This window comes from Phycodurus eques, chromosome 12 (genome assembly GCF_024500275.1).
Source record: "Phycodurus eques isolate BA_2022a chromosome 12, UOR_Pequ_1.1, whole genome shotgun sequence".
Taxonomy (NCBI): domain Eukaryota; kingdom Metazoa; phylum Chordata; class Actinopteri; order Syngnathiformes; family Syngnathidae; genus Phycodurus; species Phycodurus eques.
In genome coordinates, this window is record NC_084536.1 from 21,454,334 (window position 1) to 21,516,501 (window position 62,168).

The 62,168-nt window shown below is 41.9% G+C and overlaps 1 protein-coding gene across 1 annotated transcript; it reads left to right on the forward strand.

The window, feature by feature from the left end:
- Nucleotides 1–21,181: 21,181 nt before the first annotated feature.
- On the forward strand, nt 21,182–38,170 carry LOC133410750 (matrix-remodeling-associated protein 5-like). Its single transcript, XM_061692245.1, has 12 exons — nt 21,182–21,548; nt 22,952–23,156; nt 24,525–24,654; nt 26,376–26,617; nt 27,324–27,475; nt 28,134–31,465; nt 32,261–32,402; nt 33,296–33,431; nt 33,530–34,615; nt 34,724–34,931; nt 35,624–35,845; nt 35,965–38,170. Exons 2-12 carry the CDS (start codon nt 22,978–22,980, stop codon nt 37,867–37,869), a joined length of 7,734 nt encoding a protein of 2,577 aa, XP_061548229.1. The 5' UTR covers nt 21,182–21,548; nt 22,952–22,977; the 3' UTR covers nt 37,870–38,170.
- Nucleotides 38,171–62,168: the final 23,998 nt, after the last annotated feature.

Sequence of the window (62,168 nt, forward strand, 5' to 3'; positions counted from 1 at the left end):
ACGAAAATCCAGATACACCACCATTTGTACTCCACGTGAAGTTATAATTACAATAATACCCACATAGCTCCTGCTTTTATATTATGGGATTTCCTGATTTTTGTTCCCCAAGAGGCTCCATGACAGACACGCAACTGTGCAAACAGACTTTTTGTCCCCATCAAGGCAAGAACACCAGCGCAAGTACACAGGGGCAGAGCATCAGATGAGGTGATTATTATGGGATAATCCTGACTTTTGTGAGTGAGTAGGTGTGCATGCTCAGGTACACTAAAGTTCATGACATCATGAAAACACATATCAGAATACAGCACTAATCCCTCCAATGAATTCCATGGAACTTCATTTTCATCCTTCTAATCCTTTCAACCTTCTCCATTTCTGTGTCCCACCATCCTGCCGTCTGCGTCCTTGGTCATTTCCCTGCACATCGTCCAACTCTACTTCCAATTTACATGCCAACATCTGAAAATCTCGGGATCACTGCGGGCTCTGCCAAATCCTGACGTTCGATGATTCGGCACAGCAAATCACAACACTGCGTGGTGACATGAATCCTTTGAAGAAGAAAAAAAAAATAACTATGCACGAAAGAGACTAGCAACTAGCACTGTGTAAAATGGATTTTTGCGAAGCAAATTGAGGCTTGTTTAAGGGGCCCCCGCTATATTCGACTGGGGAGAAAACTAATATGCAGAGATATGGAATTTAAAAATAGAAATGCAATAAATCTGACAGCAAAACTCTTATTCATGAGACTGTCCCAAAACGTTTTCCCCGCAACAAACACTATGATATCGCTCGCCTAAACTCATCTCATTTGACAGGACAACTTTGTTTTCTTTTTTCCATATTCTACTCCTTGGTCAATTGGCCGTCTCTTCGCTCACGCAGACAAATTCACTGGTTCATGCTTATATATAAAAGATCATTCGCAAGACGCCAGTCTATCTTCAATCACTTTCATCCCATCCCTCAACCCCCCCCCCCCCCCCCCCCCCGACCGCCTCACCCACACACACTGCTGCTGTCCTTGTTCATATCCTCATCACTTCCCACCTGGATTATTGCAAGTCTCTCCTGTTTGGTCTCCCCCACTAATCACGACAAAAAACTACAGCTTCTCCAGACCTCTATCACAAGGACCCCCCTCCGCCCACCACATCACTCCGGCCCTGCAACAACTCCACAGGCTCCTTGTAAAATAATGCGTCCAATAGAAAATACTGCTCTGCACATTCGAGGCCATCGCTAACCTTAGCCCAACCTCCTCCACGTTGCAATTCCCTCCCCTTCTCTCAGATCTTTGTCCTCCATCCTCTTCTCCGTCCCCTCTGACTGAGCCTTCAGCCGCTCTGACCGCCCATCTTTGGACCTGACCTCAGAAACACAGACTCATTAACCCTCTTCAAATCCAAACTCAAGACACACCTATTCCGGACGGCCTATTTGCTTGAATAGTTCCCATATCATTTGCCATTTCAATTGTTTTATATTTATTTTTTTTAATTGTATTGCTTTATTTCTTTGAACTATGTTTGTACAGTGACCTTGAGGCGCCTATATATAAAATGAATTATTGTTATTAATATTATTACTATCTTTGCCCGCTACTCACCATGCATACCACCACCCGCACTTTCCGTTCCAGCAGTTTTATTAACCTCTTTGCTCCCAAAGTCCACACTACTTTCTGTTGATCTTCTTTTCAATTATGTGTGTGTGGACGGGGGGGGCTCACACTGCTGTGCTGAAACACTGCACACGTCACTCCAGCTGGTCAAAGATGACAAAGCTCTGTTCTCCACACCAGTACACACACTGTCACTGTGACTCACACACTTGCTACATGCAGACGAGTGAAATCATTATTGTGCCGCTTGCAGGGTAGCGCTGATGACAGAAAGGTGGAGACGATCAGTACTGATCAAAGGTCTCAGACAGCCTACAGCATATGTGGAAAATTCTTTTCACGACGCTTCACTACAAAGCGAATTTGAAATACGATGTCTCAGAGTGAGCTAGAATGAGGTCAATTAGGAAGAGCGGTATAGGCACATTGTACGACAAAAAAAAATAAAATAAAATACACCTGGTGTGGCCCTAATAGTCTCTAAAAAAAATCAATTGCTCCCACAGTGAAGTGTGAGAATTGGAGTGAGATCAATGAAGTCCAGTGTACTTGAGACGCGAAGAGCAAACAGACGGGCCAAATAAGGCCCGGTTTTGCTCGAAAAAATAGTTCAAACCACAAAATGGAGAAAAAGCAGAGAACATAGATTTTTAACCGACACCATTTTTTTTCTTTCAAAATGTTAGCGATCTGACATGAAGAAAATATCCATTTGTGTGTTCTTACTGCACCTATGTCGTGAGACGACCAACACAGCAGCACAGCACACCACAGAGGACGTCATCTCCACGAGCAATTCAGTCTACTCCCCCAAACCAGAAGTCTGGCGTAGTACCAAGACTGGCCTGTGAGAGGCAGCGTGGTGCCAGAGAAAATACAAAGTAGAAGAAGACATAGAAGAAACTAGTAGTACATTGAGGTTAGTGATGGGCACGGCAGTTCTTTTGAGTGCACTGAATCATTCAGTTCTTTTCCGCAAAATTATTCAAGCGCTTCCTCGTTCGGTTAATGGTCCATCCCTGAGGTTCACGGTCACTCAACACGTTCACCGAAGGACTATGGGTTGTTGTTGTCATGTATTGTAAATGAGGGAAGGCGGAAAGATTATTTAAAAACTAAACAAAACTTCAGCTAAATGATCACCTCTCTCAGCAAGCTCTCGAACACCCGGCTTCGGTTGGGAGTCGTGGACACGCGTGCAGCGGTCTCAGCTGCCGACCGTCCTTCCGCGTCCCCTGACGTCCAGGTCACAAACGAAGACGTTCAACGAACGAATCACCCTTCAGTTCTTCAGTTCCTACACCAGTTCACTGAACGAATCACTCACCTGCATGCCGCTGCCTGACGCTGGCTGCTCATTGGTCATTCGCCGAAGTGAGTGACAACGCTGAAGAATCGCAAATCACATGGCAGCACGTTTACTGAAGTCCCGCCCCCGACTGCACCCTGGTTGCTCATAGGTCGTTCGCCGAAAATTCAGAAGTGAGTGACAGAACGCCTTAACAGTTCCGTTTCCGCTCCCAGCAGACTCCCTCGCCTCACGGCGGTCAAGCTAAAAGAACGAATCATTTCCTAATCTGATTCAGTTCGGTTCGTTCACTAAAAAAGCTTCTTTTATTCTGAACGAAACGTTCACGAACGTAACAACACTAATCGAGGTTTCAAACACTAATTCTTGTCATTTTTGTAGTAGTGAACAACAATGACTTGTTCCTCCAATTAGCATAATAGTTTCAGCTCAATAACCGCCTGCTCCCATCAAAGCTAAACTATAGAGCAAACTTTTCAAAGAGTTAATTAAAAGTTATTTCTCATCACATCTTAAAAACGTCTGAATTAATGGCACTTTTAAAACCGTTCATTTTTTTTTTTTCTTCAAGTCTTGGGAATTGTTTGTTTAATGTTCAGTCTCCATGCAACAGAGCTGCCTCGTAAACTTTAGTTGTTGGCCTGTTCTCATCTTACACAAGTACTTGCTGTCTCGTTATTGACTTGCGAGTATATGTAAGCGTGTTAATGACACAGACGTCCTGTTGATAAGCTCAGATGTAGGCTAATGTTTTTTTTTTTTTTTACTAGGCTTTTACCAGCATGTTTAGGTGTGGAAGTGTGCGCGTCTGGAACCAGGCAACGCATGCCAGGGGCGGCAGACTTCTCATTAACCCCCTCTTCGTCTTTCCGTTCTTTATTTTTGACCAAAATTTATTTGACCTTGAAGAGTGAATGACCTCAAGTCGTCCACCGCAAAAGTTAATTTTCATGTCAGCACAGCTTTACACATTTGTCTTACAACAACACCATACCATAGAAGTATTTAATGGCCATACAATGGTATGGCCATTCAATACAGGAAAAAATAATAATAATAATAAGAAGAAGAAGTTCTTTTCATCTTGTCATCAAACTTACAAGCAGGAAGAGTCCAGCATCACCATTCACATTGTCATTTGTTTTCAAAGGTAGTCTTTCATTGTTTTACCATTAAAAGTGCTTAACTTCGCACTGCCGTATTACGCTATCAGCACTCTCCATTAAACTTACGACTGAGTTTTACTGTTTTAATGTTGCACTACTAAGAATGGTCGACTTTTTTTTTTTTTTTTTACACTTGGATTGCAGTTAATACAAAAAAAAGAGACATGAAGCTAATCTATGACACAAATCATATATATTTTTTTAAATTTGACCAGATAATGTTAAATTTTACTTAAAATTGTGCCTGGAAAAAAAAAATTAATAAAATGAAAAAAATGAAGGGTAACTCGGCAATTGGTTAGCAAGTTTACCTTACAGTTCTGTGGTTGGGTGTTTGAATTGTTTTTATTGTTTATATGTGCCCTGTGAAAGGATGGCGACCAGTCCAGGGTGTACCCCACCTCTTGGCCAAAGTCAGATGGGATAGGCTCCAGCTCACCCGTAACCCTAATGACAGCAAGCAAGAGAGAAAATAGATGGATGAATGGATGAATAAAGGATTTATATTTCCATTATTTGGGGAAAACAATCCAAACAAATTGGTGCTTTTCATTCATCCCGGAACGAATTGTGTTTGGATCCACTTTTTGCATTTGGTCCACCGCTTTGATGGCAAATGTGTTTGATGGGGTTGAGGTCAGGTTTTTGAGCAAGCTCTTCTGCATTAAACTCATTTAAGTATGCCATGAATTACAAAGGGCACTCGTCCAATTTATGATTGATTAATTCATTGATGTAGAGGGTCTGTTGTGCATTAAGTGCAAGCTCTCGAACCAAAAAAACAAAAGTAGTAGTAACGGCATATGTAAGGTTCAGGTGTACCCCGCAGTGTTTACTGTCCGATGGGACCACCTATCTCCTGATGTAATGAGGCGGTTGCGGTGAAAGGTGTGACACTTGGCATTGATAATGGGACACTCCTCATATGCATTCGCTCATTTTTCAATAAATTTCACTGGCACAGTTTTACAGCTGCCTTGTAAGCTTAATACACTGCACGAGGCGCTGAGAGCGAGAGATCAGGCTGATTGAAAATGACTGATATGATTAAAGTGTCTACAAGAAACTGAGGGAAGAGTTTTGATCTACTGCCATCTTTGGAATGAAGAAAGAGAACCTTCCTCAGAGTTAAGGAATGTTTACAACGATTGTGCAACCAGGCCCTCGTATGATTATCCATGACCTGCATGGAACCGACGTCCCAAACCTTTTTATTCGAGTCTAACTTAAGAATGGCAGAACACTTGGAGCCCCATACAGTGTTTCTTTTTAGAGCATCAGTTTCTACAACTAATAGTGTCTGCCCTGACAAAACAAGAATTGAATTTACTCACCAGTTGCTCAGTATTTTAGTCTTTTTTTTTTTTTTTTACTGAATACTTACTCTGACTGAAATTTTTGTTGGGGGAAGACTACTTTTCACTTTTATTGGACTCATAATATTCTAAAGAAACAGCACTCATACTCGAGTAAAATGTTTGGCTACTCGACTCGGTTTTGTCGTTTTTGTATAATCCTGCTAACAAGCAAGCCATCAAAAATGACCCCTTGACGTTATGCTTTCATGCTTGGTGGAGGTAATTACTGCAGACCCACTGGCACAACTGTGTGAGAGAGGGAATGAAGAAAGAAAACAACCAGTTTTTTTGTTGAGAGGAGTCAAGGAAGTCCGTGTTTGTGCAACAAGAGGCTAAAAATGTCAAGACATACAGGTAGTTCCATAAAGAAAAAGGCTCAGACACAAAAGCTGACAAAATTCACTGAAGACCTAAAGGGGTCAATGTCAATGTCAACATTTTTGATGTTTTGATACGTGCAAAAAAAAAAACATCAGTTGCTCACAAATGCACGTTTTCTGCAGTATGCTTATGAGTATAAAGATAAGTTGACGAGCTGTCATTTCCATAAACGTCCCTTCAGGCAGTGTGAACTAAGCGTCACCACTGTTGGGACGACAGCGACGCTCTCGCTCTATCCGTCTGCCTCCATCTTGCTGTCTCTCTTAAAGGGGAATGACAACCATCTGGAGCCCCTCTGGCCCCTCTACATCTGGACACATTTGGACACTGAGCGGTAGAAAGCGAGACAAGATAAGCAGCGAGGGTGGAGTAAACCAAAAGAGAGGACATCAGCCTTTAATGGAAGAAAGAAATCATGTGCCTGCCATTATTAAGAACCCTATTCTCCTCGGAATGGAGATTTATGTGGCGTTATTAAGCAGACTGAGCATGTTTTTTCAGTAATGATGACGATGCGCTCATCTACACAAGCATGCATAACAGCCAAACAGAGGTTGTCCTACTACTTTCATTTTCTCTTTATTTGTATTTATCGGAAGAGCTTATGCAAAAACAACAAATGTTCCCCGCCCACTAAACTGGGGCCAACACATCCGTACAACTCATTTCTAGCCAAGCTTAACAATTTGTAAGACTTGCATTTTCATGAAATTACACGAATGTGATTGCAGCAGCGTGAGCGACTTAGTGGTTATCACGATTGCCTCGCTGCTCTGAGGTTCTGGGTTTGAATTTTGACTCTGGCCCTCCTATGTGGACTTTGCATTTTCTTTCCACATTCCGTAAACAGGCTTGATAGGTCCTTGAAGACTCGAAATGTTCCCGAGTTGTGAATTGCTGTTTGTCCTGCTAGTGAATGAAAAACACCCTTCCCTTCTGTGCACCCTCCTTCTCTTCTGTTGCTATTTAGTTACAGGACGTTTTAAAGAAGAAAAACACAGAACTGCACAAATCAACTGGCTCATCTTGTTAATACAAAGCAGGATTTACACGGAACCATTGAGTAAATTATACGTTGTTAATCAGCATGACATCTTATTTGCCTGTTCATAAGTACAGGATAAACGGTGTGGTGACTCTCGCGCTTAGCATTTATTATGCAATAAACCCACTCAGGAGGCTAATAGGTGAGCTACATCCGTGTGACACTCAGAAATGTATTTAATTAGCATTCCCCCCCCCCCCCCCCCCCCCCCCCGCCCCCCTTGTTTCCGAGCAAAGCTAGCTATTGCATAAGAAGGTCGAGATCCTTGGGTGAAGGGTCAATGCAAAGGTCAGAGTGTTCCGCGGCGATAATAACACGCTCTGTCTGTCTGACGTGTGGGATGGCGAGAGATAGTGTGTTTCTTTTCCTGGTGCCTTGGTGCATGTCCGCGGGTGCGGGAAGGATGTCATTGTGAGTCCATCTGCAGGTCCGTGTGAGTGTGCGCGCGCGACCGTGGTGTCAGTATTCATTCTAGTGTTAATGTCAACTGGTGGCAAGAGCGGTTTTTTTTTGGCCATTAACGTTTTATGACAGTGAAAACTCACTGTGCATTCCAATGAAAGCATGTTTTCGTGGTTAGCAAACCTTACCTAATTGTAAATGACGCCAATATCATGTGCTATTACCCATCTATCATAGGGATGGGCAAACATTTGTGCTATGCCAAATATGGAAGATATTTTAATTTAATGATAACATATTTTTTTGTCATCTTTACATTTTATCATTCATATATAATTAAATTGGAATTAATTCAATGATTTAATACACAGCTTAAGTACACAGCTTGTGTATTTAAAACAACCAAATAGTTTATCCCTTGAGTCTGCTAATGCTAACGCCCAATAGCATCAATGTTGCTGTGCGTTAACCCTTTGAGCAACTTATTGAACTCAAACGGTGCAGCAACAGATGTAGACAGACAATAAAACAGTACTCACAGTCATATATGCTTTTTCCCCTGCATAGAACAACTAATATACAGTAAGTGCCGTACTGATGATCTAAGAGAGGAGTTAGACATCTCAATGAAGAGGATATAATCTGTCTGTCTTATCCAGGTGGCGAAGGCAGACACCAGTCGGAGCAGCACAACGGCCATTCAATTGATGCAGTGACAAACAAAATGTTGAATTATTTTTAATTCTATTTAATTTTGTCATTACTGTATGTTTTCATAAAGTGCAGTATTGTAGAGTGCTATTTTTTCCTCATTAATTATTATTTTTTGGACGGGGGGCTGGAACGGATGAAAGACTTTTCCAATCTTGTTGGCATTTTTCATAAAAATTGAAATATGATAGGATAGATGCATTCTAATTAATGGCTAAATTGATGCACAAAGAGTACACATCTTGATAAATGAAATGCTCGGGAGGCCGGATTAAAGAATGGAGGTCGGGCCGTACTTTCCCTACCTCTGATCTATCAGATATACTGCAGTAGTATACATCTATTGATAGAGTAGTTAGGTCCAAACATTTTTACAATTTTGTTTTCATGGTTTTGCTTTTACACACCAGCACAATGGATTTAAACTAAACCAATCCAAAAAAGATTGAAGTACAATATATTCTTACAGTTTTAACTCGTGCAAAGATATTGTAGCTGCCTTGTAAACTTAATACACTACATCCCTTCGATGGAGAGTATTCAAAAGTACATTATTTGTATAATTAACTGACAAGAGGTTCATTGGCCGAGTGCGGTTTATTCCCTTGTTACTTCAACAGAAATGAAGTAGATGAAAGTATGGTGTTGATAAAATGTATCGAGAGGAATTTAGCAGCTGTTTGACTGGAATTTAAATCGCTTCACTCGGTGAATGAAAAATAACATCAACAGAAGTCGCTGTGGAGAAGAAGGTGGGTATATCATTGCCAAAATCTACACTCAAGGAATGCCTTCATGAATGTAAATCAGGTTGACAAAAAGCTGCAAACCACTGATAACAGTCAAGACCAGGAAAGAGAGAAACACCCTCGAATCTGATTCTTTCGATAGGTAAACTATGGCGATCTCTTGATCCAAAGCAGACTACATCATGTTTCAAACATGGTGAAGGTGGTGTTATGTCGTGGGCCTGTGTGAGTTAATGGAACGGGCTCACTGGTGTTTAGGGATGATTTGACTCGCTGAACTAAATAATATTAAACTGGATAACTGCTGATTGAGAACTGTTTCAGGTGTGTGATTCGACTATCGTCTGCCAGACCAGGACCATCGGACTTCCTCATCCAGCCTTGCCTGGCCGGCTGCAGAGCAGAAAGCACACCCTTTTCCCTCATCCTGTGTGGTGTCTCTCACGTTTAATAAAAAAAAAAATTGGTTAGGATGTTAAAAATATGTATATATGTACCAAGCTTGAGCTGGCGAACTTGAGCAGATTAAAACTAAGTACTGTGGTACCTAAAATTCTGACAAGTCCAAAGGTCTTACAATTAGGAAACCAACAAAAACCTTGTCAAAAAGTGTCATCATATCATATATCAAATTGTGTTAAATCATTAAGGTTCCACTGAACATTGTGTCAAAAATGTTTCAGCAGGAATAAATAAATAAATACCACCCTTAGCCGGCAAGTAAACAAAACATGACGTGATCTCACCAATCAAGTTTATGTAGTCCCAATTAAGTCATGCCAGTGCCAATTACAGTCAGCGTGACATTTCTTTTAGCATTTTCTTCACATGGTTTCCTCGAATCTTGAATGTCAAGTCTCAAATTAAATGAGTTCAAAAAGAAACGCGGCGACTCGCGTTCCATTTTGGGCCATGTGCACTGTCCGAAACGAGGCCTGGAGGACTCGAGGGGAGCAAAGAAAACCTTGGAAACTGTTTGAACTGTTCGCACAACAGCCTGCTCCATGTGAATGGACTTTTATGTGCATGAGTGCTGAGCCCATCAATTGCAATAGGTGGACGGCCAAGTAGTTATAGTTCAGAGGGAATCACTGCCGACTATCACAGAATGTTAGAAAGACACACAGTTTGTTAAGAACAGGGTTCCCCAACTATTTAAAGGCAAGCAGGGGAAATTTATTGCCTCACCCTGGGAGCCATGTTCAATAAAAACTATTAAAGCATCGGCCCCAATCGTCTGCGATGGACGGATGCAGGAGAAACAGGACCCTGAGTATTTGGGGCCCCTAATGGGGAAACACTGCTGTGGATTCAATGAATGGTGCGTAAAGTTAAAGTGAGGAAATGCAGTGTGATTAACATTTCCAGGATGTCCCGTTTGACAATTGAACAGTTGCTCCCTTTGTTTTTTTACAGTTGTTTTCACCATATTAAAGGTGAAACGTATCAATACAGTGGAACCTCCAAAGTCGAAAATATCTGGGGGGAAAAGAAACTTCAAAAGTCACACGTTTAAGGAGAGCTAGGTCTCAAAGCATTGTCTGTGGAGTTAATAATATGTTTACGATGGAACAAAATTAATAGGTGAAAATCCAAAATTCACACACGCACACACACACACACACACAAATTGCAAGCATAAAATGTATAGAAAATACTGTACCCATTGTAGTGTCTGTGCATTAAAAATGTGCCTTTATATAGCACTTTTTAAAACACACAGTTACAAATCACTTCACAAACACATACACATGCAAAATTGAGACAGATAAGTCAGAATGGACAAATGTAGACAAGCATGCAAGGATTACATCAAGAGAAATCAACTAGAATAAAATCAATAAAAATAGAACAGTGGAATAAAAGAGAGGTCTATAGAAAGGCTTGATGATATAAATGAGTTTTTAGGTGCTGTTTGAAACAGTCCAAGGATTCGGCAGATCTAACAGATTGTGGAAGACGGTCACCTTTTGATTTGCAGTTTGGATAAAAGGCGAAGATTTGAGGGGGAGGTCAGAGATGTAGATAAAGGCAAGGTCATGTCGTGCTTTATACTGTAAGTACTTGAGGTTCTTGTAGTTGATTCTGAATTCAACTGGAAGCCAATGGAGGGAACCAAGAACAATGGTAATGTGGGACCTCTGGCTTGTTCTTGTTAGAAGTCTCGCTGCTGTATTTTGGATTAACTGTAAGTGTTTGAGAGAAGACTGACTGAGGCAGATGTAGAGGGCGTTACAGTAATCCAACCGCAAAAAGATAAATGTGTGGATTAATTGTTCAAGAGCCCAAGGGGGCAAAGTAGGTCTTATTATAGCTATATTTCTTAACTGAAGAAAGCAGGACTTAACAGGTTTAGTGACGTGATGTTTAAATGTCATGCACTGGTCAAAAATGTTACAGAGATTCTTAGCAGTGGATTTAATGTCCTGGTTCAGTGCGCCAAAAAACTGTGTAGGAGCAGAGACAATGATTTCAGCACCAATTAATAGAACTTCAGTTTTGTCAGGGTTCAAACGGACAAAAATGTGGGTCATCCATTCTTTGGAAGCAGCTACTGTAGATACTTGTGGAGGGCAGTGAGTTGGTTCACATTATTGGGTTTGACAGAGAAATAGATCTGGGTGTCACCAGCATAGCAATGGTAGGATATTTCCTGAAAGCGGCTGATCAACTGTGCGAGAGAGAGAGCATGTTTAACAAAAACAGTATTGGCCCAAGGACGGCACCCTGAAGGACTCCGCACTGGAGGTGACCTAATGAAGAAAGACACAAAAAAAGTCATTAAGAGTGCAATCAGTTGAATGCTATACTTGAAATCCCCAAACCAAGATGCGCAATCAATCAAGTAGGATGGAATGGTTGATGGTATCAAATGCGGCAGTTAGGTCAAGTAAAATAAGAATGGAGTGTTACCATTTGTCAGCATGCATAAGAATGTCATTTGTTCAGTGCTGTCTCACTGCTGTGTTTATGACGAAAGCCGGATTGAAATTTGTCAAAGATGTGATCCTCAACCAGGATAAGGAAAAGCTGGGAGGAAGGAAACAATTTTTTCTTTGGTTAAAAAAAAAATTCTAATTAGATCTACTTTGGAAGTTATTGAGTGTCACTGAAGGAATTGTTTTCGCCTTTGGATGTTCCGCTGCAATTAGCAGGACTACTGGGCGACAGATGCTCGCGCGGAGTGACAGCAAACTAGTCAACAACACATTGCAACACATTCAGATGTTCAAAATTGGACTGTAGATGAGCTGTGAATGGGAAAGGGGCGACGCCCATGGATGTGATGAAACAGTGACATGCAGTTGAAAGAGGGGACAAAATTTACGAGTGGCTTCAGGTAGGCAGAGGGGTCAAAGGCATAGAGGATGCGGGAGGCTGCGGCGTGCACATCCTGGGGGTGTGACGTCTGGTGGCCTGTGGTCCTATAGACATGCACCACATGACAGGCTCTAAATCGACACACACAAGTGGCACATTGAAAATGACAAGAACAAAGCCTCATGTGGAACGTGTCGCAGCTTCTTTTTCAAACCCCGCCCAGCCCCCCTCCAACCAAACCCCGCACCCACTCCGCGGCTCCTCTTGGTCCTCTCCTTCATGACAATTTCAGCAGCGACAACTCATTAGCAGTGTTACATATGATATCATTCCACGACAGACACAAACAACATCAATAATTGAGTACTGCGCTTGCTTGCTTGCTGCGTAGCTACAATAAATAGGCTTTCATCCACACTATATTTCAAAGGCTGCGTTGAAGATGGACATTGTGCAATCTTGTGCAAAAACGATGTGCAGTACTCAATTGCGGTCATATAGCGTTAAACTTTTTCACCATTTTTCACCATTTCATCATCACTTTTTTGGGCCGAGGATAAAACGATGCCTAGTGAGGCACATTGGAGTCTGGCACAAATCACCGCCCTCACCCACTATATAAAAACTTGAGCGCCTTTGATCGCTCTGTACATCCCCAGTGGTTATCTGGCACAATTGCGACATGCAGTTAGCTAGCGAGCTATGCCTACACCCTGAAAACGTACCATCCCATTTGGAAAGTCTGCAGGCATGGCCACCTTAGAGCGAGCTAGCGAGAGAGAGAGAGAGAGAGAGAGAGAGAAGGCAAAGTTTGGCCAGGTTTTAAATCCTTTTGGGCTATACTGCATATGCGGCAAGCTTTTTTCACCACAACTCCTTCTGCCGGATCATTGCTCCCACCAGGCCCCATTGCAAGCAGACTGTAACAACAAAAAGTGAAAATAATTCCATGAGCGGCACTTTTAACCACCAAATTGTACTGGCTTCTTGAGCTGATGTTTTTGTATTTTCTGTAAACAACAAAAGTTTGCATAACTACGATCTGTGGAGAAAGTTTTCTCGAGGCATGTTGAGTATACCACAATCGCAATTTACGGCTAAAACATTATTTCTTTAGTGATGAGTCCTTTAGTCGGAAAGAAATAAAATCCCCAGTGTGGCTTCAGGGTCTTGCTGAGGGCCAAAGCTTTCTGGCGTGATGGAACTTTTATGTCATTTACCAGTTGTCCCCTAAAACATCATCTCTTAATTTTACATGTCTTAATTGAAATAAAAATGGCTTAATTAGTTGGTAATGTTTACTTTAGACGCTGCATTTCAAGATGTGCCTCTTAAGTTATTTAGCAGCGTCAACAAAGCAGTTGAGTGCTTCACACTGCTGCCTCACAAGAAGAATGTTCTAGGGTTGAATCTGGGTCCAGTAGTTTTTCACAAAATCAAACAATAACTATTTTATGATTGAAAATAATTGAATATGCATTTACTGGAGATGAGCTGCCAGAAACGATTGTACACACATTGAATGGCAGCCTGACTAATCAGTGTTTTTTTTTGCATATAATAGCTGACGGGCCGTGCGGGAAGGCAAGTCTTTAACAGAAACAGACACGAACAACTTTTACTATAAATATGTTAATCATAACCCACCCGCCCTAACACTAATCATTACTCTACCGTGAACCCATAATGTCAACTGTACCTGACAGTAAAACACTAATCTAACCCTAACCATACCTCGAACTTTACTCTATCCCTACACAATCATTAGGCCTACTCTAACGCTAACCCTTAACCATATCTTATCAATAATTGTACACTCACACTAACCTATCCAATACCCTACTCAAACTGCAGCCTAACACTAACCCCTAACCGAGTGATTCCCAACCAGGACGACATGGCACTCGTATGCCGTGAGAGATCATCATCAGCCGTGCCGCAGAAAATGATCTAATTTGACTTCATTTGTCAGAAACTATTATTCATTAATTACAAATATCCATTCATCCATTTTCGGGACCGCTTATCCTCACGAGGGTCGCGGGCGTGCTGGAGCCTATCCCAGCTATCTTCGGGCGAGAGGCGGGGTACACCCTGAACTGGTTGCCAGCCAATCACAGGGCACATATACACAAACAACCATTCGCACTCACGTTCACACCTATGGGCAATTTAGAGTCTTCAATCAACCTACCATGCATGTTTCTTAATTAAAAATATGTCTTTGTTATCTATCTATACCAGTGACGTACAGTGACAGGTAGAAAAATGTAATGTTCTTCCATTAGATGGCAGATGGGACAATAATCCTGTCGCCATTCATACAACATAATGAGTCATGCTTCCCTCGAGTTTATCAGATTTGCGTTCAATGAAACAGGCCCAGATTTAACACTGAGCGAGATCAAATGTGAGTACATCGAGACAAGATCAAGGGTATTTCTCCTTTTTTTGACATTTTGGTTTGGGGGGGATGTCATGACATTTTTATAATGTAAAATGGGTGCCTTGGCTCAATAAACGTTGGTAAACACTGTTCTAACCTAACGCTAACCTCACCCCTTCCCCTACACTAACCTCTAACCTAACCTTATCCTACCATTAACCTTACCCAAGCGTTTACGTCTCTACTTTCTGATAATTGAATGTTACAGTATAGGATATAAAGGAAATGTGTCAGATGTAACATAAAACTCAGGCTTACATCATGACTGCTTCTGCAAAGTTAATCATTGACACCCGATGCTGCTGAAAACATTCAGTTTCTTGCATTAAATGTGAAAGGCTGATGTCACCCCGTCACTGGTGTCTTAGGCTTCCAAATGTTGACCAAGAAGAAATTTGTTTGGGTAGTCGATGGCCATAAAGAGGACATAGACAGAGTTTCACTCAAGGGTGTGTTCACACCTAAAGGCCAGTTTACTTAATGGAGGAGGAAAGAGCGCTTTGGGGCTTCTAAACGTCCAGAAACTGTAAGCCAAAAGTTTTGTGGCTGGAAAATAACATTAGGTTTATTGGTCGGACAGTTGTCAAATAAGATGACAACTATTTCCTCACAGTGTCTGCGTGGATTACATCATCCGTGGAACACTGTCAGGTTATGTTTATTCAATTATGCAGACAGGCCGAGAGTTTTAATACAAGTACTTTTGATATCTCCTCTATGGGATGTCTCTAAAAACCTCACAAATCCTCTTTGAATCCTGTGCAAATCATCTGAGCATGTAGTGCATGTTGATGCGGCACAGCGTGACCCCAGCTCTACTGTAAGTCCTTGTATGGCTGCACTTCAACAGCTTGCCAACACCCAGATTTGCCTGTGCCCACCATGCCTTTGCCTGTGTTCTGCAGACACGATTGCTAGAATTCAATTGGCTGATTTCCAGGTTGTGTTCATAATAGAGCATGCATCCCAATTTCTAAAGCTTGAAATGTCATCATGTGTAAATCACACTACACTGGAATGGTGGCGCAGTTCACTGTACTCCAAGGTTGCTTTTGTACCTTTTCCAAGGCCAAATATGAACAGACTTCTTTGCAAGCTGTAAAAGCCAAGGACACAAAATCTGTATCTTTGAGGATGTTACCCAGGAGATGAGCCAATGAAATCTACAAAAAGGAACAAAAAAGGAGTCGAATACACAAGCTTCTGGGGTTTTAAAATTCAGAATTCAACTGATATCGTTCGTTAAAAAAAACGTGCCTCGAAACTGCCACAAAGCTTCTGAAGTCAAACCTCTGTCAAGCATGATGCTAAGCATGAGAACAGCATATCGCCCGAGATCTCAGCAGACTTTGCAAAAGCTCAGTTCAGCAAGAGTCAAAGGATTAAGTGTAATTTATCCTGAAGAACATTATAACAAGTACGTGGCATTCAAAGCAGTAGGACTACAGCATCACCGCCAAGTCTCCCACATTCCAAAAACATGGATGTTAGGTTCACTAAAGACTAAATTGTCCAGAGTATGTGTGAATGGTTGCTTTTCTATATGTCGCTTATGATTGGCTGGAGACCACCAGTCCAGGTTTTTACGTCACCCAGGCTCAAAGTTGGTTGGGATACGCTCCAGCTCAGCCGCAAACTTCATAATGACAAATACTACAGAAAATGGATACATGAGGGATTAAATCTGAGAGTTTCCAGAGTTCTGGAACATAGTGCAACCTTAGATGTTGTACTGTATTTTTTTTATCATGACCGCAGGTTAAAGGAGAGGTGAAATAAATGTCAAAGTTGTCCGCAAAATCATCCAAATGGATTGCTGACAAAACTTGAGGCTCTCGCTCCACTAGCGAGACCATGACCCTTGACACCCACAGAAAGCTGGAGCCTCGAATCAATTATTGGGCCCTGAGGCTCAGTGGGAACGTCTCAGACCTCAAGAGGGCTGGCTGTCATTAAGGTCGTACATTTTGAAATTGCGACGACAGTTAGTTAGCCATTGCGAGTGTACGTACTTGACTCTAATTGAACTTTAAATACAACGAATGTGAGGCTGGTAATATAGAGAGATTTTAACTACAGTACAGCAAACTCCTACCAAACTGTTATTCTCTGTGTTTCTGACAAATACAATCATGAGTTGTTCTGGCCCTGCTTTCTCGCTATTGGAATCCGGCTTCTTCTGTTCATTCTATTCTTATTTTTACTATTTCAAACGACCTTAACGTACAGTGAGTGAGAGAGAGAGAGAGAGAGAGAGAGAGAGAGAGAGAGAGAGAGAGGGAGGGAGGTTGGGTTGGGTTGTTTTCACGTGTTCTGTTATCAAAATGGCATTTTCACATGGAACACACACGTGTGATAATTGATGACACAATGGTCATGTTTTATGGCAGTGATGTATTATAATACAGCCAGGGATGACATTGCGCCATCACCACCTCCCTTGCCAACTTCTTTAGTGCTCGCAGCTTTAGTGACAGAATAAGAACAGATGTAAAATGTTCTATAACAAAAAATAAAAAGCCTCAAAAAGGTCATTAAATAATGAGACTAGTGTTACGCAACTCAACAGGTTTCAATGTGGTTTTGAAGAGATGATTTTTTTTATATATACCATAAAGCAGTATTGTGTGTTCATGTATGAGTTTTATTTATTCACCTAAACAGCATCGAATTCTGCAGTTGTAGCACAAAGGATAGGTCATAATGCTTAATATTTGTACTATTACACAAGGCTGTGCAAAAAGTTGTTTGAACAATTCTGTTTTTTTTTTTTACCGGAATTTCTCTCACCACGGTACAGACGTCTTCAAACCTGAACTGTTAACAAAAATGAGAAAATGTGTATGTTTATAATTTGTTTGTTCGTCAGAAGTCTAATTTGTGGTACATGGATGTACAGATGGGTGGTACCATTATTATTCTGAAACCTTTTCATACAAAAGTTGTTGTTGTTTTTTGGGACAGCAAGAATGTGGACATGTTTGGACGACAAGAACTATTGTCAAAAATGTTTTTGCACTTGATGATGAAAGAAAACCATGCTCAGGGTGTAGTACTTTCAAGAGGTCCAAGAACCTTTGAGGTCCTTGCAATGCTAATATATCTGTTTAGAACCCGTAAATTCCAGAAACTACAAGTACCAATAACTACAAATTCCTGGAACTTTAGGTTGAAATTCAACCACAGTGACTGAATGAGAGAATATACTTGTACCTTTCTGTATCTTAATACTCATCTAAACGTAAAGGGTTCTTCCTTGGCCCTCAGAGTGTGAATGGTGGCCAATATGAGCCCTGTGATTGGCTGGCGACTAATGCAGGGTGTATCCCACCAATCACCCAAAGTCAGCTGGAATAGGCATCCTCGTGATCCAGAAGAGGACAAGGACTATAAAAAAAACATTGCTATTTCTCCAAACCTCTGTTCTAGTTCATGGCAAGTGTTTGATGGGGTTGGGGTCAAGTTCTTCCACACCATCCAAGCATGCCTTTGTGGACCTTGCTTTGTGCACTGGGTTGCAGTCATGCAGGAACAAAAACTGGCCTTCCCCCCAAAAAATCTAATTCTAATCTTACACTTTACATTACAGTGAGTTGGAGGACAGCGCACCTAGTTTCAGTCTGACCATTTCAGTCATGAACCAGTACAGTATGGTACAAGGACGAACATTGAGCTATATCACACAGCTGCAGTGCAGCATGAGAACTGTCAAGTTGTAATGCATTGCCTGCAGAGACATAAGCGCGGCGGGGAGATGTTTGAAAATAAAAACTGATACATCTGGGAATAATTATCGGGTAAAGGCACATCATCACATCTGATGTATAAAGATGTTCGCAGATGTTTCCTCATCGGGCGATGATGGAGCCTCCAACTTTTATAACCACAATCAAAAAAGCCCAGCAAAGCTCTGACCTTCTACTTACATCTGCTTTCTAGCAATTTCTCAATTACAGTTTCGCGATAAGATTTGACCAGCCGTGACTAAAAAGACCTCTTGTGTGTAAAATGGCTCTACAGGCAAAGTGAGTTGGGGGGAGGGGGCGTTACTGTGTCTATACAGGAGAAAACAGCTGAGCCACGTCAGGCTATTTTTGTTCTCCCCTGTAGTGTCTCAAGGAGTTGGACCATTCATCACTCACAATCTGGGACCAAATGATCTCAAACACACGCACAAAACTTAAGAGATAGGGATGACCCACTCTACTGTATATAAAAGTCTACTTGTGGAGCAAAACTAAGTTGCAGTAATGACCAGTTGAACTCAAACTAGTTTTATTCCCAAGATTTTGTATGTGGCAGCTATTTTAAGGAATGTGGTGCATTCATAAGTCTACAAGGGATAAAGGTTTCCACCATAGCTTCAATTTACACTGGCTGAGTCAGAAACTAAATTTGAAAAAACTTTAGCAATTCATGATAAATTAACCAGCAAATGAGACAACATACATACAATATGGCACGGACTTAAAACCTTTAATTAGTTTTTTAAAAAAGAAAAAAAACTTGCAGACTGCAAATTGTAGCCATAGTGCGGGTGGTAAATCAGAATCATCTTTATTTGCCAAGTATGTAAAAAAAAACACACAAGGAATTTGTCTCCGGTAGTTGGAGCCGCTCTAGTACGACAACAGACAGTCAATTGACAGAGAACACTTTTGAGACATAAAGACATTGACAAAAACAGTCACTGAACAATAAAGTGTTGCTAGTTATCTGGTAATGCCGGTACAATTTTTTTTTTTTTTGACAATTGTGCAAAAAAATGCAGAGTCCTCTAGCACTTAGAGAAGTTCGAAAGACTAATATTGCAATAGTCCGGTGCAAGGAGTACGTCGAGACTTCAAGGAGTGGATGCAGTTTAAAGTGACTAGTAGCGCGATAATGTGGGAAAATGTTGATTGCGCAAATGTTGCAGATACTCCTCAGTCAGTGTGCAAGTGTGGCAGATGCTACTCTGGCATGAGCGGCCAGTATTGGTCAACAACAGATATGCAAATAGTGCAGCGTGGTGAGACTACTGCCCGACAGAAATGTGACAACAAACTCAAATTGGCAGCATGTTGCAATGGAATTGTAGGTTAGCTGTTTAAGAAGTTGATCGCAAGAGGGAAGAAGCTGTTGGAATGTCTGCTAGTTCTAGTTTGCATTGATCGGTAGCGCCTACCTGAGGGAAGGAGCCGGAAGAGCCGGTGACCGGGATGTGGAGGGTCTGAGAGGATTTTGCACGCTCTAGTCTTAGTTCTGGCAGCGTGCAATTCCTCAAGGGTGGGTAGGGGGTTACCGACAATCCTTTCAGCAGTTTGCAGTCGGAGTTTGTCCTTTTTTGTAGCAGCACCAAACCAGACTGTGATGGAAGAACACAGGACCGATTCGATGACCGCTGTGTAGAACTGTCTCAGCAGCTCCGGTGGCAGGCCGTGCTTCCTCAGAAGCCGCAGGAAGTACATCCTCTGCTGGGCCTTTTTTGAGGACGGAGTTGAGGTCGATCGCCCACTTCAGTTCCTGAGAGACTGTAATTCCCAGGAACTTGAAGGTCTCGACGGTTGACAGAAGGCAGCTGGACAGCGTGAGGGGCAGCAGTGGCGAAGGATGCCTCCTGAAGTCCACGATCATCTCTACAGTCTTGAGCGTTTTCAGCTCCAGGTTGCGTCGGCCGCTCCGCTTCCTGTCGATATGCAGACTCGTCACCGGGACCTGTGACGCTCTTGAGGTGGTCCAGCACGAGCCGTTCAAAGGACTTCATGACCACAGATGTCAAGGCGACAGGCCTGTAGTCATTTAGACCCGAGATTGTAGGTTTTGTAGAGGGGGTTTTAGGTTGGATCTTGGATGTGAGTATTAATTTACAGTATATACAGTGGATATAAAAAGTCTACACATCCCTGTTCAAATGTGATATAAAATAAAATCTGGCTTCATACGCAGAAATGTGTGAGTTTGTTGTTAATTATCATGTGATATGATGTGATCTTATCTCAGTGTTTGATTTTCATTTCTATTACTATTTTCTTTTAATATTTTAAAATATATTTTAATAATGCTTTTCATGTATTTTTGTCATTTATTGGTCATTGATAGATACATTTAATACGACTGTTATAATGTATTCATTTATTACAACATACATTTATTCTATTGACAGATGGTTCATTTTATAATGTGTTTATATACACTGGAATATACGGAGCCCCCCTGGTGCCAAGGTATGAGCAAAATAAAATTCATTGATAATCTGTTCCCTCAATTTAGTAATCCGTTGCCTCAGTTTATTCCTCCCTAGGAATAAATGTTCAGGCATTGCAAAAAAAAATCTTTATTTATTTATTTATACTAGACTATTAGTATTACTTGGATCATGAATATATTAGTATGCTCTCTTGTTTTTCAACGAATGATTGCATAAACCCAGTGAATAATGCAAACATGCCTCAGAAATAAAGAATGAATGTTTAAAATAAAAGAAAAATTTGAAATGGTGTTTTTAAAAAAGACAAACAAGGCATATCTTGTGAAAACGTTTCCCCTCATGCCTTTTCCAGCCCAGACCGGGACTCCCGTTGACGTGATACAGTAAAGTAGTGCAGGCAAGCCCCTCCTTTGACAATGAGAGCCTCTCTGCGAGTTTCCTTTAGCCCACTCTCCTTTCTTCCACTCAAACATCCACACACACACCCACTGTCATTCACACTCGCCCACGGACGCACGCGCGCACATACGCGCGCGGTGGTTTCCAGTTTACCCCGGGACGCGCGCACACACGGAGGCCGGTTGGATGCTACTTAAACGCGGTTGTGGATGTTTCTCATTTTGACTTTTTTTGTATTTTTATTTATTTTTTATTGTTCCCAAACCTTTTATTACTGCGACAACTTTGGTTGGACTTTGAAATCACGGCGCGGATGGGTGACCAAAGCACGTAGTCGCGTTCCCGAAAATAAAATAAAATAAATAAATACGCATTTGATCGGGAAAATGAACGATTCTGTGCTGGATAAATCACTCCATCCGATTAAAGGACTGTAAGGTAAGTTTCTGACTGATTTTGGCACACTGCAATATACTTCATTATGCATTGCAAAACTTGCATACATGCATGAGTACGGAATGAATGGAAAGTTGACAAAGTTAGAAAGGTATTCGTCTAACGCAAAGATGGACAAACATTTGGGAGGGTAGTTCAAATGCATACATACTGTTCTACATATTTGACGAATATGTAGAACAGTTTATTTTAATAATTAAATAATAAATCAATCAGATTTGTTAATGCTATTATTTGTAAATAACCCATTAACTGATAATGTATCCAAAGACATCAAAACAAAGCTAAATTAAAAAAGGATCACTTTACTGAGATTTGTATTTTATTATTCACGATATACCAATCAACAGGAACGTTAGACAAGCACATCCGCTTGCTAGTTCTAAAGTCGTGGGTCCCAATCCGGGTTTGTATGTGGGTTGTCTCCGAGTATTCCGGTTTCCTCCCACATTCTAAAAACATGAGTGTGAGGTTAATTGATGACTCTAAATTGTCCTTAAGTGTGCACGTGAGTGTGAGTGGTCGTTGGTCTATATGTGCCCTGTGATTGGCTGGCTAATAATAGAGCATTTATTTGTTCTGTTTGTCACTATACATTGCTGGCATAGATAGATGAACAAAAATACAGTATTAGTTGTAAACAAATAATTTGATGACCAATTAAGTGAAATTTTATCATTTTCCACAGCACACTGGTTGGGAATCAATGCTGTGTAGGCTCTAGCACACCCATCACCCCAGTGAAAAAAGGGATGAACTCAACCAACAACTTATTTCCTGAGATGCATGAAAACCAAACACATAAAACACGAATGAACACATTTTGATTTACACATTTTGGAAAATAACAAAAAGCTCAATTAATGCAACACTTACAGTTTTTCAGAACTCGCACGTGCTCGGTTCGTCGGATTAAAGAACAGTCGGCCGTACTTTGCCCAGCACTGATCTAACATTGTATAGTATATGCGGCTGGAACACAGTGAGACGTGTTTCTAATATTTTGACTCAAATGTAGCTGAAGGCATCACTGTAAACTACAACTAGCACAACAAACATACAGTATCGTTAGATTAATAACTTTCTGACAGTGAAAAGTGAGCATTGTTATCTTTAAAAAGGCAGCATTTTGGATACAGCTCTTGTACTGGATGGCATTACAGTCTGCCCGTGTAGCTACTGTTAGTGTATGCATGAGATTTACTACAGCAAATTAGTTTAGCTGACAAGTTGTTTGGTTTAGGACAGGTGCAATAACAGAGGACTGCTACCAAGCAAAGGGGGCATATTTTGCTCAGTGAAAAAAAGCTCGATGCAGATTAAAACTGCGTTTAATGCTCTACAAATCAAAACAATTACCCCACCAATGTGTTTTTTTTTATCAGTCTCCCTGCCAGTACCAACCTTGAAGATGAAGATATATCCAAGTGTGGGTTTGCTGGTGGCACTGTGGACCCTGGTGGTTCCTGGGGGCCAGGCTTGCCCCAGGAGCTGCAACTGCTACCAGGCCAGCGAAGTCCACTGCACGTTCCGCTCCCTGCTCGCCGTCCCTCCTGGATTGCCTGCGCAAACACGTCGCATCAACTTGGGGTAAAAAGACCGCCGGCCACAGAGTTTGCATGTACACGAGCTAATTGTCAGATGGTGCTTTTGTTGACTGCACAAACACACATGCAGAGTTTGACAGTATGTGTCAAACCACTGCCGAGTACCGCAAATGCTCCAAAATCCCACAGTTTTGTCTAAATGTTCTGGCAAACTATGCCCCAAAAGTCAAACAAAACATGAGTTCATTCCATCATCAATGCTTGACATCAGCAAAACATGTGAGACTTCAGCTCAGTAAGCATTGAAAGGATTCACTCCATTTGTTTTCTTTTCATTTGGCGTTTTAGGGCCTGATTACCAGGAGGTGCAAAGGCACCTTGGAATTGTTGTATTCGATGAATTAATCGTCTTTTTGGGGTTCTCAATATGCCTGAAAACACGTATACTGTATTCTGGTTAGTGTTCTTATATTAGGGATGCAAAACATGACCCTCCCCAAAAACTCACTCAGTAAAGTTTGATCAAAATCAGCCTCTTCATCCAAGTTTGACAACTATTTTTTAAAAATGTATTCTTTGTTTAAACTAGGTAAGGCAATTGAGAACAATTTCTCATTTACAATGCCGACCTGAAGGAATTTAGAGTTCAGCGTCTTGCCCAAGGACACTTGGACCGCAGACGGTGGGAACCATGTATTCAAACCCCCCCACCCTTCGGTCACCGGACGACTTGTTCTACCAACTGATCCACAGTCACCCCATTTTGGGGATTATTCATGAAAAACGGGGTGGGAGGGTCCATTAATAGCTGCTTGCAATTTTAATATTTTTTTTTTATTATTTGTGATACCACCACAGAAGAGTACGAGGAAATGAGGAAAGTGTGATAACCATAAAATCAGAACTAGAACTTACCGTGACATATGAAAGGGTGCCCGGTACAAAATGAGCAGAACATTAAATTTAATCAACACCATTATGTGTCTGTCAGGGCATGTTCAAGGGCAACTAGTTCGGTATTATTTTAGTTTTATCATACATTGCTTATGCCATGCAATTGGCTGGTGACCAGTACAGGGTACAACCATCCTCTAGCCAAGAGTCAGCCGGTATGGGCTCGAGCTCACCTGCGAGACTGAAGACAAGTGGCTGGATGGTTGGATACAAACAATGGTTAACTTGTTTTCATACATACATGTCAGTTAGGAATACTAGTGTTAAAAAAATGATGATGAGTTTGAGACTGGAACAAATTAATGCAGTTTGCATAATTTTTATTTGTTTTGAAATTTGAACAAACGGAAGTCAACCAGTGTCACGGAACAGATTGTTTGGTTCTGGAGGTTCCACTGTAATGTAAAGAATGCTTGAGTGAGTGAGATCATGAATTGACAATGATGTTTTTTTTCAGGTTCAACAGCATCAGCAGGATCCAAGACAGTTCGCTGGCCGGGCTACACAGGTTAGAGCTTTTGATGCTGCACAGTAATGACATCCACCACCTGCGGGATGCACTGTTTCGAGACCTGAAATCACTGCAGGTAAACTGGGAGGAGAGAAGGGCATGTTCACATTTCAGCATTACACCTTAAAGTCATCTGCCAATCTGCCCCTTCTGTTTAAAAAGTCCCTGTTTCAAAACTCATTCACTGCCAGCTTTCCCAGTTAACATGGATATTTGACTTCTAAAGCCGTCAATGGCAGTGAATGTGTTTTAATGGCAGTAGCTGCAGTCTTCTTTTTTCCTAACTGACGGACATTTCCAAACTGTGTGTATGTAAAAGGTGTTGTGTGATGTAGCGAAGAGACAAAATGAATTGTTAAGCAACTGACTTGTTTTGGCCTATTTCCACACTCTGCAACAACTACAACCCATCCATCCATTTTCTGAGCCGCTTCTCCTCACTGGGGTTGCGGGCGTGCTGGAGTCTATCCCAGCTGTCATCGGGCAGGAGGCGGGGTACACCCTGAACTGGTTGCCAGCCAATCGCAGGGCAAATAGAAACAAACAACCATTTGCAATCACATTCACACTTACGGGCAATTTAGAGTCTCCAATTTATGCATGTTTTTGGGATGTGGGAGGAAAACCGAAGTGCCCGGAGAAAACCCACACAGGCACGGGGAGAACATGCAAACTCCACACAGGAGGGACCGGGGATTGAACCCGGGTCCTCAGAAGTGTGAGGCTGACGCTCGAACCAGTCACCACCGTGCCTCGCAACAACTACAATGTAAATCTTAACTCACCCCAGGAGCTGAGAACCTGCAAACTGTGTGTGTGTGTGTGTGTGTGTGTGTGTATGTGTGTGTGTGTATGTGTGTGTGTGTGTGTGTGTGTGTGTGTGTGTGTGTGTGTGTGTGGGTGTGTTTTGCCAATTGAGTCACATTTGAGGAACCAATGGTGTCCACCACCTAGAATCATATTGGCACCACCCCTTCTGTTTTAACATTCTCTGTGAACCGGGAAGCAGTCTCTTAAATAACAAACAGATGGACAAAGTAACACAAATATGACAGTCCTCAAATTTAATTTCACTTTTCTTAACAGTTCTGCCTTAATGTAGGTCTGCTCTCTCTTCAGTGACATTCTAGTTCTATATGGTCATTGTTACCTAAACATCAAACCAAACCAAAGTCTTTTGCACAATACGATCGAAATGAATGGTTAAATTACAATACACACATTTCAGGTTAAACTGCTTGACCGGACAGATTGCAGTATTTAAGTGGACGCATGCAAGAATCAAATGCAGCAATTGCATAAGACTATAGTCTCTTAACCCCACAGTGACACCCTACAGTGGACAATTTAAAAGAAAGCTGAATGCAATGATGTTCCTCACCAAGCTGCTGTTTCTTTCATCTCTCAGCCAAATGATGATACATACTGTACTTGCCATATTGTGATAATATGATCCATGTTTTTGTGCAACTGAACACCCTGGAGAGTTGATTGATCATAAGCCTTACAGAAATTCCGCAACGTGGTTTTCATCATCATGTGCCTTCTTGAAATACTGTCGACTCTTTCCCTATGACTGGAAGAGCGAGAGTCATCAGAGTATACGAGAAGGCAAACTTTGTATTTAAAAAGTTCATGATCCAAATTGTTAGCGATGTGCTACCAACGTTAAGTTCACTCCAATATTTGTCATACTTCCAGTTCCCAAGCATATCTTCCGTTGTCTTCTAGTCATAGCATTTGCTATCTTTTTCCATTTTAATATTTATCATTCGATTTCTATCTCCTCCACCACAGATACTAAAACTGAGCTACAACAAGCTGACAGAAATCCCTTCATCCCAGACTTTCTCTGGCCTGACCTCGCTACTGCGTCTGTACTTGGATCACAACCACCTCCAGTACATCCACCCTAGAGCCTTGCTCCAGCTGCCAAACCTCCGTTTGCTCCGTCTGCAAGGAAACAGGCTGCATCAGCTGCATCCCCACGCTCTCTGCACACTTTCCCTACTGAACACATACTACTTTTCAACACTCCGGTGGGTGGAGTCTCTAGGACTTAACCTAACACCTTTATACAAACATGATATAAGGTGGTACCTTTAAGTTCAAATGAACCAAAAGTTATCTAATTTTGGTGGAAAATATTCCACAAAGTTTAAGCATTTTTTAGAGATCAATTACCATCATAAGTGACATTGGAATATCACAGAAACCCTCACACCCTCACCAGCAGGCTTCATTTCATCCAGTGTTGTAGGATTAATTCTGTGAGTTGTTTTGCTTTTTGTGTTGGCTTTTTTTCTGAAAGGCTAATGCTGGTAAGAACATCCACCGGAAATAAGAGAAATAACGAAGCAGAAAATATTCCGGCAGTGTCTAAGAACCTTCGTCCTACCTTAATGTGTATTATAGTTCCATGATAGTTGGAGATGATCGCTCATAGTCATGTAGATGACTGTGTTGACTGTGTTAAGTCATACTACCTGCTTGTGTTGCATTGCCATTGGCTTAAATATGATTCTCAGCTGGTTTAGTTCTACGACTGAAGGTCATTAATTTAGATATTCTGTGACTGGTGTTGTGTATTTGAGTTTCGAGCTGGCAATTTGATAGGAAGGAATAGTGAGTGACTGTTACATGTTGGCCTTTCCGGTTAGCCGCTACATGCTGAATTTTGAGATGCAGCTTTACTGTATTTCATCTTCTTTGCCGACAGCCTTCTAAAAACTTTCCCCCCTGTAGGAACCTTGATGTGTCCAACAACAGTTTAAGCACCCTGCCCAAGGCCACCTTGCAGACTGCGCCAATGCTGGAAACAGTAGCACTTCAGGCTAATCCCTGGAGCTGCGACTGCAGCATGAGTTGGTTTCCCGCTTGGCGTTTTGCTCACCCAGGTTTGTCTCCTATAAATTGTCCTTCAATATTTATTCAACTAAAGGAGAGTGCAACGGGAAAAGGCAAGGGTTAGCCATTAGGAAAGAAAACATGAAGATACATTTTTTGACTGATTGATGAGCTTGTAATGTCTCGTAACACTTTTTAAAATGTCAGATAAAGCTTGATGGTTGATATATGGGTTACATTTACATTTAAATACATCTGTTTGTGTTTTTGTGTACCTTTGACATCCCCCTTCCCACCTGCTTTTAATCACATGCTCCCCCTCTCCTCTGACACTCAGAATATCTCTGAGTCTATTTAGGAATTTTCACAAAGACTCTAAAGAAGACAGGAATTTAAAATGCCTCTCATTGACATGCCAGACTTAACCTCCCATGACTAATACATATTGGCAGCATTGTGTGCAGGCAGTTTAAACAAAGGCTAATGCTTGCCATGGAATAATAAGGTTTTGCATATTTACGATTTATGAGCTGATTAAGTAACCGTATCAAATTAGTAAGTGATATGAAGTGTAATTAATAGTACAGAAAAGCGTGCATGCTAAATTTGGCTTTAGCAACGCACGCAGACGGCTTTGACGTGCACATTATCATATATGGGCGAAGAGATCACTTTCTCAAATCTTTCTTTGTCTGTCTTTTCAACCAGATTTGATGAAATGTTCCGGAAGTCCTCAGTGTCCAATATGTGAATCACCAAATGCCCTTCAAGATCAAGGCTTGCTTGATCAGAAAGAGCTGACCTGCACCTCCCCAGTCATTACCCTGTGGGGAGAAGAGACACCTTCTGAGACGGAACTCAGCGAAATTGAACCAAGTGCATCCTTCAGCCAGCCTTTTGGCACTGCTTCCCTCGGCCTGTCAGATCAACAGGGAAACAGTGTCGAACTGCGCTGCAACATCACTCATTTGGACTCTCAGGATGCGTCTCCTACTCCAGACCTCTCCCTTCCCTCCTCTTCACCTGTTGCTCTGGCTTTGTCATTCTCTCTGGAGTGCCCCGTGGAGAGAGCGAGCTATGAGAGTCTTTGGAGGATCTTGGCTTACTATAGTGAGACCGCAGTGCATCTTGAAAGGGAACTCATGCTGAATAAAGCTCCAGAACTGGCTTACCGCTACAGGCAGGCAGCAGAGACAGAGGGGTATTATAATACTGGAGTCAAAGCCTCTGTCGCAACAGGACCACACTGGTTAATGCAGCCAGCTATTGGTATTCAGCTTAACAGAGCACAGTCCAGCCGAAACACAGTCAGCCTTATATATTCAACAAGAGTTTCTGCTCACCCTGACCCCACAACAGATCCTGCTACATCTACCACAGCTTCTCATCCATGGGTACTCATTTTGACTAATCATACCACAGCAATAACAGCTGCCGCAGGCTCTACAATAGAGCTCTCCTGCCCTCTTCTAAGTTCTGGTCATCCCAGAGTACAATGGATTCTGCCAGATGGATCCAAATTTATCTCCCCATCCAGTAGTCAAGATGGTAGGATTCAGGTCTCTGGTTCTGGGCTACTGTTACAAAATGTAGAGCTCTCAAATGCAGGAATTTACTACTGTGTAGCCCAGGCTGGCAAAGATTCAGATGTTATATCACTGCATCTGACAGTAGAAGAGTCCTCTGCCCCACCAAAAGGTGAGAAAGTTGGACCTCCCGTCACAGGGGTACTTGGACAGCCAGTCAGCCTGTCCTGCAAGGCCTCTGGTTCACCAGACCCGCACACATTTTGGGTGTTACCAGATGGGAATATAGTGCGGAAGGGATTAGCAGGATTAGGTGGATTTATTATGCAGCCAAATGGGAGTCTCTTCTTTCCTAACCCCATGCTGAGAGATGCTGGTCATTATCGTTGTGTTGCTGTCAACCAGTATGGTAGTGCCTCTCTGTCCATGAGCCTAAAAATAAACTCAAGGAAGAGGCTGTCACTTGGAGATGTTCCAGGGGGGCCACAGTCAGCCTCTGGGCGATCAACAAAGATACGAGCGCCGTTACTACATCAAATAGAGGAAGGATCAGGGGATGAAGTAGAAGAAGAGAGAACCATTTTAGTCCACCGGAAACATTTAAGTCCTCTTCAAAAATCTCCAAACAGACAAAAGCAAGTCAGGAAGCCCATAAGACGAGGGCCTTTGAGAGAAGGTCCCTTGAGGAGAGGAGGGAGGCCTCTATCACCTGAGCAGAGAAGAAATCGTTACACCACAAACAAACAAAAAATTGACCCACTAAAATGGGCTGACCTACTGGCAAAGATACGCCAAAAAACCACAGTCACAAACAATAGCGAGGACATCGCAACAGAAAAGCCCACAGCAAAATCATCAGGAAGAGAGCAAGACAGAGAAATACATGGGGGTGGTGATAACACAGAGACAGAAGGAGCAGCTGGATCGGAAATGGAAGGCTCATCAGTTGATGATGCTGCCCTGCGAGAGGAAAGTCTACAGCCCATTTACCCTACTCACACAGTAGCAGTCACAACGCAAGCACGTACTGAGTCAAAAACAAGCACTAAGAGTGAAGAGGCCTCTGAAACACAGAAACATGAGAATGGGGCTAAGAATGTGACACCACCGCAAACAACAACACAGACAGATCTAGTCACCTCAAAGCCAACATTCGGAACTAATGAAATTGACCCAGATCCAGCTGGGGGAGCGGAAAAGGGAGCAAAGCCCACCTCTTCAAGAGTCAGACCTTCAAAACCACAGAAGGGAACAGTGCCTAAATTTCTCCCAAATACACGGCCACAAAGCCCTTGGAACTCTCGCAGACGAATCGGGCAGCGGAGACGAGTCATCAGCAGGACAAGGGGGCAAACTATGACACCACGTCAACCTCTACCTGATTCTCTCAACCCAACAGCAAAAAGTGTGATGCCTGACACTACCATCACTGAAATGGTGACAACCATATCTTCACCTACAAAGTTGGAAAAGACTGAGAATATTAAAACTCCTTTTTCAACAACAAACGTTGAGATGGTAAATCCTCCACCTTCTTCTGTTTTTACCACTGTTGGTATCACCACTTCAACATCTGACTTGCCCGCTCCAACTCTTTCCTCCCCCACTTTATTACCCCATTACAACACAGAGACAAATACAGATGTGATGACTCATTCAGGCAACATACCAGACAGTGCCAAATCGGCTGTCTTTAAATCACAAACACCGACAGCCACTTATTCTCACAGCACACACGTAAACACACAGACGACCTTGAGCCAAAATGACGATGGTTCCTCGGGCGAAAAGGGTGCAGGGGTGGAAAAGAATTTGTGGGACGTCCCGAATGTATCTCAATTCTCCACCCCTCCTGAAGCCACCCTCTCCTCCACTGTTTCCTTGACAACAACTCCTTCAATTGGTTTTACAAATAATCCTGTGACTACTTCTGCTAGTGACAAATCTGTTGCAACTTTTGACGACACACATCCAACCTCGACTACATTTACTCCTATGACTGCAAACCCAATTCCATTGACTTTACCCCCCATGAATACCCCTACGTATCAAACAACTGAAAGTGCCACAACATATTCAACTCTTATATCTACTTCTCCTAAAACCGTTACTTATTTATCAACAACCCTCTCACCTACTGCTAGTTTCAATACTACAGATAATACAGATACATTCAAAGATATCCACCCAACTACTATCCCTGCGTTTTCTACTTTAGAAACTAGCACTCCTACTTCTAAAAAAAGTGCTACTCCAGCCAAAATTCCTAAGAGTGAGACAAAATCCAGTGCATCTTCCATTTCTCCCACAATAACAACAACAACAGCAGCATCAAGTACTGCTGCATCATCCGGAGAAAGGCCAAATATCGGCCAGGTCAGCCCCAAAGGGAGGCCTGTGTCTGGCCAGAGTCGACCCCCAACTGAGTGGAGAAACCCTGGAGCTAATTTAATTCCAGATTCACACAGCAGTAGGCCACTGTGGTCTCCATCGCCTCTTCCTGCAGCCCCACGGGTGAGTCTTAATAGATTACAAAGTCTTTAACCCAAACACCTTTTAAAGCCAACACACACGACAACAAGACTAGAAATAAATCTTAAATCACTTAACTCTCTTTTTCTTATTTGAATGTTAATTTATTCACAAACCTTTGTGGTCTTCATTTTCAGTCATTTAGAAAGTTTGATATTTCTTGAAGGGTATTCTTAAAATGTAATCTACAGTGCTGATGCATTCCCATAAAATTGTTGGGCCGTATTTGCATTCAGACTCACGCAAATGTGCGATGCCTGGGGCAAAAAGCTTAGCAGAAAATGCATAGTAGATCTGAAAATAGTCTAATCTGTGATCACGTGTTAAACCTGAGGGATGTTTATGGCAATCCTCCAATTTAAGGATTTTTCTGAGCTCCATCAGAGTCACTTTGAAAGCAGAGATACAAAACACATGCTCTATGACAACAGCATTTTGTGTTTGGGGGTCTAATCCCACTGGATTTGTAGCAATCACACGTTAATTAATTTACAAATCTGTGCAATCCTAAATGATGAGCCCATCGCTGATGAAATATCAATCTGAGATAACTGTAATGCTATATTGTAATATTCCACTGAAATGATTAAAATATCAATGTTTTACAGAAGAGTTAAAACAATCTGCATTAGTGTTTGAATTTTAATTTAAGATTTTAATATTTGTATTGTCATGCTTTTTTATTTTTATTTTTATTTAGGAGTAGCTGTTGACTTCAGATCTCCTAGGCACTGTTAACCATTTTTTCAACCTTTTATTTGAAAACAATCTCTGCAGTCTCCAGTTTTAAGATCCAGGCCAAGGATTGCTGACCCACATATCAGAACAGTGTCATTCCCAGCAGGAAATGTTGCCAGGCTGACTTGTGAGGCTCAAGGAGAGCCGAAGCCCTCCATCACATGGACCAAAGTTGCCACAGGTGAATGTAGTGAAACAGATATGCACACATTTGGCTCAGCATACATACTGTTTAAAGACCAAACACACAATGAATTTATATGGAAATGAGGCCAGTCTTATCTTCAATTTACATTCATGTCAAACATCTCTCTGCAGACTTGTTGAATCTGATTTATGTGCTGATTTATAACCTCAGCAAATACAGTGCGGGCCTTCTTGGGACAGACCAACCTACTTTATGTACACAGCTGCACATTTGGTCACTGGAAAAGAACTGCAGTCAGACATTTAAATTAATATACTAACTACAACCAAATTTCATTGACAGGCCAATATTTAATTTACTACAATTGACCTAGTCCGGATGACACACATGAACAATAAGATGCAATGTTCCTATGACACCACAGTTTTTTTAGTGATCTAGTCACAGCTGTCATTTTGACAGAACACTAAATAGGAAGACCATTTATAAAACAGGATTATGCAAACATAAATCCCTGAAATTCTGTAGAGGGCTAAAATCCATGAAATGTTGTGAAGGGCTGGTGCAAAATAACAAGCTCTTGAAAAAGGTGAATTTTCAGCATTGAAGTCACTATATTTTATAAGTGGAACTGTTTCATCATCATAACTGAAGCAAACTAATTTTCATCAACCACCATGGATCAGAAAAACGACAGTTCACAATTATATCATTTTTTTCCTTTTGTCACCAATTCAGGCTGTGCCCTACTGAGTAAAATTCTCATTAAAGTCATTGCTAAATCAACAAATGTAATGTGGTGTAAGACTTGCAAAGTACTGATCAGAGTATTATTGCACAATTGACTGATAACCCAAATTGTTGCCATTTTTTTCCCGCTAACTGTTGCCCTAATGTGATGGTTTATCCGGGTCTCTGGGTCTTAGGAGCAATGATGTCCGTCCATTCCGGGGCTCAACGGTTTGAGGTTCTGCCAAATGGCACCCTTGTTATCCAAAACGTTCAGCTACAAGACAGGGGCACATACATTTGCAGTGCACACAGCTTCCTTGGTCGTGACAGGTGAGGCCACTCAAATTATGAATATCAATGCACCCATACACTTCCTGAAGAAAGTGAATGTTTTCCACACGGAAAATGTTTTGTCTTTCGATGACAAGGCTGCTAACTACCCTGGAAGTGTGGACGCGCCCGCCTCGAATGCAGCTGGCTAGCTATAGAGAAGCCATGATCCATCAAGGTGGGGAGGTCCACCTGGAATGTCAGGCCAGCGGTGTTCCTACCCCTCTGCTCTCTTGGATTCTTCCGGACCGCTCCGTCCTGACCTCCAGAGCCAACTCCAGCAATCGAATCAACATGGACACAAATGGAACTCTCCATATTTCATCAACGTTACAAAGTGATCGGGGGGCATATCGCTGTGTGGCCTCCAACTCAGCCGGTGCCGCCAGTGCTTCAGTGCGCTTACACGTGTCATCGTTGCCCCCGGTGATACAGCAACCGAGAGAGGAACACCTGCTTTTGGCTCCAGGAGGACCTCTTTATGCTCACTGTACTGCTAGAGGGGCCCCGTCACCAACTTTGCGATGGCGTATTCCAGATGGAGCTCGAGTTCGGCCCTCCCAGTTTCTCCATGGCAACCTTTTTGTCTTGCCAAACGGGACACTGCATATTCGAAAGGTCGGGCCTAAGGATGCTGGGAATTATGAATGCACCTCTTTTAATGCAGTTGGAACTGATAAGAGGACGGTGAGAGTGGAAATTAAAGAGGAGGCACAACAAGTAGAAGTGACGAGTGATACAAAAAACATGACAATTTCATCCCTTCTTCTGAAAAACAGCCATCCTGGCTTCCAGTCAAAGCCGCTTGACTCTGCCAGATTGACCCCTCTTGGTCCCAAATCCCCATCTTACTCTCATCAGCCAATTTATGCTGACTCAGCCTCTAAAATCAATAGAACAGTCATCACCTCTCCCGCGCAATTGACTAACTTGACAAAAACGTCCGTGGCTTCACATAACACCACACTCATCGCACACACATCTGACAAAGGCAGAGCTTCAGTTATTTTACACTCCTTGCCAGTCTCTCCACTCAGCAAAGCCCGAATTGTCTCAACCTCGCCCTCTGTCACTACGGTTTCCTACGGGGAGAGTCTGCAGCTCCACTGCTCTGTAACAGGCAACCCATCCCCGATCATCATTTGGAGGACCCCCAACAGAAAACTGGTGGATATGCATTTCAGGTATGGGTTCAGAGACTGTGTATGACATGGTAATGGTACTAGTATTGCATCTTTATTGTATCTCACTCTATATTTCCAGTCTGTTTTACCCCTCCGTACAAATGGAAGTTTCGACAAACGTCTGAAGGTGCACCAAAATGCCACACTGTCAGTCCATTCAGTGACAGAGCGTGACGTTGGTGATTACCTTTGCATAGCACGCAACAAGTTCGCTGATGATTATCGCCTGCTGCGTGTGTCCGTGGTTATCAAGCCTGCAAAGATTGAGCCAAAGCAGCCTTTCAATCAGATGGTGTCATTCGGAAAGGCACTGAAGGTAATTTAACTTGTTAAAAATGTTAATCATTCAATCGAACTGTATCGGACTACACAAGAATAAATCTATGCTCAAATAACCTTTCTCAATTTTTGAGGGATTATTTAACAGACATCCAGTGATTAGATTTATGATGTGAAATGTCCCAAGTGACTGAGGTCAATGATCTAATCAGTATGTTTTAAATCATTCGTCAAATTTTCAGGGATTGGGAAATAAAAGCTCTATTCAATTACAGTTGTATCTGATTGAAGATGCTCTAGATATCTTGGGTCAAAGTCAGCACTGGGGTGCTGATTGCTAGGCTAGTTGTGTGAAATGTACAAGTTGTACATAAAGATTTTGGACATATTTCCTTTTCCTCTGCTGCTGTGTTTCCCAGACATGCAGTATGCTGCACTGCTTCACCAGTCAGCCTTCATGTATGATGATAAATATTTAACATCTATTTAGCAGCTTAATGAATAAGAGGAGTTGACATGCAAGAGAGAGGACACCAAATTATTGCCGCAACTTGTTCCTCTTCATTTTTAATTCTGTTTACATGTATGTGCACCGAATTGTTTAGCATTGTGATTCAAGTGACAATATTTCATAAATGATTTTTCCCATGTAGATGCAATTGATCACCTTCTCCTGAAAATGGAGTCCATTTTAGTTCACCTATACAACAATTACTTTGGTCATTGCAGGTGGACTGTTTGGCATCAGGATTACCAGATCCGGCAGTCAGTTGGAGTCTACCAGATGGGACCATGGTTAACACTGTGTTGCATGGGGAAGAAAGAGCAGGGCGAGGACGCCGGCTTATCGTTTTCAATAATGGAACGTTGCTGGTTCCAGCTGTGGGCAGGGGAGAAGAAGGCGAGTACACTTGTTATGCTGAGAATCAAGGAGGTCAAGATACCATGAAGGTAAAGTTGAAGCTGAATTCAGAAAAAAATACAAATAAAATCAGCATTCGTATAATCAAAACATTTTAGAAGTACTTTTTATCATTGAAGCTTTTTTCCTTCATATCATTTCCATTTAGGTTAAAGTCAAGGTCATGATGACATCTCCACCTACCTTCGATGATGACAAACGTTATCAAGTCATTAAAGTACGTCAGGGAGCTACAGCCGTCATTCGCTGCCATGCCACTGGGGATCCCTCACCAACAGTGACCTGGTACTCCCCGGCACGTCGCGTCATTCCAGCCAGTTCTGGTTTTTACTCTGACCGGGTTGTGGTGGCTTCTGCTGGAACTCTGGAGGTCCGTCAAGCCCGCAAAATTGACGCAGGAAATTATACATGCCGAGCAAGCAACTCTGCTGGGGAAAGAAGCATGGTAGTAGGCCTCGAGGTGGACGTTCCTAATAATGGAAACAATGGCTATAGTGACAACAATGGCTGGATAAGAATAATCAATGGATTTAACAAAGCAACTAGTAGTCTTATTCCAGCCCGAATGAGTGATAGCGAAAATGGATTAAAAAAGCCTATTAGTGGAATCACAACCCAGCTTGATCGTGTTGTCAGCGTGGGTGTGAACAGTGGTGGAAATACAGGCATAAAAGCAGATAAAAGTCCAATCCTGAATAGAAATGCACATGGAACTTTGAATAGTAGGAGAAACAGTCCCAGTTCAGTTAGAGAAGGAAGTGATGCAAGCAATCTTGGGGCGAGAAGCAATGAGGTCGCAGCAGGAAAGACTAACAATGATGCAAACCCCAGTAGGGATATCAGCATGATAAGCGGCCTTTCTAGAAATGGCGTGTTTACAAGCAGTGCTACTAACAATGGTGATGGTAGAGCAAGTTGGGTCAGAGGCAACGCAGCAGTGACTAACGACAAAAGCAGGAACATCGCTGCCAGCACCGGCAAACTTGTGGGTGTGGTAACAACTGGGAAGCAGCGCATAATGAAAGGCCAATCTGTTCTTTTGCCATGTCCGTCTCATCGATCCCCTCCCTTAGCCTGGTATCTGCCTGGTAATGGTGTGCTCCCAGCCCCTTACTATGGCAGCCGGCTCACAGTGCACCGAAACGGCTCCCTGGAGCTGCGGGGTGCTAGGGTGAGTGACAGCGGTATTTTGGTGTGCGTGGTGAGAGGCGACAAAGGAGAGACCAGGATTCAAGTGGAGCTGGAGGTCTCAGAGCCGCAACAAGTATCGCGCCCACTCCCGTCTGTGGCACCTCGCTCAGGAGCAGCACAACAAGCCTCTCAATCGAGGCGGCTATTACCTGAGGTGCCTCATCCCCCAATTCCTGTTTCTCAAAAACCGTTGCAACGTGGGCCATCCTCACTCGTAGCCCCTGATCCAGTAGGTCCTCCCTCACCCTCTGCCATCTCAGCAGCAGCAGTGAGCAGCCAAACTGCTTCTCTGATGAGCATTACAAATGGAGAGACTCTTCGCCTACCCTGCTCTTCTTCGCAAGCCCCAAAACACACCCTGTTCTCTCTTACCTGGACTTTTCCCAGCGGCAAGGTGTTGTCCAAGGGTGACAAAGGGGACTCTGGCCGGTACTTCGTCCAAGAGGATGGGACACTGGTGATCCAACAGACAACCGTGTTTGACCGAGGCACTTATACCTGCAGACATGCTAGCCCAGATACTTCTTCGGTTTCAGTTGTCACGGTTCCCGTCATCATCATTGCCTACCCCCCACGAATTACAACAGGACCCTCACCTGTGACCTACACACGTCCTGGCGTCGCCGTGGAGCTGCCCTGCCTCACCATAGCAACTCCCCAGGCGGTGGTTACCTGGGAAACACCAGACATGACACAGCTGAGGGTGCTGGGTCAGGCTCGTATCTATGGTAACCGTTATCTCAGTCCTCGAGGTTCTCTGGTGATACAGCGACCATCGAGCCGGGACACGGGATTTTACAGGTGCACAGCCAAAAATGTGATAGGGGTGGACACCAAAACGACATATCTGCATGTTATATAATGAGGTAAAGTACATGCACACGGCACCTCTGTTACTGACTTAATTCAATGTGTCCCTCATGCCCAAAGGAACTGCAAAGTTTTGTTGAGATACTGTTGATGTTGAAGACCCCAGTACAATACAGTCTATGTGTTGGTTTTTGGCTGAAGTAAGTTTCAGTGCTTGGTGTCTCTCGGTTCTAGGTTCTTTGTTTGTACACATACATCCATTTACTAAATGTGCATTGTCTTTATGTTAGGACGAAAACTCATTTCAAAATGGTGCTAAAGTTACAATATATTTATGATTTTATGACGTGCAACACTGTTTGTTTTCTTGGCGATTACATATAAATCAATCTGCTTCACTTTGGAATCCTGCCACTGCAGGATTAATGACCTTTTGCACTTGTTTGTAACTCAGTAACTGCCAAATTTAACAATGCAAAAGCTCAAACATGACGCTTCACTAGTCTCAAATTCTGAATACCTTGGATAAATATTACCGGTAGTTTTTCATTTGTAATTCAAATGCAGTACAAATTTACGATCTAAAAAGATTTTTATTGGGATTGCTCATTTGAGCAATTTGATTCTGAAAGTTAAAGTTTGCCTGCATCTCAGAATTAATGCGGCAGTGTGATAAGGCTTAAAAAAACATTCAAAAATATGTTTGCAAGACAAATTGCATCTTTGTAATTATTATGATGATAACAATGGTGTTATTCCAAGAATGTGCACAACGATAGCAGCTCAGAGCAATCATTTTTGAATTGCTTTTATTTTAAGTTAATGATCTAGTAAGGACTATTTTAAGACCAGAGTTTGTTTCCTTATGACAGGTGCGGGGAACCTTCAGAACTGTGGGCCGAATACAGCCCACTGGAGCATTTGGTCCGTCCCGCAAGGCAATTCTAAAAAGAAACAATACATTTATCGTGATAACATTATTGCATCATGTTTTCATACATTTGGTATGGCCCTCTCAGGACTGTGTTCAAAAGTGATGAGTAAAAGGACCCCCAGCCCTGCCTCATGAGAAAAAGAAAATTATAAATGTTGAATCTGTCAGGCAACTAGGAAGTCGTATATTTTTACAGCATCAAGTTATTAATAAAATGAAGAATAACATATAATGCCGTATTTTTTTATTTTTTCCCTTAATCTTAAGAAAACAATTTGTACATTTCAAACTCAGCCGTAGAACCAGAAGTGAGATTTTGTACTGCAGGCAGGACACATGATGATAGCATATTGTTTTCACTGGAAACTGCAATAAAACTCTCATGAGCCTGCAGTGCCAACGGAAAGACTCCACACGCCTCCTTGTCTGTTCTCACAACACCACAAAATGTCTCTACTTCAAATTACACATTATACCATGATGACACAATTAATGATCGACTGACTTTAACGGGATTACTAAACGTACATAAAACACCAATTTTATTCATCAGTGTTATTGAGATGAGTCACATAAACATCACATCTGTCGGCGCAACAGCCGTCGTGCTAATTAAAACCATGAGCATCAACCACCCAGCGGTAAGCATATTTCACTTGGATTTTGTGGCGCACGTTTGATGAGGCCCGTTGTGTAAGGAGCCCCAACTTGTTTCGTAATTCCTTTCACCATGGCCCACCAACGTAATTGCCCCCGTCTACGCTCGATATCAGCGAACAAATCATCGGCTTTCGAGGCACACGTCGCGATGACAGATGCTACAAACCTTATATGGACAGTCATCGCAACCGAGTATGGCAACTTATTAAAGCAGCGCGCTTCAATGTGTGAGGTTTAGCGGAGGCGTGGCAGCTCGATAAAAACTTTTTTTTTTCTTCAAAAAATATATATATATTCAGCTATGTGTTAAAGGCAACAGGAATTGGTTTTTCGGTTAAATTTGAGTGAGAAAGGAGAACTAGATCTCCAAAAAAATATTTAAAATTAATTACATATTGAGAGCGTAATACAAAAAAGCAGCACGTTGCATGGTGAGCACTGATTACTATTTTGATCGTCAAACATTCTCAGTCTTGAAATTTCGTAATTGTTCAAATGAGGTTTTCAATTTTTGGTTCACCTTACCATGTTAAATAAGACCCACAATTGAAATGTGAATATGAGAAACTGTTATTGAATCTTTTATTTATTTATTTTTAACCAAAACACCCAACACTGTAGCAACACAGCAAGCCATCAATCAGGGCACCTATGGACAAATAACTATTCACACAAGTTCACACCTATGGACAATTTAAAGGCTTTAATTTAACCTACAATGCCTGTCTTTGCATGAGCAAGCAATCATCAACAAAAGCTGATATAACGTATAATGTAAGTTTATGTTCTTTGTTCATTAGTTTGAAAACACCAGTATAAATGTTATTTTATTCAAGATCAACATTTATACAGATACAGAAGTAGAGCATGTTGTCATACTCTGTACATTAATGACAGCTTCACCATTCCAACAATTTTAAACAGTTTCCAACACACAACTCACCAGTCATGTCATCTGTTTCGAAGAGTACTAGTATTTGCCGACTTAAATGGAAAGCAGGCTGTAGTGTTCTTTTTTTTTTCTTTCTTCCTTGACTGAGCTTTGCTGCTCTGAGAAGCAATGCACAATTTCCTACTGCAATGAAACAAGCTCATGAATTGTTTCCAAATACATTTCGCTACTGATTACCTGCTATAATTGCTATCAGTGATTATAATGAGTGTATTTCCATTGAGATGACTTGAATTGCTTTAATGTTCATTTGGAAACCCTGATATTTTCCTTAACGCCTCATTAACTCACACCAGCATAAATGAACACTCGCACGGGTTCTTCACTTCCTTTTCTCAAGTGGCTCCAAGAAATTGACCATAATAATAAGGGATGTCTTCAAATGGAAAAACTGCATTATAGAATTTTCAGAAAAACAGCCGTCCTTTATTTATAATTATGTATTGATTTTTTAAAAAATGCATTCTTTCAAGTATGCATTCATCAAGCTGAATGTATGGAACAATCATTTTTCTTGTGTTCTACTGACAAGCTCTTAAATTCATACAAAAAAAATGAATTGACATTTTCTCAAAACATCCCATTTCTGTCTGCCCTTGGAAATGTTTAATTTGAAAGGGGGAAATCTATCCATCTAGCTCTGTGTGGAAATAGAGAAGAATCAGATAAATACAAATCTTAATAAGGACCTTTGAGTCGCTTGTGCTCAAAAGATACGTGCTTGAAGGTATCTGCATGTGATTGGATGAGCGGGTGTCTGGATGTGATTGGATGAACGAGTCAGGGGGTGGGGCCAGTGCAACCAAAGACGGCAGGGAAAGTCAGTGTGTGCCCAAGCTCGTGTTTGGAGGGGAAAGCACGCACAGCGAGTTGACAAGTGAAAACACAACAACGTCACTCATTAATCGATGCTGACTTGACGATCCTCTCCTCAGTGTTGACTAGGAAAAAATCTCAAGCCATTTAACCCCTAACAGATGTTCTTTTTCGTAGTGTGTAAGGTAAAAAGAGACTGAATGTGAGGCCTCTTCTGATTGCGAGTCGGACGCTGTTGTTTCTGCCATGCCTCATGTAAACTAATCACTTTGAAGACGTTGCTTCTGTGTCTGGCCGCGGAGACTTGGTGTGCACTCATATGACTTCATTTGATTGCTGAAATGGAGTCAAATATCACAAGTCATGTGACAGCGCCAGACACACATGTCTCTCTGATGAACCTAAAAAAAAATAAGATACAGCAAGCAATAATAGGTAGGTACAGTAGGTAGATATATAGACAGAGAGAGCTAGAGAGAGAGAGATACAAATACCTACAGCGAGCAGAATGTAGCTTTCTTAACAAATGTACTAAGGAACTGATTATTTTTATTTCAGTTATATCAAATAAAGTCTCTCAGCATCCCACAACACCAGTTACATTACTTCCTGCACAAACACCAAGTGATCTGCAGTAAATGTGTGCCACGTCATTCATCTGTTTTTTTGCCTTGTGTTCTGTTCAGCTCCAAGTGATACAGTTTCACCATCCGTGCAAAAGAAGAAAGCCTCGATTCAAGGCTGCCATGTCAGCAGCTCGCCCTTTCAACGCACCCCGTCGCACATACTTCACACAGTGATATCACCCCTCTCAAACCGGCTGTGTTTACACTCATGCTTAAACCCATCATCATTGCCTGTTAGTGTGATATGCATCAGTTCAGTCTCCCTAAGTCAAACTAATAGAATGAAGACTGTACAGGAAGAAGAAGGAAAAAAAGAGGATTCCGGCCTCATTTGCTTATTTGACCCAGTTTGTTAGTGAATTTGAAGTTTTCACCAATAGATTGATAAACATCTACACCTGAGTAACTGTTCATGTGTTGGTGTTGTTGAACTTGACAGTCTTGTTAATAATACAACCCCCCCCCCCCAAAAAAAAATGTTTTAAATTGTTAAAAGAAAATTTTACAAATATAAAAAAAATCCTGCCCCAAGATAAATTAAGATCCAATGGTGAATTTAATCAATTTTCTCCTGATAGATGATTTCATTAGCCAGCCCATAACAGGCCCAAACGACTGCTCAGTCCATTTTTCATTCATGCAACAACAAGTTTGCGTGGACTGCATGTCAAACACAAAATACATACGCACCATGCAAGAATATAAAATGTTCGGAGACTCTCATTGGTCTTCAAATAGAAAATGGTGGTATACGTCCAGGATTGACGATTAGGTATTGTTTAAATAGGACACGTTCACTGTTATGAGCCATCACTTATTTTGGAGCTTAAATTCTTTCTGAACGACCAATAATATGAGGTAAAAAAAGAAAGCTAAGGGAGGAGTTCAACACGGTTCACGTCAGCCTTAAAAGTAAATTCAGCTGAGAGTGGTGAGTGACCTCACCACCCGGCATCATATTTTACACCAAGAGAGACAACTGGTCACTGCTGAGAGCACTCAGATGGGCCTGTTATGGCGACTGTAGTCGGTCAGCTGTGTTGTGTTACTGTATTGCCATGGAGACCTAGAAGTACCTGCCTGTGAGAGTGTTTCAAGCAGAGACGAGTTGAGTTCTGACTGAGGCGTTCTGTCAGGGACAACACCACCATGAAGCTCCTTCACTGATGTACCGCTAAACCGTGTCATTAAAGCAAAGCATTCAACTAAAAGAAAATGATAAATGTTATCATTCACTGCCAATTTGTAATCTCCAGCAGGCCATAGAGCAAATTAATGCATCAGCTCAGCCTGGATGTTAATGTCTCTGGTATTCATGCGACAAAGTTTAAAGTGACAGCAGTCACAGAAAAGAGCCTCAGTCTGATTAACAAACCGCAGGCACGTCGCATTCTTTGCTGTCAAGCCAACTCGCTCACTACATTCAGTGACATCAGACCCTTGAATTAACTTGATAAAGAGCCTGAAAGCGACAAACCTAGACGTTTTTAGTACTTTGTTGTGACTGTCCACACAAACGGCAGCATGCCAGTACATCTACTCTGCCCCTGACGCCCCTCAACTGCTGTTTAGGGCCCTAAAATCACAAACTAAAATCAAAAATGAAAAAACAGTAGAAACAACGCTACAGCCAAAGCCAAACTGTAACTGAAAACACTACAGAAGACAATCATGTACAGTGTGGACCCCCGCTACTTGCAGAGATAGGGACCAAGCCGGACCGAGAATAGTAAAATGTTTGCGAATAAACGTGATTATATTTGCCTATACTAATAGTTTAAGCCACAAATACTGTATACCACAAACTATGATTACGAAACACTAAGTACCATCTCAAACAAAAACATAATCATGCATTGCTTTACACTTACTAAACAGTAAACAGCTCACAGCTAAGCATGCCGATTCTGATTCAAGAATACGGATGGTAATAATGAAGAATTACCTTAATTCCTCGAGTATAACACGCAGTTAAGTGTATTATGTACCCCAAATTCACTATTTCGCAGCACCTTTTTCCTTGTACCTATGAATAATACCCACCCCCGAATTTCTGGTATCCATCCTCAGAAAAGGAAGTATTATCCACATAGTAATTTGTATTTTTGTTTAGTTTTTTTTCAAAGAAATTGGTATTGAGAAAAGCACAGCCGGTGCAACCCGGCAAACAAGTGAGTGTGGCCATTGTTTTGCCCTTCAGAGCAGTGGTTGAGGGAACAGAGTGCTAGTGGCGGCAGAAGTCCGGTGGGGTATTTACATGCGAGGGCTCCGCTCGGGCCCACAGCATTGAAGTCGAGTCGTTGCTGTATAGTACTGCATGTATTGTACTGTACTGAATGTACTGGAAATATCTGTCCATTCAACTACACACAATGTAAACGTGTCTCTCCTTTCATACATGCACATAATGTGTGTGTACTGAACATGACATGGACTTGACCTACTGTTGCTTAGTCTAAGTTTGATATGTTGAGTATTTTACATGGAAAATGTCACTGTAATGTAATGTAATGTTACTGTATTTTGTTGGTTTTAGATATTCCCAAGATTTACTGAGTGTCTACTGTATAGGGTGTGTCGGACAGATGGTGAGCGATGCTCTAATGTTAGGGCAGTGTCCATTCTCAGGAGGGGGAAAAAAATGACTCATGGGCTACATTAGTGGATGGCCTACATTAACTGGAACCTGGACCACTACGCCGGAAGACAACACACAGGCATGCAATCAAAGACACGCAATCGTAAAAAAATGACACTATTCCATCGAGAGACGAAAAATTGATGGGAAAGGTTAGATGGCTGGCTTGAGCTGGAAGAATTCAGCCCTTTTAAAAGTTGAAATATGCTATGACTTTATTGAGCTGTGAAGCAACAAAAGAGCATTTCGAGAGCATAATGCTCGCAGGGATTAACCATTCAAGTCGTGTTCACGGGGACAAAGATTTCCGCAAAAGCAGAGCTGGCACAAAGATAAAACCAGGCATGAACTCGGCTCTCGTGAAACCTTTCAATGATGGGATTTGTATTACGATAGACTTCTTCCCCAAAGTTCACCACCATGTGATATGTCCCATGAGAGGTCAGGACACAATGGCAAATGGTAAATGGACTGTAGTTATTCAGCAGCATCTATTTTATACGAAAGTATTTTAAAATGTCCTTCACATTATTGCCTTGTGGACACGATGCTGATTGGAAATCAGGGTTAACATATCGTTCACCCAGAAATCATCATTAGGAAGAACATGTTGTCTGCGGTAGACTGGCAACCAGTCCAGAGTGTACCCCGCCTCTCGCCCAAAATCAGCTGGGACAGGCCCCAGCTCACACGTGCCCCCAATGAGGACAAGCGCTGGATGGATGGAAGTCGCTGCTCAGTATTGGTGTGGAGATGTTTCAATATAAAAATTAGTATGGGTAGGCCACATACCAGGAAAATGACTATTATCCATCACTATCTGATGGGCTTTTTTTTAACTTCCAATTTCTCTTGCAGAAAAATGTAGACTGCAAAGATATGTGATTCATTTTGAAAATTTAAAAAATGTAAATTCTTCGGGCCAGGAATGTAGATCAACTAAACTGTTCGGATTATTTTCCTGGTCGGCAAAAAGCTTAGCGTCCTCCTGTCGCAGTCATTTGCCGTTTGCTTGGCAACCTGGGACAGGCGGATCTTCTGCGACAAATGGACAGGGAGAGTTGGCAGGAGGGCAGCGTACTGTTTAGTGCGTCTGCTTCACATTTCTGAGGATTGGGAGTTTTCCGGTACGCCCGCTTCCTCCCAAATTCCAAAAACGTGAATATTATGTTCACTGAACAGTCTTAATTGTCCACAGCTGGGAATATAAGTCTGAATATTTGCTTGTCTACACAAGGTATGCAAGAACATGTACCCCACGTCGATCTCAGCAATGTCAGCTAGGATAGGCCCCTAATAAGGACAACCCCTATAGCTTGATGAACTCTGCAGAAACATAGTAACTAAGGGGATAAATGTATTTATGAAACAACTTTGATTCACATTTGTGTTATAGCACTACTTTTTTACAAAAAATGTAACATGCCTTTTCACCATAGCACCATCTGCCTCCGGGGCTGAGGGAAATCAAATCTGCAACCTTTAATTGGTTGCTCTTCGTTTTTAGGGAATTGTGGAGTAACTCATGATATAAGTATAGTGGGAAAATGCCAGCCCCAAAGCGAGATGAACAAGAAATCTAGTTTCGAGTCATGAAATATAGTCACGTTCCTGCTGATAGACTGCACTGCAACCTCTGGGTCTTTGCAATAATTAATCATACGTGATTCCCACATCTGACTCAAAGATAGCCATCAAGAAATGCTAACAGGCAATACGTTGAAGGTCATTTCAATGATGGTGACCCAGGCATACATGCAAGGCCAGGCTCTGTGTTCTTTGTGAACTACAGAATCGGCAAAGACGCAACCACGACTATAACTAACATCTATGAGGCAGAAAGCCGGAGCAAATATGTAGACAGCATCTTGGATTGACCTTGTTTGCACAGATGTTGTCATGAGAAAGTTCTGCTGTTTATACAATCTGAGGTCCTTGGTGATGGGTATTACCTGCTGGTCATGTTGTGGACGGATTTGTTCATCCATGTGATAGGAAGAAATTCTTATTTTTAGAATGATCTGTTTCCCATAACTACAGTCAAGTGAAATATTGCATGTATGGCTCATACAGTCAGTAACGTCCATTCATCTTGCAATGTCAAGTCTCAATAGGATGACAACCAAAACACACATATGCACACATGCCTGTTTCACACGTGCACGTCCTCAAATGTACCGAAAGCGCACATGAACGTGTTGACACCGACGCGCACGCTACAGGTGGCGGAGATAACGACTCATGACAACGATCCTGCAGCAGGTGAGCTTGCCAGAAGTGATTAGAATGGGAAAGATTAGCGGAGGACAACAGGATTTGAGGAGTGCATAAAGGAATGCATGACTAGATAGACAAGAATGAGGGAGGATACGAGGAAAAAGCAATAAATCAGCAGATGTAAGAGGGCTATATGTGAAACAATGGCAGTTGATTTATGGGAGTCCTCTTGAGAGTTGAATAAAAAAAAATAATCATGTTGGACCAATGTGAATGGAAGAATGATGAATGTGGACAACCGGATAGCGCGATGAGCTCAGAGCCGAGAGAGGAGGAGTATAGTATTAAAAATTGTCAAGGCTCTCCAGCCAATTAAGTTGACCTTTGGGGTGACTATGAAAACAAAACACAGGGCTTAAGACAGAAAAAGTAGAATGTGTAAAAAAAAAAAAGAAAAAGAAGGGATAGTTAACAAACAAATCTTATTCTGAAATGCCCTACAATGCCACCCAAAGGGCCTTCTCCTTCCAAGGCTTCTGGCAAACAAAGGAGGAAAACGTTGCACTGCAGTATCCCGCTATTATTGCGTGAACGAGAGTACATGAAGAACGAAACAGTGATAAGGAAGACAGCAGAAGCTAGTTTCTGCAGTTAGGCTTTTGCAAGATAAGCACATCGCCACGACGTGCCGTGGGGATTACAGACTGCAGGAAGAAGAAAAACAACAAAGACAAAAGCAAAGAAACTGTACCGGAAATTCTCTACGCGTAAGAAGACTTTAAAATGACTGTACATTCAAGTGTTTTGCGGTCGTAGTTTAAGTTATAATTAGGGTTCAGATTACGTTTGTATTAACAAAAGCAATTACGAGATGTGTCAAAAAGGTTACAGGACTGGTGTCACAAAATATATATTTAAAATCCAAACTTCAACTTTTCGCCTTCAAAGTAATCCTCCTGGAATCTCAGACACTTTGTCCAGCCTTCCCTGCCAACGCCTCCATACGCTCATGGAAAGATTCATCCGGGACCCTCCGCAGCTCGTCACAGCCATCTTGATGTCGTCCACATCTTCGAAACAGGTCCCCTCGATGACCAACTTCAGCTTGGGAAAGTGAAATTATAATTTATTTTGTATTTTTTTTTAAATCACAGGGTGAGTCCAAGAACAGATGCTCAGGACATTGTGAGCAGGCGCAAGTTGGCCTGCCACAAATCACAAATCTTGCATGTGAAAAGGAAAACTCAGTTTGGGTTTGAAAGATGCATTTTTTTTAAACACCGGACCTGGAACTTTTCTAACACACCTCGTGTGTTTGCACATTTTAGCAATCCCCCCCGAATTGCGAGGGCTGATGAAACAATGGGGTTCCAAAGTCGAAAACAATTCATTCTGTGACGCTAGCATCACTGTGACTGTATCAATTTGTTCTCATTTAAAAACAGCTGAAATGAATACGAAATCATCTGATCAAAAGTTAAAACTGCCCCCACCCTGAAACCTTTATTAACTTTAGAGGCAATATTTTGGTAAAAATCAAAGCAGTGTAAAATTAGTTTTGCTGCTTTAATAGTGCATCAAAAACATTCAAATACTCCCCCCAAAATGAGCAGCAGTAATAAAAGGCTACAACCTAATTTTTCGACATTAACTGTCACACAAGCGTAAAATTGAATCAACCACTTTCACAGTGTAAAAGTTTAAAACGATAAAACACTCTCGCTTTTGATACCAAATGACAAGCAACAACCGGGCAGATAGCTAGCGACTGGCTATGTCAGCAGTCATATCGCCATCGAGATGCCAAAGCTCAAAACCTTCTTGTCTCGGGATTCAAATGCACAACCCTAGTCACATAAGATCCAAATCAAAGATGTTTATTCACAAAAAGCTGATCAATACTGGGCGAGACAGTCCTCATGCAGATCAGGCAGAAAGCAGAAAGTCTGTTCAGGGAGAAACCACTGAAAGCAACTGGAAAACACTGCAGTCTTACTGTTTTGAATGACAGTCTGCTTACTTCACATTAATGTCAGATTTTCTCAAATGTCAGATTCTTACTGAACTGATGTCTTGCATTATTTTACACGGGAAGTTCCACTACTCAATTGAACAAGGGCGATGACACAGTAACAGCAGAGCAGCAGACCAGAAGCTGTACGAGATAAAGCAAAGGACCTGCAGACATCTGTTTCATGTCTGAGACAGGTTGAAGGCTGAGAGCAGGACCTGGAGACTGGGACAGTTATTGCGGGGGGAAATGACGCCGACAAAAGAGGAAAGGAGTGCAGGCGGTGTGGAAAACATTGCATAGATAGAGGTACCTAATTGGAGGAGACAGACATTATTGGCTGCAGAAAGGTAACGGAGTAGCTTGTGCGGTTTGAGTCTCAGACAGACGACACGCCGCATTGATAGACACAGACAGATAAGCAAAAGACGAAGAAAAGATGACCACAAGGAGAATGAAATATCAAACGAAAGAGGGCTTGGTGTGGGAGCAGTGACACAAACAGAGCTGCTTAGTGTCAGCGAACCTTTTACAAAAGATGATGTACAGGAGACGTTTATCCATACTGTAGATGTCCTTGCGCTTTCACGGACCCACATCTATCCAAAGAGGAGACAACGTCCACCGCAAGAACCAAGTTTATTTATTTTTTTATTTGAGTTTATAAATACAATACTATTGTAAATAGATGAAGATAGGGTCCCAGAAAGACAGAAATAGGTGAGCTAGCAAAGAACTCTACTTCACACTAAGCAAACGTCCCATGTCCTTTAGTGCAGCGGCGTTTGGGACTATGTCTACCGAATTGTTGTGGGTCACGCTCGCGACCCTGAACATGCGTCAGGATGAACATGTTAGGCCATGTTCAGTACGTAATACCTTTCAGGTTTTCACAGCAAATCCTCTGCTCCTAATAAAGAGCCTCTAGTGGGTGGATAATGCCAACTAGAGATCATTATAAGTAGTAGAAAAAGAAAAGCTGCATTGAATTGATTTAAAAATAAGGGTACCGTTTCCACAGATTTGGCCCACGGTTCTTGAGTTTGACATATGGAGACTGAATTTCTTTGGTGAGAGGCCTCATTGATGCTAGTAACATTGAATCCCTCCCCTTCCATGATTATACAAAAGGCAGACGCTTGTTTCCCCACGATTCCTCCAGTAGATTAAATTTGTAGGACTTTGTGACAGCACAGCTGCGCCATCTTAATTCTTTATAGCAGGGAAAATTAGGTTTTGTGCAGTGCTAAAAGGTTTGAGAGAGCATAAAAGGTACAGAGCGAGGGAATAAAAAGGAGAGATTCAGCCGAGGGAATGACAAGGAGACAGATTTTAGACTCCCCAGTGATAGGTCTTGTCACACAGCCGATGTTTTCATGAAAGTTACTGCACGTGCTAGTTGGAACAACTGTACAAGATTAACTGAATCGCGTTGCAGTTTTGAACTGCCAACCTCTAATCCTAACCCCTAATCTTATCCCCCCCAAAACCAACCCTGAATCCTAACACCCAAACCCTAGCCCCAACCCACAGGCCTATCCTCCAAACCCAGAACCCTTTTGTTGCTCTTTTTTAATGCGCAATGGAAGGAAAAGGCTGTCAGTGCAGCCATTCTGTGAAAGTTTGGGATTATTTATTGCCTGAGAAAAAAAAGAAAAAAACAAAAACATCAATACAGTTCAATTTGCTTTTCTTAAATGAAAATATTTCCTTAGAATGTGTTTATATACAACGCATTGATCAATGACATTGGCGAGTGGTTTAATCATCAGTATCGTTTTAAGATATTGATTTTAGTTCATCCGTCTCGTCCTGCAAAAAAACAGATTAAATCGCTTCATTTTGCACGGTTTCCCTGGCCTGTGAATACGTTTTACTTGATCATATTTACATGCTTAGTTCTGAGCTCTATTATGCTGAGGAAGCTTAAGTAGAAGTAGGATTACCATTTTCTGTTTACTTGGAACTTTAGTCATGCTGGAAGTTGTTAAATTAAACAACTACTGGAAGCGGTCTCAAGAGCGGAAACAGTTTCTGCACTTCCTTAATTATGGAGCTGGTTGGGTTGCATATAGAGGAAGTTCGAGTCTCACTGGCCACAATATTAGGTAAACTTTCACAACCTAGTGGGATCCAATACAGATAATGTGAGATGTTGTATCAAGAATTCTGTATTTGCGAAGAAAAGACTGCTCAGTTTTGACAGTGTCAACATTGTTTTTTGTTATTATAGTTTGCAATTTGCAATTTCATTTACTTATTTCTTTTCTTCAAACTCTGCAACATGACGTTCAACGCCAGTGTTGCATCCATGGCAACCCAATAATCATCCCAACTGCTGCATGCCTCTTTCGGTAAAGAATTTGCTGAGAAGTCAACTGTATTTGAAAGTCGGCTCTGTGAACATTTTAATATTTGCCTCAGCTCTTGCATGAATTTATGAGCACTAAACAGACACCGGTGTGGACGTATTCAAGCGTCCTTGATGATCTGTGTGCATGTCAGCGTGATGCAGTGCACAAGGAGATTAATCTGGGCAAATCAACGTGAGCGTGTGTGTGTTTGTACGTGCATGACGGGCTCCCGGGGGCGCAGGCAACACCATCAAAAATTGAGCAGGGTGGCGTTCTGAGTCAGCAAACCTGAGGGGGATCTGAGTCAACGCACGACTGGTGCTTGGTGTCTCTTGCGTGTTTGCGTGTGTGTTGTCGATGCTCATGTGTGCGAGCCAAGTGATGGCGTGGGTGGGAGAGGGGCTTACATGTCTGCGGCGGACATGCGAAGATGCGAAATGGCAAAGGGTGACGATGAGGATGAAGATGAAGACTTGCAAGAGGATGTGTTAAATGACCGCCAGAGTGAATCTTGTGTCAGAATTAGGACCAACCACATTAGTGGCGTTTTGGGGTTTTTGTTAAGTCAAATATCATTCGTCCATCCATTTTGCAAATCCATTATCCATTCAAAATACACCACTGTGTCATTGTACAATTGCATGATTGACTTGGGTCAGATTCAAGTTATTTCCGTGACCCTTGTGGGGTTTTCTTTCAATAACAGAGGGGTACCGCCAATTTTGTCCACATGCGGATAAAGACAATGGACTTCATAACTGATAACGCAAAGCTTCACAAATGTTAAATACGCGCAACCCTGCACACTTCAAGTAAATTCTAACATACAAAAAGCATTTTCATTGCTCAGGAATGTTATTTTTTACCCTGAATCAAAAGTAACTTAAAATTCAGTTGAACATTAAACTTAGTTTTAGCACATCTCATTAAAATGCGAGATCATTTCAGCAAGGATTGGCTGCTATCAGACTACAAATGTCACTCTATGTCATGATACAGTTTTCCCCATAATTACTCATTCTTCAACCAGTGGAGGATGAAGAATTCAATTTGAGGACCCACTTCTGTTACCAAATATAGTTGTAGCCCGTTAACAGGGCTAATCACAGACATTACTTTTTAAATGCTACTAAATGCTTGCGAGAGGAGTTTTAGCTGTCATGACAGATGGACGTAAACCAAGAAAAGAGGAGGGGTGGGGGGGGGGGGGGCGGGATGAATGAAAAGAATCCAGATTTATTGACATCGACTGTCTATCATGCACTCTATAGCCCGGTGGATTAGCCGCTTTGAGAGTGAGGACGGAAGGGAGCGTGACCCGCAAATGCAAACAAAGTCAGAAGAGCAAGGAGAGGAAATATCCCCTGAAGCCCTTGGTACATATTTGGACAGGCAAACAGAGGCGCCTGTCCGCCAACTCCGCTAACCAAACTCAGTCAGCCTCGAGTGGCTGCCGCCTATTTCATTATGCTACACAAAGTAGGCACACAGTCTGAAGCATGTCGACATCTTCCTTGCTTCCTAAAGTGTGACCCAGTAATTTGAACACTCGGGTGACGGGCCCATTGACCTTTGCTGTTCGTACCACCTTCAAAAGAGACAACCTGTTTTTTTGGCTTCAGGCATTTTCAACCTCACCATTATTTGGGGTGAGGAATGAATATCCTTACAACAATACTAGTTAGTTATGAAAACTCAGCAGTGGTTGTTTTCTGCAGCCTGATACCGTGAAGACAAAAACGATCATCACCATCCACCGTCGGGCACGTTACCAAGTGCCAATTAGCTTTAGCAAGAGAGTAGAATAACAAGGTCAAATCATGAGAATAAATACTCTGTTAACTCTATTAAGTGCTGCTTTAAGATTGGGAGAGGTGAAAAGCATCAATGCTTGTTGGCAGAAATTGAAACGGTAGCTTGCATAATCACTGCTCTCTTCTTGGCTGAAAATGAAAGGTTTTTAAATCAGAAAGTGCTATTTATGCTGTGGGCAGTGATAAGAAAAAAAGACTGCTTTGAAAAGCTGAGTCACGTATCCCAGAAATCCCCACAACAATTATTCTTTAGACATTTTCATATTAAAAAAGAAAAAAAAAGCCTCCACATGAAGCGTTTACATTTTCCCCTCGTATTTTTCAGCTTTACAGCTCACATTCCATACCGCTTTACTTACTACTTATTAGGTTTGGTTTCTTGGACTCTAAATTTTACGTGGGTGTGAATGTGAGTGTCATTGTGTGTCAGTAATGTGATTGACAGGTCATCTGGCCGGGACGGACCCCGCCCCTCGCCTCAAGTCAGCTGGGATGTGACCCATGGCCCGGCAAAGCACGATGGATGGATTTTCAGTGTGACCATCGCAATGAGATTGGTATCACTTTGCCAAGCTTTTTTCTTTGTTATCGAACAAAAGCACGATGATATGTAATCGAGTTTGTTTTTGAAAATAAATATTTGGTTGAGAGATTAGATCAGGCAGCACGAGGTGGCACTCTTGGGGATTTTTCAGGATATGCAAAACGTGCTGATGAAGAGTAGCTGGCGATACTTCCACGACCATATCACAATTACGAGAGTGCCACCCATCAGATGCTCAATTTCCAATAATTGCAACAAATAAGCACACTGACTGATGTCAAAATATCCAATACTAAGTGCTGCATCAAATCTTCTGTCTTTACGAAGACAATGAAGTTCAGTTTGATTTACACTTATTATTTTATGATAAGTTTATTATTGTGGTTGTAGGTTGCACAATGGCAGACTGAGGAGGGTGTGTTCCAACTACAGGGGGATCATACTCCTCAGCCTCCCTGGTAAGGTCTATTCAGGGGTGCTGGAGAGGAGGGTCTGTCGAAGTCGAATCTCAGATCCAGGAGGAGCAGTGTGCTTTTCGTCCTGGCTGTGGAACAGCGGACCAGATCTTCACCCTCGGCAAGGTCCTCGAGGGTGCATGGGAGTTCGCCCAACCAGTCTACATGTGTTTTGTGGACTTGGAGAAGGCGTTCGACCGTGTCCCTCGTGGAGTCCTGTGGGGGTGGTGCTTCGGGAGCATGGGGTACCGAACCCCCTGATACGGGCTGTTCGGTCCCAGTACGACCGGTCCGCTTTGCCGGCAGTAAGTAAGTCGGACTCGTTTCCGGTGATGGTTGGACTCCGCCAAGGCTGCCCTTTGTCACCGATTCTGTTCATAACCTTTATGGACAGAATTTCTAGGCGCAGCCGAGGCGTGTTGAAATTTAACACCGCTCACAAGCCTCGCTTTGGCACATACAGAACATTTTGTGGAACACGCCCCCTCCTTCCCCATGTCTTCAAGCTTCATCTCCCTTCCTCACTTAATCTATCACTCTCTTCCAACCTTCACGCCACCCTCTGATGGTTGTATTCACCCACCTCTCACCTCCCATGTTTCCTTCAATTTAAGTGACTCAGCAATTTCTGCTCCAGTTTCCAACTCATCTGTTTTTCGGTCAGCTCGTCACGTTATTACCCCAGAGGAAGGTGTCACCTCTCTGACACGGCCATCGGCAAGAACCCAGGAAAGAAGCAAACAAATCATCAATAATGATACGTGATGAGCTTGGCTAATAGACGTGTACACTTACTGGGCGCCTGCCAAATCTAAAAGGTTCTGTTCGAAAAGTTGTACCAAAAAATTTGCTTTTATAAAAATAATGATGCTCAGTTTTGATTGAGTTTTTCAGACAGTGTTTCTAACATTTTGACTCTCTTGTGCAGCGAAATAAAACAAAATATTACTAACCTGCGCTCAGTATGACGCAGTGCAATTCCACACCACTGCAAACTACAACCACAAAACTGAAAGTATACTTCCGTTAACTTTAGTTTGACACATATTTTGTAATGCATCTTATTAAATGGTGAAAGTGTGGCAGTCTTCCGTGAGTTTCTGTGGTATCAGCATCAGCCAACGGGGGCTAAAGATAAATGACAAACGAATTCACACAAACAAAGGTTCTTTGAAAATTCATAGCGAGGATGAAGGAGCGTTATTTTTAGATGAAGACACACACTGCAAGAGTTAATCGCCTGTGACGGAAAGTCAAAGCTAATGACTTGGCTGCTCGCACTCTCCATTTGCGTCGTTCCAGTTCCACTTAAGTCCTGCAAGAGTCATTCCGCCTTTCAAACTGTTGCCAACTGCTAGACATGTCGCGAGGACGACATTTAAGCCATCTGTGGACTATTTCTATTGGTATAAACAACCATGAAAAAGCAACATGCTTCGCTCAACATATGTGTGCTTTAAACTGTGAGCAAAGCGTGAAAAAAGAAACACACGCGCCAACGTTTTCATAGCATGACTTCAACGACACACACGCAGATATGTCGGCTAGGTTTGAGCCCCACCCCTTCCGATCAAAGTCAGCGAAGGCCCTCATTATCAGATCTGTCTAAAAGATCATCCCAACCGATTATCCTGCGGTGCGGGGTGTGTCAAGAGTGATTTTCCCCTCTCTGATCTGTTCGGAAAATGCTCGAGGCCTACAATCTTAAATGTCAAACCTGTTCAACGTTTACGAACGCATGAATCATTTACACCGAGGTCGGTTGAGCCACAGACCCGGTGATTATTGAGTGTTTATATAACATGTTTCCCCGAGTCCCTCGCCGCATTAAAATTGACAGCGTTAGATACCAGATAAGCTAAGAATTAGCCTAGCGCCTGATGCCGCTATGCTGCCCCGAAGACGTAAAGCATCTGGATTGGAGGATGAGACTTTCAACTGTCGGGGGAGATATGGATGTGTGTGTGTGGTGTGCTGCGTTGGTCATCTCGAGTACATCACACACAAGAAGAGGATGAAACACACGCATCGTGATTTTTCCTCATCACGTGGGTGCACTCACATTTGAAAAAGTAAGCACAGTTGAAGCAGATCAAATATTCAATTATCGTACAAACTGCAACCACTTTGTTTTTCGTCTGTACATGCAGTTCTGACAACACTCAAGCTAAAATGGGCACCGAGTCAATTCAGTAGTCTTTGGGCTTGAAATAGGCTTAATTCACTGCGCAAGCGCAGCTTTGCACAATGGTGACACACGCAGGAATTGGAAAATGGTAACAGTTTCGTGTTCATTCCAAAATGCACAAACTCGATCACATCAATCACATTTCTACAACCTAACTTTCCCATTGAGTATCAAGCCAGTTAGTTTTGGTGCTCAGCTGAAGTTGCAGACCGTTAGAAAAGCCACATGAGTCACTGTGGCTTAAGTCCACACGTCAGCAATATACAGGTCCGGTCTGACGGAGGTTTTGCAGATAATATGTCTCTCTCTCGCTCGATCGATTCCATGAGGAGTCATCTCTAACTTCCCCCTCGGAGTGCATCTCCCTTTGCAGAGAACAGATAAATCATCCAGTGTCTTCTGGCCCTTCTTCCCGAAGAATAACTCTTCTCAATAAGGCCACAGAATGACTTTCTTATGTTTTCTGCATCTGCGGACTCGGTATTCTCTTTAGATTGCGGCTCACGTGACCCCTTCCTCCTGAGCCTTTTCCTGCTCTCGGGCTCTGATCATTTCCGCTCCCCCTTTGCTTCATCGCCCTTCTGTCTTTTCAGAGCCAGAGGCCTTCTCTCCATCCCGGGCTGTCTGACTTCATCTTTTCTCCTCCGTCTCCACATCACTATCTCTCAATCTCCCACCTTCCTCCAGCAAACAGAGTGACCCTTCAGTCTTCTGTCACCCCTCTGCCTTCAGACTCTTCTCCGTGGCTCCCCCCTCACTCCCACCCCAGCGGGTAAACATGACCCACGTTTCGATTACCCTCTTGGCATTTTGTCATTATTATGCCCTGCCCGAACTCTCCTCCGTGGCGCTCCCCCGTTCGCATCTGTCCCGCGATGACGAACACTGCCATCAGTCGTCCAGACAAGGCCCCTTCACTGTTTAGTGTCCCGCGTCTTTCTCCTTCGGGATAAGATGTCCGCCCCCAAACTTCTCTCATTTCACTTACCGCTGCATCCTGCAATCAGTGGCATAAACACTTTGGTTGATGTTCAGTAAATCAGCCTTAAAATTGTATTCTCATGCACCCAGACACTGTGGGCTTATTTATACTCGGACTTTGGTTTGGAATGGACATCACCATTAATGACACAAGAGCCAAACGCTGTAACGAGCAATTATTTTGTGTTATGTTGGCGCGACTGCTTTGCAATTACATCAACCAGGACACTGGCCTGTGGCCACTCGGTTCACTCTCATAGTACATTTCAAACAATGGCAACCAGAAATGTGTAGCTCATTTTGGCCTTTGCGGCAATACACACAGAAAAACAACTAAACTGAAATAGAAGAGTAAAGGGGAATAGGTCTAAGGAAATCAATTCTCTTAGTATGATGGAAATCTCAAAAGCATACACCATGCTGCCTCTCACAGGTCAGTATTGGTAAAGTGCCAGACATGTGATTTGAGCAAGAACCTTCGGATTATGGTTGTGGTTATTTGTGTGGAGTGCGGTGTTGGTCATCTCCAGTACGCCACACACTATGAGAGGAAAAAAAGCAGACATTGTTGATTTTCTACTCCTGAAGCTGGATACCGGTCTATCCAGATAAAGAACATGTCTGTTTGTTTTTTTCTCATTAAATTCAACATTTCCCTTAGTTCTATAGTGGATAATACGCTAATGTTGAAGAGTCAAGATGATGATGGCGTATAGTTTGGTGCTGACACAAATTAGGATTGTTAAAGGGGACATATTTTGCCAAACCAACTTAGTCTAGTACTTGGGATGTAATATTGTCTACAATGGTGTCTCGGTAAAATCGTCCACGCATTCCCGAATTCCAGAGGTTTTTCTGCCGAAAGGCCTGAAATCGGGTCATTCGAATTCCTCGAGCTTATCTACGTCACTCGCGAAGATCTCCGCCGTCCCTTTCCGCTCCCGAGCCAGCGCTGTCAACATAACAAACACGTGTTCTCTCACAAGTAGTGAGGGTTGGGTCTTCGACACAGAGGCAACCAATCAGAGGAAAGGGGCGGTCTTAGCCAAATATGGACAAAGCGGATACAAAATTGGCTCAAACAGACATACTGTCGCTGTCAGAGGGGCCTTTTCTGGACACTTGTATGACAAATTCAAGGGTTTTTTAAAAATGCAATTGACACTTTTAGACGAAGACAGTCACTCTATGGAGGTCTAAATAGCCAAAATACATGACCTTTAATACTTGTTACTAGGGGCTGTGTTACAGTGAAAAGTGATGATGACTTGCGTCTTCGTGTTCCAGCATCTTAATCCAGACTATCACCAAAATTTCACCAGTTCTTTCTCGAGGAACGTACCAAAATGTTTCACGGAAATTCTGTCAAGATAACCCAAGAAAAGGGAGTGTCGTAGCAGTCATACAAGTAGCTGGGGGAGTGATGACGTTTTCAGTATAGTAGTCGTATAACCATCATTTTCTGGGGAAATGCAATTAAATGAAAGCTAAGACCAAAGGCATTGATTCAAGGCGCAAGTGGAACAAAAACATGAGAAACTTTACGCTCCAACAAGCACATCTGTTATTGTGGTTGCTATAAGTCTTGTCCCACAAAAATTCTATCACGTGAACACAGTGCTGCATCACTTTAAGGAAACGAAAAAAAGACTCTTGCACAGTTCTCCAAATAAGAGGCCGAGTGTGCTTGCTTCAAGCTGTCTGTCACTCCTAGCTGACTTTGAGTCATAATATCACTCTCCAATGAAAACCTCATATTTCCACTTATTTGGTAACTCAATAAGATTCTCAAAACAACAACTCGAAAGGCAATGGGAGCATGTTTTGTAACAATTCATCTCCATTTGCCACTGTCCTGCAAATAAAAATATCAAAAACACTTCAGACTATACCTTGTTAAAAGAGTCAAGACTCAACACATTGAACGGGAATCACTTTGTTTCAGTACTGCCAACAACTTTGGTTAATGTACGGAATGTTATCAACAGATAATTAAAGATGAAAATATTTACTGATGTCTATGGTCAAAAATCAGATGACTAAATGAGTCATTAAACCATTAATTGTGCTTTCAATTTAGAAAAGCAAATTGAAAATTCACCGTACCAACCGTAATTTTCTCTACGGTCGAGCAAGGAAATGTAGTCAACTGTCCATCCCTAGGAAACACCAAAGGCATAAAAGTCAGTTGAGTTAAGTTTGAAGTGTTCTAAATATGACAATTCAATTCCGTAGTGTCCCACCAAACATGTGCTACAGTACAAGCTGACCTACTTTATTTGGGACCAAAAAAAAAAGTGTTTTTCCTTTAACAAAAGCCTGGGACAATAAAATGCAAGCTGTCTAAATTGTAGACTCACGGGTTTTCCATCACGAGCCGGGAACAGATGCGGGCAGTACATCACGCATTGAACAGCCTATCATTAAAAAAAAAAAAAAAAAGGTGACTGACATCACCGGAACATCTGCAGCATGAGATGTAATACAGACTGAGGAGGCAGCTTGTGTGTGTCGAGGCTCAGGTGTCCAATATAGGAGGCGGTTTGCTTGATGAAAACCTGCTATTTACGCAAATTAAAATGGCTGCTCTGACCCCTTCTCAATTAGCGAGAGTCATTCATCATTTTTTGCGGCAGTGGACTCTTTTCGCTAACGTGGAAAAGTAGTGCGCCCAGCAGAGCTTTATGAGCTCACGCTCTCAGCCAAATTCAGTCAGCTAAAAAGGTCCAGGAGATAAGCTGAGGCTGTGTGTGTCTGTGTGTGTGTGTGTGTGTGTGTGTGTGTGTGTGAATGTGTGTGTGTTGTGGGTTGGAAAAGTAATTGTCCCATTAGCTTGCTTATTAAGATATCTGTTTCTCATCAAACTCCACCTCTCTAAACACTTCCTGTAACTGACAAAAGAAACATGTTTATACCAACAATGATAGTGTGCGTGCGTGCGTGTGTGTGTGTGTGTGCGTGCGTGTGCGTGTGTGTGCGCTTGCACAAATGTGCATACGTGACTGTAGTGCATACTGTACATTTGTGCCTTGAAAAGTGTGCAACAATAAATGATTTCATATTTGTTGTTTGGATTAAGGTTGGATTTGCACTGAATGGTTCAAGCGACAGTTTGTTTTTTTAACTCTCAAACGTTATATAATTGAGATATGAGTCATATGAGTCGTTAAAAAGAAACGAAGAAAAAGAAAGAAAGAAAAGAAACACACACATGGAAATGTATACACTCAGATTGGAATCAGGCCGCTTTCAAATGTGGATAAAAATCAGATCTGGATCGAATATCTGCCAATGCAGAGAAAATACAGATCAGCCCGGATAGTTTATTATTGAAATATTTGTTTTCCATTATTAATGCAGTTGCCATTAAATGTGAGCAGCTCATTTCATGTTCAGTTTAAAAAGGTAAGTTGTACAACAGGTTTTTTTGTTTGTTTGTTTGTTTGTTTGTTTGTTTTCAATCATGATAATGTGATCCTGGCAGATATTTAACTTTTAAACTATATTACAATGTGGACATTTTATATGTGAATCCAGCAACAAGCAAATGACTGAGTAAAGGTAAGTTTTGGACGCGGAGTCGAGTAAAATGAAATGAAATGAAATGAAATAACGTAGAGTAAAATACATTGAAATGAATTGTAATAAAATAAGAATGAATAAATAAAAACAAAATAAAATAAAATATGATTAAACATAAAGTAAAACACTATTCCATTTAATATGATAAATCAAATAATATACAAAATACAGTAAAATTGAAAATAACATAAAATACGATGTCATCAAGAAAATGAAATCAAATTAAACAAGGGACAATAACACACACACATTTACAAAAAATAAAATGAAGTAAAATTAACAATTTAAATGAATTACGTAATAAAATGAACCTAAAAAAGTTCAATTATTTTAAAACATTCAATTCAACTATTATTATTAATTATATTTACAGAATACTTATATACTATACTATACTATAATATACTAAGATATATATATATATATATATATATACAGAAAAGCTTCAAGATAAATCCATATACAGTATACATATATAAAGTCCTGACACCCATTAATTCAAATGCCAGGTTTTTGAGCTATAAGTGTGACCTGTAACCTGTACAACTCAATTAAAAAAAATCTTTTAAGGGGAAAAGATGAAAAACGTACAATAACCCGGTTGCATAAATATGTAAATATGCACATCAAAGTAAAGTAGAGTCAAGTAATACTTTGGGTAGGAGTCTATCAGTGTGGCACTCTTCTCTGCAAAAAAACCGTTTCAAATATGTCTGCTGTGCTCGGCCTCCTTGAGATCACCCCAGAGGTGTTCGATGGAACTGTTCATAATTCCCTCCACCATGTCTCAGGCCTCAGTTCCAGCTGAGGAAAAACACCTCTAAAGCATGAGGCTGCCAGCACCATGCTTCACTGCAGGCATTGTGTTCCTATGGTAATCAACGGTGTTATATATATATGCGCCAAACATATTATTTTGGGGAATTATGGCCAGAGAGTTCAACCTCGGTTTCATCGGACCGTAACTTTTTCCCACACGGAGCTTTAGAGCTTTCAAGTGTTGATTTTCTTTCTTTGTAAGATAAGACTTCGATCTTGCCACCCTAGCCTGTAGCCCAGACATGCAGCAATGAAGAAGACGGGAGAGAAGACTGTCAAATGTAATAAACACACAGTACTTGCAAGAAATTCCTGCAGCTCCATCAATGTTGATGTTGGCCTCTTGGCAGCCTCCCCTGACAATTTGTCTTCCTATCTATCATCAATTTCGGAGGGAGCGGCAGTTCTTGGTAATGTTAATGTTGTGCCATATTTTCTCCACTTGATGATGACGACTCTCTTCAGTCACTGTGTTCCGTGGTATATTTAATGCCTTAGAAATGTATGTACCCTTCCCCTGACCGATACAGCACCTCTGAACAATGAGATCCCTCTGATGCTGCGGAAGGTCTCTGCGGATTTGTGCTGTAAGATGTGATTACAAAGACGTCTGGAAAAGCCTACTAGAACAGCAAACCTTTATTTTGGGGTTAAGCTGAGGCACTTGAAATGGTGACAGGTGTGTGCCGACTCCCATTTAATATGATTTTGAATGCGATTTGTTAATTCTGGACACAAACGCAAGAGGCGTGCACACTTG

Coding starts and splice junctions, on each gene's coding strand:
- LOC133410750 (XM_061692245.1), top strand. CDS start 22,978: ATGAAGATATATCCAAGTGTGGGTTTGCTGGTGGCACTGTGGACCCTG. Junction 26,618..27,323: donor TACTACTTTTCAACACTCCG/GTGGGTGGAGTC, acceptor TCCCCCCTGTAG/GAACCTTGATGTGTCCAACA. Junction 33,432..33,529: donor AGCTTCCTTGGTCGTGACAG/GTGAGGCCACTC, acceptor TTCGATGACAAG/GCTGCTAACTACCCTGGAAG.